General features: G+C 41.4%; 1 long non-coding RNA gene across 1 annotated transcript; it reads left to right on the top strand.

The window, feature by feature from the left end:
• Positions 1-20,425: 20,425 nt before the first annotated feature.
• Positions 20,426-65,972, top strand: LOC119566850. The gene is made up of 3 exons (XR_005226283.2): positions 20,426-20,573; positions 64,210-64,291; positions 65,839-65,972. It is a non-coding gene; the product is annotated as an uncharacterized LOC119566850 (long non-coding RNA).
• Positions 65,973-72,089: the final 6,117 nt, after the last annotated feature.

The raw sequence follows: 72,089 nt of genomic DNA, 5'->3' as shown, positions 1-72,089 counted from the left end.
TCAAACTGGACAGTCTCTACATAAAAGAATAAATGGACACAAATCAGACGTCAAGAATGATAACATTCAAAAACCAGTCGGAGAATACTTCAATATCTTTGGTCACTCAATTACAGACCTAAAAGTGGCAATTCTTCAACAAAAAAACTTCAAAACCAGACTCCGAGAGACTGCTGAATTGGAATTAATTTGCAAACTGGATACAGTTAACTTAGGCTTGAATAGAGACTGGGAGTGGATGGGTCATTACACAAAGTAAAACTATTTCCCCATGTTTATTCCCCCCCCCACCCCACTGTTCCTCAGACATTCTTGTCAACTGCTGGAAATGGCCCACCTTGATTATCACTACAAAAAACTCCCCCCCACCCCCCCGCCCCGCTCTCCTGCTAGTAATAGCTCACCTTAAGTGATCACTCTGGTTACAGTGTGTATGGTAACACCCATTGTTTCATGTTCTCTGTGTATATAAATCTCCTCACTGTATTTTCCACTGAATGCATCTGATGAAGTGAGCTGTAGCTCACGAAAGCTTATGCTCAAATAAATTTGTTAATCTCTAAGGTGCCATAAGTACTCCTTTTCTTTTTGCGAATACAGACTAACACGGCTGCTACTCTGAAAAAAGTAACATTTCTGATATACATAACCTTAGTTAGACAAATCCTATGAATGCTAATCTGAGATACACCAGCAAATTTTGTGCTATTGTAAGCCAGTTACCAGATTGCTTTTCCCTTCTCATGAGTCTCTCATTGAAACAATAGCTAGAAGTTCTTCATGTTTAAAATACTCAAGCGTTTTTTCTTCTTGACTTTGGTCTGTGGATTGGGCCCAAGATGAATGAGTATTATGTGCCAGATCCTCAGATGGTGCAAATGGGTGTAGTGAGTTACACCAACAAAGGATCTGCTGCTGCGTGTTCAAGTAACTGTATTCTCTGTGCACTCATTAAAAAAGCAACAAATGTATATTGTGAGCAAGGTATAACACAAAAATGCAGACTAGAGTATACAAAATGGAGCTGTGTGAAGAGCATGTGCAACGTGTACTCAGCTAGAAAATGTAAAATGATTAAGAGAATAATGGTAGGTGATTGATGCTTGATGATTACCTGTTCTGTTCATTCCCCCTGGGGCACCTGGCACTGGCCACGATCGAAAGACAGGATACTGGGCTAGATGGACCTTTGGTCTGACCCAGTATGACCATTCTTATGTTCTTCTTATGTTAGCAAATTCATTTACTATGAGGATGTGAGCATAGCATCCTTGCTGCCTCTTTCTTGCCAACAGAAGTTGGTCTAATAAAAGATATCACCTCACCCACCTTGTCTCTCTAATATCCTGGGGTTGACACAACTATAACCACACGGCCTACACCCTACAGTCTTTATCCACATACTCAGGAAGTCTTTGCTCATCCAAATCTTTTTTGTATAGAATATTTTGTTCCCTGAAATTAGCAAAGAAGTTTTTTTTGGTCACTTAGTGATCCAAGATGAATAAAGGATAATATGTTTGTTTTTGATTAGCAGTAATGGGATGTAGAAATACAAATGTGTGCACATTTCTTCTCTTGTTGTTCAGGGATTATTTAAGTAGTATTTAAATATTTTATGAACGTAACCATTAGACAATGAAAATCTTTTAAAACAGAAATTCACATCACTTTGTATGTCAGTTAAGTGTCTCTGAATTATCCTGGTTAGTCCATGACTCTGTCATTGGGCAAAATGTACAAATAAATGTTTTACATTTTTCAACTCTGGGGAATCAGGACTAATTATACTAGGCAAGTTACCAGTGGAAGTACATAACAGAACTTCATAAAGTACTTCAGGCTTGTTCTACTCCTTGGTAAAAAAGCTGTGTCCTATTAAAGTTATCCATGGGTGTATTTGTACATGCTAGATCAGAGGTAGACAACCTATGGCACGCGTGCCAAAGGCGGCATGCGAGCCGATTTTCAGTGGCACTCACGCTGCCCGGGTCCTGGCCACCGGTCCGGGGGGCTCTGCATTTTAATTTAATTTTAAACATTTAAAAAATTCTTAAACATTTTAAAAATCGTATTTACTTTACATACAACAATAGTTTAGTTATATATTAAAGACTTCTAGAAAGAGACCTTCTGAAAACGTTAAAATGTATTACTGGCACGCAAAACCTTAAATTAGAGTGAATAAATGAAGACTCGGCACACCGCTTCTGAAAGGTTGCCAACCCCTGTGCTAGATAGTATCCTGAAGTTAGATGCTGCTCATCTTGGACTTCAGAATTAAAAATCTACAGCCTCTGTCAGGCTCTAACACTAATGATCTGCTATCTGCATAATTTAGTGGCAATTAATTATCAATAATCATGTTCATGGTTTTGCTTAAAGGCCAACCAAGAACAGCACTGTATAAACATAGACTTACAGGTCTGCCCCAAAGAGCTTACAATGTCGATAGACAAAGTAGGAGAAAGGGATATAAGACAAGCAGAGTGATCCATATGATCATGGCAAATGTCATGTTAGTTCTGTGATCGTTTTTGGTTTGGCGTTATGTTAGGAGAGGATTATCTGGTTGGAAAGTCAAAGAAAGGGAAGGGGTGGGAGGGAGCTGGAGACCCTATTGTTGGATCAATAGCCAATAAGTACAGGGGATTGGCACCTTCCTTGACAAAGTCAATCAGTCCCTGTTTGGACTGCTTCCTAGAGCTGTTGTGCCAACTTCAGTCTCTAGCTGGTTCCTCTCTGGTGTTTCTTTCCCAAAGGCCACATGGCTGGGAGTAGGGACACTGCATAGGACCTAGCACCCCCAGAGATCTAGTAAATCAGTATGTAATCTCAAAAGAGTTGGAAGTCATAGCAGCCAAACTTTCCTCAATCTCTATCCTTTTGTATTTCCAGTGATGCTCTGTGTGAAGATTGGGATGGTGGGGGAATGATCAGATCCATCCCTCTGGTAAACATGGCTACCTGCCATCACTCAATACTTAGGCATTTTTTCCTATGCAGGTACAGGGGATAAATCTTCAGTCCTAGCCCCATGTTTCCCCCCCTCAAATTCACCCTGATAGTTCTCCAAGAAGTGGGAATGTAGCCACTTCTCCCATGTGAAATCTGGCAGCTTGGCTTTGTTCACGCAGACTAGCACACATCCACTTCCGCAGAGGCAGTCAGTCCAGGCACCCAGAAGTCAGGCTATAAGAAGAGGCTCTGTTATAAGCTGGAAGTTAAGCACTAAAGAGGCTCTCTATAGTGAAGATCAGCATTTCTGTAGGGAATTGCCCACAGGTTTGTGAGATGATGCTGTGGAGAGGCACTCCCTTTAATACTTCACCCTGATCTCTGTCCCTTGGAGTTAGTGTCTACATGATCAAGGGGTGCATACGGTGGAGGTACTGCTTCTTCAGTGCGCTCACCAGAATTTCCTTGCATAAATAGAGGTGAGCATATGAGAATGACCTGAGCCTCCCAGATCTATAAACCCGGGCTGGAGCACTAATCTGGACAAGATTTCTCATGAGTCACCTGCTTCCATTAAGACTGTAGATACTGGAAGAAAAGGCACTTTTGTACTGTCTGGTTTCTTCCAGCCCAGACTAGGGTGAGAAAATGCAGAAGCACTCTGTAGCGGGGCAGCTACCTCAGGAGGGTCGTCATCCCCAGGCCATAGCTTTACCAACACTGGGCCAGTCCTGCCCATGTCCTGTAAAGGTCTCTGGGGCAATTTAATGTTGCTGTTGAAGGAGCTGCTCCTGGTTTTGGTGTGGAAGCTTCTGCCACTGCTGCTGAAAGGCATATTGCACCTCCTGGTTTTTTTGTGGACAGCAAAAGTTGCAGGAGGAGCTGCAGTCTCTTGATGCTGGTTTGTCTGTATATCAGCAATCACCCCCATTTGTTTGTTTTTTTTCATTTACTTCTTCAGTTTCCACTGCCCTCCTTGTCAGGAGGAGGGATGAGTACCCTGCTGACTACACCAGTCATATCAGCCTGCTGCTGTTTCCATCTCAGGACTGGTCTACACCTAAAACTTAAGTTGCTCAGGAGTGCTGAAAATATGTACCCCAACAGACTTAGTTAAGCTGCCATAAGCGTCAGAGTAGAGATCTCTAGGTAGTCAGAAAAATGCTTCCATCAGCCTAGCTACTGCCTTTCCAGGATTAGCTACGGCGACAGAAGGGGTTTTTCTGTTGCTGTAGCCAGTGTCTACACTACAGAGGCATAGCTGCTGTGCCACTAGAGCACTTGCAAAGTGGACATATTGTCAGTGAGGTAACAATGAGTTCCCTTTAACAGGCCACAAAGAGAAGATAAACACTCCTATAGCTCTGTCTCTAATGGAGCCTTCTGGAAAAGTACATACACAGCTTACAGGATCTTGCCACAGAGCCCTGGCAAAACTACGTTCTCTGGGTTCTAGCAGAAGCTTCTTGAACAAGGCCCCAGGCTTGTGCAGTCTCTCTCAAGCCTCCCTGCTTAGAGAGCTCTGTAGTCTTTCTCTCCCCCTTTGGAGCTCCCTACTGCTCTTTTCTAGGGGGATCACCTGATCCTTCTCAGGTATGTCCGCTTTATAACTAGCTTTGGTTGGCCCCAGGCCTCCAGCCCTGAAAGGGGCAAGCCACCCTGATACATACACAAAAATAAAAAAAAAACTATCTGGCTTAAAATTCTGATAAAGAATTTTGGGGGTTTCTGTAGCCCAACTAAAAGTTTTTATCCTAATATTACCCCTCCTGATTCCTATTCGACTTCATACTTTGATAAAGTAACAATATACTTTCCCTTTGGCAACTACTTAATCATAATTTAATAAAGATTTGTTTGTCTCAACTGGTGTTGCCCTTGGTTTCGAATGGAAAAGCGAATATCTCATATCTACATACCAAATGGTTTTTATATTTAAAAGTTCCAGTGCTTCTGTGTTAAAGCTTGTCTTTTTTGAGGGGCAGATCCTCTGCTCCTGTAAATTGCCCTGGCTCGACTGACATCAGTGGAGCTATTCAGCTACACATCAGCTGAGGGGGCTGGCCTCAAATCTAATTTTAAATAACTGTGCAGCACAATGCTTTCCCCACTTCCCATGTAGCTTGCTGCACTGCAGATGCTCTACATGGCTGGAGGTGTTTATTTCTCATACCTGAGCTCTGCTTTGTGTTCCAGGCATTCTGCGTCTCAAGTGGAATACCTACACTTTCAGAAGCATTCTGCTGTTTAGAGTAAGATTTTGAAAGGTTCTGGATTTGTAATATATATATTTTTGGAGGGGTGGAAGTGGAGAGGAGGAAAAAAGTTAAGAACAGAAAGGTTTTGCAATTCTGTGAAATACTTGGCAATGTGTTTCCAAATTCTGAATGGAAGAACATTAATTTCATTTGATAGTTCTGCAGTTCTACACGATGTAAGTGATAACTAGAATATACATAAGTCTGAGTCTCCTTCCATTTATGCCAGATTCTCATTGGGGAAGTCAGATGAGAATAATGCCACATTTGTTTCGTTCTTGTCCTATTAAGAGCCACATTAATTTAAATTTGGTTATTCTAAAGCAGGGATCAGCAACCTTTGGCATGCAGCCCATCAGGGAAAGCCGCTGGAGAGCCGGGCCGGTTTGTTTACCTGCAGCGTCTGCAGGTTCAGCCAATCGCAGCTCCCACTGGCCATGGTTCGCCATTTCAGGCCAATGGGAGCTGTGCAAAGCGGTGGCCAGCACATCCCATCCCTCGGCCCACGCCAGGCTATATATTCTTATTGGTGAGGAATATAGTTAGTGTACGGAGCAAAAAAAGCATGGGGAATGAAGATTAGTCTGGTGACAAGAGTCTTCATTCTCCTCTACTACTCCTGATGAGTGACTCTGAATCTGCAGGTAGGATGATAGTTCAAGAGAAGTGCTTTAGTGCTCTAGATCACTAGATAGTTGTAGACTTTAGGGGCTAAGACCCAGACTACAGTAGTGGGGGGAATCGATCTAAGTTACGCAACTTCAGCTACATGAATAACTGAAGCTGACGTACTTAGATCTACTCACAGCAGTAAGTCAATGGCTGACGCTCTCCCATCGACTGCACCTGTGCCTCTCACCCTAGTGGAGTACCGGAGTCAACGGGAGAGTGCTCGATGGTCGATTTATCTCGTCTAGACTAGACTAGACTAGACTAAATGTGATAAATTGACCCCTGCTGGATCGATTGCTGCCCGTCGATCCAGCAGGTAATGTAGATAAGCCCTAATTGTTCCATAGTCAGTAAAAATAGAGAAAGTGGTGTCATCAATGGCATCATCCTAAACTAATGTGAATAAATTTCACTTTGCAGCTTTGAGCAATAAGCAGCAAGAATCATGTTGCCCTCGCTTTGCTAAACCCATTCAGTGAAAACAGTTTGAGTAGCTCTTGAATTGCTGTATATAAATAACTTATGTACTCGGCAACATAAACATGCATGACACTTGATAGACAAGCAAAAAACAATATCCGCACCCGAAAAATCAATATAGTAAATTGAAAAAGAGGGATGTTGACAGCCATTACAATACATTAGCTATTAGGAAATGCAGACAGTTGATAGGGAAAGCAATAGATATCAATAGAAAAATCTGTGGTTAGCAGGATTAAGACCTGTAAGAAGGACCTTTTATAAAAGATATCGGGACCAAAAGAAATCCCAGCAATGGTATACGTCTCTCACTATAAAGGGAAGGTAAAATTGTCAATGATGCAGCAAAGGCTGAAGTGTTCAATACATATTTCTGTATTTGGAAAGAAGCTGGATGAGGCATTCACATCTTACGGTAATAATGAAATAATTTTTGTTCCGACAGCTGCTAGGAATAGATTGTTGTGCTGTCCAAGGAGCAGACCAGAAGACAGATTGTGATTCTCAGTCACAGTATGACTCCCAACTTATCCCTGCTCTACAAGGAAAGTATCCTACACCAGGCCTATGCCTAGGGCAGCATACTTCCTCCAGTGCACTGGCATAGCTATGCCAGTCAGCTTATTTTGGAGGGAAGGGGGTACAAGAGCGTGGAACAAAGGCTCTGCCCAATCTCCATCCCGTCTTGCCGACTTGTACCTCCCAGAGGCCTCTGTCCTCCCCATGCTGCTACCCATGAACTGTGCAGTTAGTGCAAAGTAATAAAGAATAGCTTATGTCCGCTCACTTCCTTGTACAGCCACAGTCACATAATGGCACATACTGACAGATGGTGACAAAGAAGCATATACTTACTTTGATATCTAGGGACCAAAACTCATAATCACAACTAACAAATAATTAATACTATGTTCATTTTATTAACATCAGCTGTGTGCTTGGTATTTTACAAGACATAGCCTCCCCAGCTGAGTGGGGAGGAAAGATATTCATGGTAATAAAAGGGAGCCTGGCAGCTATCGTATTCTATGTAGTAATTAGAGTGGGGGGAAATCACTTTGTTTTTATCACAATTTCATCCTTATTAAAAATTCCTGACCAACTCTAGTAATATCAATTTCTCCAGATAAAATGAAAATATATTGTACAGTAGATATTATAGGTGCTCAGATACTGTCATGAATACATCTAGAAAGAGATTAGATGCAATCCAAGTAGGATACAGTACCGTTGAATTAATTCATTCATTTCTGGCTTCCCCTCTTCAACTTAACATTGTCTGTGTGTCTCTGGTTATGAATCGCTTTGATATTATGTGATGGTCTAATGTTAGTGCTACACTGTGTTGAAATATAAAACTTAAAAAGAATTAAGTACCAGCCTGAGACAACAATGAGTTAATGCAGCCATAAGTCATTTAAAGAAGAGAAAAAAATCATTTATTTGCCACAATCCACTGTAAGAGCTTGTTATAAGATGGTAATTTGTTTGTGACTGTGTCTAGCTCAATGGGTTTTGCTTCCACTGTCTCTTCTGCTGAGGTGTTTTCAGGCCAATTTACTTGATTCTGTTTGCTGTATTCATGTGATTTTTAGGTTTGCTTTGAACCTGAGACCCTTATGACAACCAAAGACACTGCTAACAAGAAGTACAATTAGTAAGTGATTTGTTTTCCAATTAATTCATTCAGTGCACACACATATTACATTGAGGGGCATGGAGCAGACTAGTAGCACCACGTTTTATTAAGCTTGCCCAACACTTCCCATATACGATCCTGTTCATATACAGCGATCCCACAATGCACCGTTCCATGCCACATGCATGTAGCAGGCAATTGTATTCCCAAAAGAGACAATCTAAAAATGGCAAAGTGAGCACTCTAGGTTAATTGTCTCTCTAGACGCTCCAAATGACCTCCGCTTTCCAGCAAAGAAACACGTTCTGCAGGCTCAGTTTGTACCCTGGCAATGAGCTGCACACAACAGCTTGCTCAGAAACAGGAGTGGCTTGCAGAAATGAACATCAGAGACTGCTAATGTCGAGTGCCATCACCGATTGTACAGAGCAGCTAGTTCTTCATATTTATTTGATTTGCATCCAAGCACATGCTCACTTAAAGGGTGCCAGAAAAGAGATTAATAGTAATAATAATAATAATTAATAATAAATATAGGATTCACTATTTGTTAAACATCAGCAGTGTGCTGACACAGAAGAAGACATAGGAGTTGATATTCTGGCCCCACTGAAGTAAAGGGGAGTTTTGCCTCTGGTTTCAAAGGAGTCGGGGTTTTATCCATGGTCCCTACACTGAGGAGCTAATAGTTTACATAGATACAGCACACATTACCCTGAGTTCCAGAGCGGTTTCTTTGTTTTTGTTCTCTCTGTTTAATCGAATGGACCAGATGCTGTGCTGTTTAGACCTGCACCTCTAGCGCAAAGCTCCCCTGAAGCTGACATAGCTGGGTAAAGGAGTACGCATCGCAGCATTGTGTTGTGCGGAGATGCAACGTTGGCTCCTATATCATTCACCTCCCTATGGTTGGTGTAGAGGGTACACGGCCAGGGCATTTATACGCTCAAGTGATCCCCAGCTGGTGTGACAACTGGTGCAGCTTACAGCATCCCTTGGGCTTGTCTAAGGTGTACTGCGTACCCAGCCTAGGGTGTCCATACATCCTATTTTGGCCAGGACAGTCCCTTTTTAAAGACCTGTCCCGGAAAAAGTGGGCTTTTGTCCTGTTTTCTCTTGCTGACTTGATCAGCTGGCAAGAGCAAATGGGACAAATGCCCACTTTTGCAAAAAAAGTGGGGTGCGGAAGAATGTGTGTGGGGCAAGCGGCAATGCCAACCCCACACGGGGGGTGGGAGGGTAGGCAGGGCTTGGGTGAGCAGTGACACCAGCCCCAGCCTTGCGTGGGGGGTGAGCAGCGATGCCAGCCCCAGCCTTGCATGGGGTGGGGGGTTCGGACCAGCTCGGGGCGGGCAGGGGGCTTGGGCGAGCGGCTTGGGGAATGCAGCGTCCTGTTTTCCCTTTGGGAAATATGATCACCCTAACCCAGCCTAGCACTGATCAGCCCAATGACAGGGAAATGCAAAGGTGAATTAAAGCAGCCTTTGTGCCCCATCCCCAGCCGAGTGGTGCAGAGTGCTTTTTGGCCACTTGCTAATTTCTGGGCCAGTGCATCATTTCAGGGTTTCACAGTTAAGATTGCCTTCAGAAGGGAGTTTCATGCTGGACAGTGACAAACCAGTTTGACTCTTATTTTTGAATTTTATGAAAAAATAACATACTGTATTTAGATTGTAAGGTCTCTGAGACAGGGACTGTGTGTTTGTTGTGATTGTCCAGTTCACCGCACGGTAGGTCTGTGGCTGCTATGTGCTACTGAAGTACAAGTAAGTAAGGATAAAATTGAACCGGTGAATATCAACCCATAGGAGATAGTTACCTATACTCCACACTGCACTCATAAAGAGAGGCTGTGAAGGAATGTGCAATTTACCCCCTAAAACAAACTGACATGCAACATGCCATAAAAAGATATAGGACCAATAATGCAGTTTTATGGAGAGATGCTTTTTCAGTATAAAAAAGTTTGCTTTGCTTCTAGCAGTAAACAATCAAAATAAGCATCTTTTGATGTAGCCCAGGGTGAAAGCAGCCTGTTTTATTTGCTGTTTGAGAAGAAATCAACCAACCAACCATTGTAGATACAAAGCCTGTATTCTAAAGCAACTGATTCTATTACTTGTTAGATAATCAGAATAGAATGACAACATTTATGGTATGTACAGAGTCTTGAGCATAATCCTCCCCTAGGGAGGTGTTCAAATTGCAAATGCATTACTTCATAAAATAAACATATGCATGCGGTCAGCATCTTGGTGGCTGTTAGTTCTGCATCTGATATCAATGTTTAATTTGGTGGTGTATAAAAGCTAACTCCTTAGTTGTAAAGAGGCTGGTTTCAATGCCAAGGACTTCCATACAGGCTGCATTTGATTTGAGAAAACATGATAATTGTAGTCACTACCAGAGTAACAAATATTAAGGGAAGAGAAGATTGGTGTAGCTCCTGGTAAGAAACATTGAAAGATAATAAACTGATATGTTGCAGGAGGCTGACAGTCAAAGGTGAGCACTGTCTGCTTTTTCGACTTGTTTCAGAGTAGCAGCCATGTTAGTCTGTATCCGCAAAAAGAAAAGGAGTACTTGTGGCACCTTAGAGACTAACAAATTTATTTGAGCATAAGCTTTCATGAGCTACATCTGATGAAGTGAGCTGTAGCTCACGAAAGCTTATGCTCAAATAAATTTGTTAGTCTCTAAGGTGCCACAAGTCCTCCTTTTCTTTTTTCGACTTGGTGTGCCTAGGTTTAATCACCAGATGAAATCCACTCAGCCCTGTTGAGTGAAAAATGAGACCCACCTCAATTTAAACAGTTTTTTTCAGCCTTTATTTTGTACATTTTAATACAATGCTATTATTGCTTATAAATTACATATACATGCAAGAAAGATAAGTGACTAAGTTTCTTCTCCTGGGGAAGGGGTGATTATCTTCAAATCTCTGGTTTCTGCTATATTTGTCATCTGTCTTCTTCACTCTCTTGTGGTCCATTTTCAGGATGGAGAAAGGAAAATAATAGTGTCCCCCAAGGACCGGTACTATTTAACATATTCATAAATGATCTGGAAAAAGAGGTAAACAGTGAGGTGGCAAAATTAGCAGATGATACAAAACTACTCAGGATAGGTAAGTCCAAAGCAGACTGCAAAGAGTTACAAAGGGATCTCACAAAACTGCGTGACTGGGCAACAAAATGGCAGAAGAAATTCAATGTTGATAAATGCAAAGTAATGCACATTGGAAAACATAATCCCAGCCATACATATAAAAGGATGGAGTCTAAATTAGCTGTTACCACTCAAGAAAGAGACCTTGTAGTCATCGTGGATAGTCCCCTAAAAACATCCACTCAGTGTGCAGTGGCAGTCAAAAAGGTGAACAGAATGTTGGGAATCATTAAGAAAAGGATAGATAATAAATCAGAAAATATCATATTGCCTCTACATAAATCCATGGTATGCCCACATCTTGAATACTGCATACAAATGTGGTTGCCCCATCTCAAAAAAGATATATTGGAATTAGAAACGGTACAGAAAAGGGCAACAAAAATGGTTAGGGGTATGGAACAGCTTCCACATGAAGAGAGATTAATAAAACTGGGACTTTTCAGCTTGGAAAAGAGATGACTAAGTGGAGATATGATTGAGATCTATACATTCATGACTGGTGTGGAGAAAGTAAATAAGGAAGTGTCATTTACTCTGTCTCATAACACAAGAACTAGGGGTCACTAAATGAAATTAATAGGCAGCAGGTTTAAAACAAACAAAAGGAAGTATTTCTTCACACAACGCGCAGTCAACCTGTGCCAGAGGATGTTGTGAAGGCCAAGACTATAACAGGTTCAAAAAGAACCTGATAAATTCATGGAGGATAAATCCATCAATGTCTATTAGCCAAAATGCCCAGGGATGTTGTCCCTAGCCTCTGTTTGAAGCTGGGAATGGGCAAGAGGGGATGGATCAAGTGATGATTACCTTTTCTATTCATTCCCTCTGGGACACCTGGCATTGGCCATTGTTGGAAGACAGAATACTGGGCTAGATGGACCTTTGGTCTGACCAAGTATGGCCGTTCTTATGTTTTTATATTCTCATTCCATAATCCAGACTCAGTATACCCAGTTACCTCATTTGTGTGCCTATATAGCTAATCCCCTAATTAAAACTTTCTCATGCATATATTACAACTAACCTAAATTAATACATTTTTGCTTGTCCTGATAAAACTTCTTCTTTTTTTCTGTCTCCTTCTGTCAACCCTGCTGGTTTCTTCCCGTTGTTCGTTCTTCTTTTTGGTCTGTTTTTGTGGCCTCGGGGTGTTTTTGGGTTTTTTTTTTTTTTGGCTTGTTAGCTTGCCTTGTTAGGGAAGGGGGGAAGAGAGATGGTGCCAACAATTGTCTCTTGATACTGTACTTCACCTTCCCATTTGCATAGGCTGAGAGCTTTACAGATAAGGTACACAAAAGGCTTACGTAACCCTGAAGCAGTTACAGCTAAATTCTGAAATGCTGCATCAGCAGAGATGCATCCAAAAAGCAAAAATTCCTTTATCTTATAATAAATAATTTCTAACATTATTTAAAATTTAATATATATATATATTTGACTAACATACAGTTCATTAGTTTTCTAACTGCCCTTTGCAGAAATTTACACTGTACATTATGGAGGGTTAATAACTACATGAGAGCAACCTAAATCCAGTCTGTTCTAGATAGTTAGATTATGATAATTAGGAATGAAGACTACTTGCTCTCACAGCTTCTAGCTGGAGTTGTAATATCTGTAGTGGACAAAATAAAGATTGACAGAGGATGTCTCAGCATGGAAGCCTATGCAATTATAGTGTGGGTAAAAGCTGTAAATAAAAGCATTAAAAGCTACTTAATGGATTTTTATCTTTTATATTGTAGCTCAGTATGAAATATGTTGCTGAAAATTAGGTTGTGAAATGCTGGTTTCAAAAATATAAGTTGTGATCCAGTAAATTATATGTATAACGTACTTCTAGTTAAACCTACTTTAAGGTTGCAAAGTCAAGCACTCAAATGTAACAAAATGCCAGAACTAAGGTTGCCCATGCACCATTAATTTGTCCCCTTGCACATTATGATAGTCTTTAAACAGATCACACGCTATTTTTTCAGTTCTATTCTTCCCACTCTGAACCTATCTGTGACATTCTGTACCTTGTGGGAGCACCCTGTAATCCTCATATTCCTCATTTTTATCCAATCGTGATGTTACCTTAAAAGGCATGCTTTATATGTATCAGGGGAAAGGTTATGATCTGCTGAAAGGTTTCAGAGTAACAGCCGTGTTAGTCTGTATTCGCAAAAAGAAAAGTCTCTAAGGTGCCACAAGTACTCCTTTTCGATCTGCTGTAAGTCATTTCTGTCCACATATGTATATCATTAATGCATATGAAATTATGAGAATTGCGTTCTATGGTTGTCACTAAAACATGCTGTAAGTTGGGGAATCAGCCAGATATTAACTCCCCAGAGGCAACAGCAAGGAAAGTAACTAACACCCGGGTGGGGTATCAATCAACCCATCAACAACCATTGTCCAGTAAGGGAGCTACAATGCAATGGCTCACCTGCATGAGGCCACACCAGGGGAATTGCTCAACCTTGCCTGGAGACTCAGCAATGCCCTCAGACATGCCTGGACTTGTGCTCCCCAAGACACAGTGGCCACATGAGAGGCCTTTTCTCCTGCCCCCACCTATGCTGCAAGCAACAAAGACACCAAGAAGAAGAATGAAGATTCCAACTGAGGAGACTGGCCCAGATTTAAGGAACAAACCTATATATTAAGGACTGAAATATCCAGTGGGGTGAGAAAAACTGCTTAATCTAGATGTTTCCCAGTCTAATAGGGTTGAGAGGTTATACTGCGTGCTTATATATTTTTTTTTTTGGTAACTAAGCCTGACTTTTGCCTAACACTTTTAGTCACTTACAATCTGCCTTTTATAGTCAATACATTTGTTTTACTCTTTATCTTTACCAGTGAGTTTGTATGAAGTGTGTGGCAAACCTCCTCAGGTTTTGCAAAGGCTGGCGTATATCCACTTTCCATTGATGAAGTGGTGAACCAATTAATAAATCTGCATTGCTCACCTTGGGAAGTGCAAGATGGTATATTCCTGAGGTACAGTGCTGGGATCTGGGGGGATTTGGCTCTGGTGCCTTTCTCTGTGTAATTCATGAGTGGATCTGGGAGCATTCATGCAATCTAGCTGGGTTTGGGGTCTCCACATGCAGTTGTGCTGAGTGACAACAGCGCCTAGAGGGGCTTGGTGCTCGTCACTAGCAAGGCATTGTGAGAGACAGTCCAGGCTGGAGAGAGTTAAGGGGGCACAGCGGTCCCACAGTTCCAGGCTGCACCCCGGGATCTCGTCTTGTCACACTATCATCCCAGTCATCCCCTGCACCACAGTCCCAAGTTACAGTCTCTCCTCCAAGGCTCCTTAATTTGCTAGTCCCAATCTCCCCATCCAGCTTCTCATTTGATCTTAATCCTTATTCTGAGATTTAAAGTGGAATTTAAGTGATGCAAAGACATTATACTTTTAATCTACACAGGAGTGAATGCCACTTACTGTTAGTTGACATCTTGCATTGACCAGTATTTCGTAATAGTCTTTTGCAAATTAACACAATGACAGCAACAGCTATGTAAATAAAGTAACATGAATTGCTGCTTGAGAGCAGTGATCTTCTTTTACCAACAGTCAGATAGTTGGTTTATATCTCCTCCTCTTCTTTGTTTAGCCAAATAGTGCCATGCTGGAAGATATGCTTTAGTCAAATACAAGTTATTCGACTCAATGAGGGGGTAACTGGGTGAAATTCTGTGGTCTATGTTATACAGGAGTTTGGAGTAGATAAGGTAAAGGTCCTTTCTGCCTTTAGAATTTCTCATTCTGTGAAAAACCTTCACCCCTCCTATTTAAGGCTAGACATTTCCAAAGGACCTGTGGGAGTTAGGCACCCATCCAAGTATGTCAGTTGCTTCACACTGAATAGGAGTTGGTTTCCTATTGACTCCTTTGAAGAGCCCAGTCTAAAAAAGATCCTTTAAAATAAATAATTGCATTTATGCGCATAGCACCTTTCTTTCAAAGTATGTCAATGACCTTTATATATTAGACCTTATAGTTATGTAACACAACAAGGTCCTGATCCTTTGACGTGCTAAGTAGTTCCAGAGCCATTGTAAATAGCCTGAGAGCTCACTGAAAAACAGTTCACAAACTTTAGTATGTAATTACATGTGAGACACTTGCTAATGCCAAAAAAACCTTTGCTTTCCTAATAACTTCCAAAGACCGAGAACAAAACAAGTCATAACATCGATTTTTGTATTCTAGCATGTCCTGTGTATACTACAAACTAAACAGGCTAGTTTGTTCAGGATCATACAAATACTTACAGGAGGAATCCTCAAATGAGAGAACTCACCTATGGAGGCATTACTACTATGTGTTTGCTGTCGATCTGGCCCTCATGCAGTACTTGTTGTTCCTACTATGGAAGGCTCATTAACCATACATTGCTTCACCCAACATAAGTTCAAGACATTCAGCTCTGCTAAATTTTTATTCTTAGGTGATTAAACTTCTATAAATGAACCCTGGAGATTCCTTCAATGACATCCATAATCTTTTCCAGGGCTATCTCATGCCCCCTTTTAAGCAGCATTCTCCGTTAAAATCCATGGAAAGTGCTGCTTAACAATCAGTATAATGAGATTGCCAAATGTCTCACTAATTCTTAGTTTATAGTGAGGCATTATTTTCTATTGCTGTGTGCCCATAGGTCAAAATCCAGGCCTTTCTTCAAAAGTTCCTGTAAATAGTGGTTTCAAATGAAATAGCTGAAGCAGGGTTACATACTGCTGACACATTCTACATATAGGTCAAGCAGGTGATCCTGAAAACCCTAATTCATGTACACATAGAAGTCAATGAGACTACTTGACCGTGCAAGGCCTATGTGTATGGGGGAGGTTGTGAGAGCCCCTACTTATGTGGGGGAAATGGTTACTCTTCTGCTTATGTTTTCTGTGTTTGTGGGGTGGGGGTGGGGAGAAATGCAAAGACGAGCTATAGTGCGCTGCAACCCCTGAAACTAACCAAGTCGTTCAATGGCTTTCATAAATCATAAAATAAAAGACAGCACCAATAGTTAAATTTTCTTAAAAGTTAAGAAAGAGAAGATTTTGCCTCTAATTAGTAAAAGTATTGAAATCAAGCTGACCCACCACAAGAAATAGAGGTCAGACTATGTAGGATGTAAATCACATGAGGCCTTCACCTACATTATTTTGTTTAATTAAAATCCATATTTGTGATGTTATTTACAGTTCGGTGCTGTGAAATCAATTACCGAGATGCATTTCAATTAAGACAGGTTAACACTCAATCTAAGGCACTAAACCCATAGCATATAATTTCAGAGTACTAATCATTGTAATGCTAATGGCTATTTGACATCTGTTCAATGAAATTGCGCAATCCTTTTTGGTATCAATTTACTCAGTAATCTTTTTCTTTTCTACTTCACAAAGGGTAGTGCTTCTGATCACAGTTGAGTGAAGCCTGGACAACAATAATGGAGTTTATTTTAGTTCATTCTTAATTGTGCTGCTTCCTGTGTTTTCTGATCAAATTTGACATGGATATAACTAACTCCTTTAATGCTAAGAGAAGATACATTTTTATTAAGTGCTTCTGTTCTTGCCAGTGACCTGGGTTCTATTCTGGCTCTGCCATTGACCTGCTGTGTGACCGTGGGCAAGTCAGTTCAGCACTCGGTGCCATCCTTACTCTGCTTTGACTTCTAGGGTGTTCAATGAAAACATGCTGTCTTGTACCCTGTGACTTTGATTTTTACACAACATTAAGAATATGAGGAAACCAAATATGCACACACACACACACACACACACTACTACTTTGTTAGAGTCTGGTGATTTCTGAGTAGTGTAGAGGTACAATGTCAATCAAATGTTGACCCCATCCAGACCCCTAAGGCCTGTCACTCTAAGTCCCTCCACTGGGTATTACTTCTGGGGCTGACAGTGACAGGTGACCAGCAGCAAGGAGTGGAGTGTGACCCCCTCTAAGAACCCTCCCATCTCCCCCACTGCCCTATACTAATTGGAGTGGGTTTCATCACCATAGGCCCTCCTGGAAAAAAAATGTGTAACAATCAACATAGATATAGCACAAGAGTCTAGGCCAGAATCCCGATCTCTGGAGTTTAATGGTTGACCAGTCAGCACCACCATCCAAAAGCCTCATCACTGTGTGGAAGGGGCCATCTTGTTTCACAAATGTATTTTTCAGAAATTGTGGAAATGCTGAGAGGAAACATGGCCTCCTTCTCTATCCACTTGAGAACCACAAAATATGTTGTAGCGGCAAGGTTGATTGGTCACCTGCAAGGAAAGCGACAGTTCTGGGGAGGAGGAAGGAGCTGCTGAAGGGAGCCCCTTCAGCCAGCTGTTAATGGATATGCCATAACCTGACCCCAAGACCCAAGCAGTCGTGAGGCAAACTGATTAGCATGATGGCCACCTGGCGTTTGCCCCCACAGAGGAAGGTGACTACAGCTCTTCGGAGTCACCAGCAGACAAGGTGAACAGAGAAGACGTTGCTTGAGTAAACGAATGAGAAGAAGTAGTGGTCAAGGATGGGTGTAATGGGATAGGAACTGAGCTGATTTTGAATAAATCTGAAAATCTCTCAACAGCTGGATGCCTTTGTCCAGGGCCTCTGGGTCTTCTAGAACTTCGCATCAAAGAGCAAAATGACTTGGGGGCTCAACTTGTTTTTGTTCAACACCTAGACAAACTGTTCAAGAGGACACCGAGTGTGCAGAGTGTCATAGCTATATGGATTTAAGAATGGGCCTTGGCATAGAACTAACTAAGCCTGTGCCATGTCATGAGCATAAAAGAGTTATGTGGTCTATTGCATGCATTTCTGTGTATCCTATCCTTAATCATTGTCTTTGGGAATAGATTTTTGAAAATTGTGAGGGCTATGTTATACACGAACCAGGCCACTGGCATCATGACTTTGTCAATTGGACTTCAGAAGATATAAACTGCGAGCTGTGGGCCCTGTGTGCTAACCTGCCTTTGGAAAGCTTATTAAACATTGTTATTGCCATAGGCTATGCAATTCAATGTCTGTGCTTATCCCAAGAAAACTTAAAACAAGGGGGGAGACCTTGGTAAATGCTGTGCAAAGCACTAAAGACCCTAACAGTGTTTTAAACAAAATTACTAAACCGAAGGATACCCATTTAATGCATTATATTGACTATCTGATCCACACAAAAGTTACAGGACCCTGCTTAGGAAAAAACTATTTGTAAGAAATCTAAAAGGATTAAGTTAGAGAATGGAAGTGGGCCAAATTTGATATAAAATGTAATAAAACTTAGTATCTGTAAATCCAAATATCTGTTGAAAAGATCTTTGTTTCTGTTACAAAGTCTATGTGACTCTTAAATAAGATAATTTTTTTTTATTCAAGGAGATGTAAGACTTTTAAATAAAAATAGTTTTGTGCTATTGTGTCTTTAAGAAAAGAGACCTATTTACAGCAAAAAGCGAATGCATGTAATACAGTGATGGGCAGCAGCGAACCGCGGCCACTAATAGCTGTGGGCGGCTGTGCCTGCGGAAGGTCAGTGTAAACAAACTGTCTTGCAACCCGCCAGCGGATTACCCTGATGGGCTGCGTGTGGGCCACAGGTTGCCCACCACTGTTGTAGTAATATCCAGGGGAAATAAAACAAAAACATTGTTTAAAATAAAGCAAAAAAAGGCCTATATTCTGTATAAACCATGGATGTTTGAGACATGCTTGAGTACAATACAGCTGACTCAACCCCAATGAACTAGATTGGTTTAAACATAACCTGTTTCAAAAATGGGGTTGTGTGGAACAATTGCCTTCACATGTAATCACACACCAATGTTTTCTTAATGTTCCATCAAAGTTCGAGATTTTAGGCCTTCTTGAGGTTGGAAAACATGATCAAGAATTAGGTTTGATGGTTCACCAACAGAAAGGCGGGTGGTGAGCTATAATTAATAATAAATGAAACCTCAGGAGTTTGTAGAATGCTATGGGTCAGCCTTTCTAGAAACTCAGTCATTAAAAGTTTAAAAATATATTTTCAAAAATAAAAAAATGGTCTAACCCAAAACTGAAACATTGAAAGGGTTCACAAACCTTCACCTTATTTATAAAATAATATGTTGTAAGAACAATCAAACATTTAGAAGCTATGGGTATTTGTGAGCTGTTTACTATGGTGAAACAAAGTCCACTTTTATTTAGAAACAACACAAAACTTTAAGCACAGAAGGAACGTGTTTAAAATGAAAACAACTAAGACCTTCATTTCAGAGTAATAGCCGTGTTAGTCTGTATTCGCAAAAAGAAAAGGAGTACTTGTGGCACTTTAGAGACTAACCAATTTATTTGAGCATGAGCTTTCGTGAGCTACAGCTCACTTCATCGGATGCATACTGTGGAAACTGCAGAAGACATTATATACACAGAGACCATGAAACAATACCTCCTCCCACCCCACTCTCCTGCTGGTAATAGCTTATCTAAAGTGATCATCAAGTTGGGCCATTTCCAGCACAAATCCAGGTTTTCTCACCCTCCGCCCCCCCCACACAAACTCACTCTCCTGCTGGTAATAGCCCATCCAAAGTGACCACTCTCTTTACAATGTGTATGATAATCAAGGTGGACCATTTCCAGCACAAATCCAGGTTTTCTCACCCCTCCACCCCCCTCCAAAAACCACACACACAAACTCACTCTCCTGCTGGTAATAGCTTATCCAAAGTGACCACTCTCCCTACAGCAGGAGAGTGAGTTTGTGTGTGTATGGGGGTGGGGGGGTGAGAAAACCTGGATTTGTGCTGGAAATGGCCCAACTTGATGATCACTTTAGATAAGCTATTACCAGCAGGAGAGTGGGGTGGGAGGAGGTATTGTTTCATGGTCTCTGTGTATATAATGTCTTCTGCAGTTTCCACAGTATGCATCCGATGAAGTGAGCTGTAGCTCACGAAAGCTCATGTTCAAATAAATTGGTTAGTCTCTAAGGTGCCACAAGTACTCCTTTTCTTTTTAAGACCTTCACTGACATCTGCAAGTCCCTCAGTCAGGAGAGAGTATATTAATATTAAAGGTTTGTTATGTATGATGATTTACTGCTTAAGACTGTAATATATATATATAACTAAAAATTAGCAAAAAGAAGCTCTGTTGCATAGACAATTTAATTTGCACCCACAGATTACAAAAGGGAATGTTTGAGGAGGAGTGCATAAATTCCTTACATATCTATTGGTTAAGAGCTGCAGTGATCAAATGAACCTGCTAACTACAGACATTGAGGTCCCTTTGAAACAAGAGGTAGCTTGGTATAAAAACCTAAGCTTTACTGAAGACTGTCTTTTTACAATGGAAACCATTTTGAACAGCTGCTGCTGGACTACAAGATGAGGTATGTTTCTTGTTTTATAACTCTGAAAATGTATTCTACATTTTTACTCGTTGTACTAATAGCGGTACACGTCTTTATTGAAATGTGGTCTTTTTAGTATGGAAACAGGAACTTCAAGCTGTATTTCACCAGGACAAGATAAAACCCCATTTTAACTATAGTTGTGTTTAATACTGTTTTTTAAAACTCTGCTATTAAATAGATTGTATGGGGGCGGGGGAGGGTGTTGTGCATTTGGGGAATAATACTAACTAAAATTTTGCTTGTTCTTTAGCCAGAAGGCCCAAATACTTGTTGGGGGAAAAAAAGAATAATCATAATCCAGCACCCCTGTGCATAGGTGCTGGAACTAGGGGTGCTGCCTCACTCCCTGGCTTGAAGTGGTTTCCATCATATACAGTGTTTACAGTTTTGTTCAATGGCTCTCAGCATCCCCACTATACACGTTTTGATGCTAATTTTGTGTGTGTGTGTGTGTGTGTGTGTGTGTGTGTGATTTAGGGGCATATGCCATGTCTCTTATTTCTTTCCTGTGGGAAAATGTATGTGTGTCTTATGAGGAGGGTACATAAATGTGTGGTTTTTAAAATTATTTTGTTGCAAACTATTTGGTTTTGGGTGTTTAAAACACTGAGGGGGGGGGTTACTCTGTGCAAAATGTGTTTTTTGTGTGTGTTTTCAGCAAGCCTAGATGTGCCTGAGATTTTGTTTTTTATTTTTTACAAAACTCATCGCCATCTGCTCCTTTTGCACTAAGCTGTTAGAATGCAGTTTTAAGATCTGGTCAAAAGATAGCACCTTGCTATGGTGATGTAAGAAAAACATGCAGTGATAGCTGCAGCTGACAGAATGGGAGAGTCTTATCATTGTCCAGTGTGAAACACTATGTCAGTGGCATTCTTGTTTTAAAAATTAATAATGCTTCTAGGAAAAAACACACTGTTTGGTGGGTGTCCATATGAGTCAGAAAATGCCGTGGTCATGCTTTGTCAGGCACAAGGCAAGCCAGTATTCCTCTGGCTGGTTCCATGGGTGCATGTTGACCATCAAACCTAGGGGTCTTTGAGACAGCCTGCCGCCTGGGAATCAATCACAAGGGTACACATCTAAGAAATTCTCTTTTGTGAAAGGGTCCACTGATAAAAACACATGCTAGCTGTACAGTGTCCATATTCCCATGTAGTCAAATGGAACATTTTCCCTGTGATTTATTTCTGATATTGTCAAAAACCCCATACACAAACATATTGATGGTGTCTTTCAAAGCCTTTGCAAAAGATATTTCTGCTCTCAGGTTCCCTGTTTTAATCAGGGAATAGTGATCGGCGCATACCTGGTCGGGAGACACGTCAAAGGCAAACAAGGTGTAACCCATCACAAATGATCAACGGAGAACAATCTTTCATGCCTTTACCAGCCATCTGCACCAAATTCATACACTCTGACATACAGTTTCTGGCCTCAACGTCTGATTGCAGAGAATTAGCTGGTATCTGTTCATCATCCACATATAAGGCCACAAAATTAATATTGTAATGTTTAAAGTGAAAGGGGTTTACAGTGTAATTTCCACTAAAGGCAATATTATCCCCAAACTCAAGGACAAGCATTTTGGGGAGTTGCCCCAAGAATAGGTTCTCTGCGGAAATGCTAAACACTTTCATTTCCATATGGTTCACAGGGGTATATAGCATTAGCAGTAAGCATTAATGATCTGGAGGATGGCGTGGATTGCACCCTCAGCAAGTTTGCAGATGACACTAAATTGGGAGGAGAGGTAGATACGCTGGAGGGTAGTGATAGGATACAGAGGGACCTAGACAAATTAGAGGATTGGGCCAAAAGAAATCTGATGTGGTTCAACAAGGACAAGTGCAGAGTCCTGCACTTAGGATGGAAGAATCCCATGCACCGCTACAGACTAGGGACCAAATGGCTCTGCAGCAGTTCTGCAGAAAAGGACCGAGGGGTTACAGTGGACGAGAAGCTGGATATGAGTCAACAGTGTGCCCTTGTTGCCAAGAAGGCCAATGGCATTTTGGGCTGTATAAGTAGGGGCATTGCCAGCAGATCGAGGGACGTGATCGTTCCCCTCTATTCGACATTGGTGAGGCCTCATCTGGAGTACTGTGTCCAGTTTTGGGCCCCACACTACAAGAAGGATGTGGAAAAATTGGAAAATGTCCAGCGGAGGGCAACAAAAATGATTAGGGGACTGGAACACATGACTTATGAGGCAAGGCTGAGGGAACTGGTATTGTTTAGTCTGCAAAAGAGAAGAATGAGGGGGGATTTGATAGCTGCTTTCAACTACCTGAAAGGGGGTTCGAAAGAGGATGGATCTAGACTGTTCTCAGTGGTAGCAGGTGACAGAACGAGGAGTAATGGTCTCAAGTTGCAGTGGGGGAGGTTTAGGTTGGATATTAGGAAAAACTTTTTCACTAGGAGGGTGGTGAAACACTGGAATGCATTACCTAGGGAGGTGGTGGACTCTCCTTCCTTAGAAGTTTTTAAGGTCAGGCTTGACAAAGCCCTGGCTGGGATGATTTAATTTGGGATTGGTCCTGCTTTGAGCAGGGGGTTGGACTAGATGACCTCCTGAGGTCCCTTCCAACCCTGATATTCTATGATTCTATGATTCTAAGGCCTCCGCATACCAGCCATACTTCCTTTACAAAAAGAAAACATTGATATAACTGGTAGCTTAAAACCTTTGGTTGCATCACCCATTAAGCAGAAAGTATCTTTACTGCATGTCAGTTTAATTTTCACATCCACACCATTTTCTTGAAAAAATAGGTTGCTGTGTAGATGACCCAACAGCTCTATCTCCCTGCTCTGGGTCATCAGGTTTGCCCACCTCACAAACCCATCCAGACCCATTGCTTTGTGTTGTCCAGAAGTGTCTTTATAAAACAGGCAGATGGAAAATTGTGTGGCAAGGGTGGTGTTGCTGTAACTGGGCACCAGTTCCATAAAGGCCCTGTAAGGGTAACAGTTGTTGCTTTGGCTTATGAGGCAGTCTCCCAATGTGACGTCCTAATGACTGAAAATAGAGGTCACGGGATAATTCACCAGACCCATCTAGTCCCCCTGTTGAAGGCCGTTCCATCTTCTTTTACAATCTTGCAACAAATGTACAGCAGTTTGTTGTTTAAATCCATATAATCTATGCCATTCCCTGCTATAAAATATCAAGGCGGTCATCCTCCATAATGGCTAATAGAGGCACTATCTCGATGTAGATGCTTTTCTTGATGCTGGTCTGGGTAGGGGCTATTTGGAACAAGCCTAATTTAGACTCGGTGCATTCTTCAGATCTGCAGTGAATAACAGCCATATTGATTGAAATGTATTTCACCAGGTGGTGAGTGTCTCCTGTTTGTCTCAGACTTCCTCTTGGTCTTTCACTTATGGCTGGCCCTGTGTGTCAAGGCCTGGTTTTTAAGGGATTTGGGGTGGGGGGGGGGCAGGACATGTGCATTGCAGGTATGATGCATTTCTTTTTCTTAAGCTTCCTACGTTTAATATATATCAGCCTTGATTCCTCATGTGTAGCCAGGTTGCCCACCTTCTCCAGCTTGGGAGACATGGCCAACCATGTCTCTGGATATGTTTTAAGCAGATGTTTTTATCTGGGGTTTAATAATTTCTAGCCCCTTCCTCAAAAGTGATATAGCTTTTCAAAAGAGGCTGTGGAATATTCTGTCAATGCCAGCCCCATATATCATGGAGGCTCTATGATATCCAGAAGAGGCACATCCAGCCTAGGCTTTGTAGTAGTTTCTGAAGACAGGAGGGTCCCCGTAATTTTTGGGGGGTCATCATAGCATGTTGCTTTTTAAAAACCCTGCTCTCTCTGGGAGTGCAGGTGGTGTCTGTTCTGATCTGTCCTTATTGCAGTGGTGATGGTATCAATTGTAGTGTTTACTGACAGGGGGTTAATACAGTTTTTCGTATGTGATGGTGACAGACCTGTTCCTTCTTCAGATGGAGATGCAGCATAACAGGGTATAGAAAAGTCCTTCACAAACTGATGTGTGCTGAGAAGAGAATTTTTTGACGCTGCTATTGGGGCCCCAATCCAAAATATTAGCTAGCTCACCTTTCGTAGAAAATGCATAAGCAACATCAAAGGATTTAAATCTAACTTTTCTATCCACAAGGTTGTATTTCATGATCACCACAGGTGGTCCTGGATGACTAGCCACAATGTTGTTCATATGATTTAGTAATTTGTTCCAGCTGTGCAGGTACTGTATTTTTACTTACCGTGAATCCCAGGACCCCGGGAGATCTCAGGACTTAACTAGCTGTATTGTAAAATTGGGGCTGGTGTTTTGGGGAAAAATCCCAGAGCTGGAAATTGCAGGGCAAAGTGATATAAAAACCACCATCTCTCATTTTTATAGCAATTGTTTTTTTTCACGTCTAAATGTCGGAGTTGAGAAGCTTCCACCCAGCTGTTAAACTTGTCAAGCCACCTCAACCATTTCACCAGTAGCGGATTTTATTTCCTCTTTCCTTTCTGAGCTGGAATATTTTCAGATCTGTAAATCCTGTCCTGTTTGGGGTTAACTTTTTGTAATACTTTGGGGTAAAAAGACCCAGTAAATCTCTTAACTTGTATATCGATTAAAAAATTACCTGGGTAAGGCATCATCCATTATGTATATCTCAATGGTAAATGTTTGCTCACAACCTTTTTCAAATGCTCAAAATGCTTTAGATGCTCTCAGTCCTTGGGATCACCTTTTCTAAAAGAGGCAACAATGGTTTTATTTTAAAACTGTTTCCATAAACCATTATCCATACCTTCAGAGAATTTGAGTGGCTAACGTCAATGGGTCTGGTATGTATAACTGTGTGAAAACATAGGTTGTAACTCTTCATAAACTCAGGTAACATGTCAATGTAGTGAAAAGTGTGGTGGGATGTAAAATATTTCCACACCTTAAATTTTAAAGTTCTGTTAAAGCTGGGGCTGTGACTTCATTATTAGTAACAAAATAGTGAACATCATGTCACTTTAACAGTTTGCTTAAAGGTTTGTTTAAAAATTCTTTTCACAGTTGGGTTTGTAATTTTTTGAGTACACAACCTTTGCTGAAAATACCTTGGATACTTCACAACCTCTCTAGTCTTGCCCACCTAAGGTGCAGGAATAGTTAGATAAAATATGTATTTCTGCTGAGATGTATTTAAACTGCAGTAGTGTTTGGAGAACTGCTGTGTATCTACCAAATTTGCCTGCCATTGGGCATCCACATCTGAAAGGACGGTCTTGTTTCTTTTAAAACTTATTTGAGCCGGTTTGTGTAAAAGGTATATATCTTGAAAGCCAAGCTATTAACTATCTTCTGTTCAAAGTTTTAATATGCTTCTTGGCTGCTTGGAAAAAGCGTTCACCTCTCCAAAGCATCCATCTTCTCCCTCCTTCTCCTTCTCAGAACGGTCACTGATGTAGCACTTTCTTCTAAGGTGACCAAGCATTATCAGAGCTACAAGGAATCTTGTAGTTCTCCTGGGGGTGGTGAAGGAGACCATGTTTCCTTTCAGCGTTTCCACAATTTCTGAAAAACATGCTCTTGAAACACGATTCCGTCTTCGACAGCAATCGGGCTTCTGGGGGTGGTGCTGCCAATGGGCCAATTCTTGAACACCAGATACTGGGAGTTCCTGCCTAGACCCTTGTGTACCAATCAAAATAAGTATAGCACATTTCCCTTCAGGGAGGGCCTCCAGGGGTGAAACCCACTGTTATTGGTGGAGTGTAGTGGAGGAGTTCATGCAGGGGTCATATGACCCTTTTTTGGACAGGTCTCCATACCTCAGAACTTGCCCTAATTGGTCAAACCCACTCTTGGGGACATCCTATGAGGATGAAATCCACTCTGATTGGTAGAGTGTGGTGGGGAGAGTTTTAGAGGGGTTACATGCCACCCTCTGTTTCCAGTCACATGTTGCTCTTTGCCCTCAAAGTAATACCTCAGGGGGAAGGACATATGGTGACAGGTGGGAAGGGCCTGCAGGGTCAACATTTGATTGATGTTGTACCTCTTGACTATTCTGTTGGAATATAACACAGGGAGACCCACTGGAGAGATCACAAACTACGAAGAGATACTATCTTGCACGCGATCTGCTCCCCTGCTTGAATGAGTATTCTAAAGTATTCTGCCCTGTATGGATCTTCATTTGCAAGAGCTGTGCTGTTAGAGGAATGGCAGTGGATGTCAATGTGAATAGCGATGAAGGTCCATTTACTTTATTCTGATTTAGTTTCCTTGACTTTTGGAATGGGCTACTACATCCCAGTGGGAGCCGGAAAGGGCAAACTCAACACCCTTGAAGATGATAATGCTTTGCTGGGGGCTGCCATTTGAGGGGCATTTCAGTGCAAAGACTTTTTTCAGAGGTGCTGGCTGAAGTGAACAGGAGCTGCAGATGTTCAGCACCTCTGCACATCAGGCCCTCAATGGGTAGAGGGCGGTTTCCTAAAAATCAGCCCCCTTCAAGGGGTGTCAAATTTAAGCACCAAGAAACTGAGGAACTCCAAATCACTAGTCATGTTAAAAAATGTAGGCCTCCAACAAAACAATATGATACTGCCTACTCAGGTACTTAGTCAGATACACTTATGAAACTTACTTTTTTAACTTACTTTTTTATCAAAGATGAAAAACGAATCATCTGCTTCTTTGTCACTTTATAACTGGCCCTGGGGATTCCTATTTTAAGGATGGCTGTTTCTTTGTTTTTGCAATAGGATACCACATTGTCCTTAAGAGATAACAAGCTAAGATAAAGAGTTATTATTGAATTTCTTTGTCAGACTTTTCAAATACTTCTGTGCAAACTTCATATTAAACCCGTTCACTTCCATGGCCTTTCTCCCTCCTTCCCCTAGGGTCACTATTACACAGGTATACAAAATAGCTCTTTTGATTTGTCTTGTGTATATTCTCCACTCCTGAATATAGCTGTATGAAAGTTTTGCTTCAAACACAAAAATTGGCTCAGGTTTGCCCAACCTTTCCAAATTTTGGGAGCAAACCTAGAGTAAGACTTGGACAAGATTGGATTGAATTTCAGGCAACCATTGAATGGGAACCATGCGTCAGCAGAGATTAAGTTTGAATTTTTAACATGTTTGTTTCAATCTGAAACTCAAAATACTGCTAATAGGTGCAAGTCCATGGGTGAAAGATTCACCAAACCCATGCAAAATAAATTACTGAGTTTTGCACAGCTGTAGTCCTAATGCTCCATCTCTCCTTGTTCATACAACTAATCCTGTAGTTCCATCTATACTTTGAAGATCTACCACCTTGGGAGACCCATCTGTGCATCTTAAAACCCAGCATGGTTTGATCTTGCAGTGTAGGTGAAGCAAAGTATGTTTTAACCTTAATCGTGGATTGTGCCAAAGCTTTGTATTTGGTAGAGATTAGCTAGTCCCAAAATTTCAGAATTCAAATGAACTTTCTCAAAATTTTAGATTAAATAAAAAAAGGAAACAAAATTTTCATATTTTTGAACATCTCTAGCTGGGTTAAAGTACAGTAAAATAAAGTTTGGTCCCATCTACTATGCAAGACAAACTCTATCTATCATTTTTTTCTAGTTTCTTAACTTCATGTTTTCCAATAGGGTAGATTATCAAAGCTTGTCTTAGGCAAGACCAAAATGTGTGAAGCAATTGAGATTGCAGACCTACTTTTACCTAGCTTGTTGAAACAATTCTCTCATACCTGTAAAGATTCCATCATACCAGCCACTCAGGAAGAAACACAAGATGCAGAGGGGTGTGGTTTCATTAGGCCGCAGCTTTATTAACTCATCTGGGAAACACCCAGAAATACATCATACCATGCAGATTGTCATAATTCTGTGCTCAGTTATTCCCACCTATTTGGGAGGGATGTTGTCAACCCTCCCTGTCCCTACCTATTGCTTTGACCCTCTCCTCTAAGGATTAAGGGAGGCTGAGGAAAGGGGGCAGAGGGTTGTTCTCCTTACTGTATCAGACATTAGGGCTCTTTCCTTAGCTTCTATAGGGGATACCTTCCCCTAAGTCCACTTCCAACTGTAGCTTTTCAGGGAACTGGACCCCTATGGAATGGAGACCTGCATTGGACATTTGCCAGAAGAAGGAGCCAGAATGAGCTCTTCTGTCTTCTCCTGACCCACAGCCAGATTACTAAATAACAAACAACTTCCTCCCTAATATCAGCCAAAAATATATCAACTCCCCACTTCCAAGGGTGCACCCTATTCTCCCTAAACTCAGGTACACAATACAATATTTCCTTAAGAGTAATTACTGATCCTCCCCATTCACATACAAATTTAGCCACATCCTGATTCAAGCACCTTCTGGCTTTGTCAACTTGTGCAGTCTTGGCAGCTGTCACCATATCCTCCACTGTAACATTACTGACCAAACTGTAATCACCTCAGGGAAGAGGTCCTGGGTCTGCCCTAAAATTTCTCTTAGCTCTGATGATCAAGTCAACTCCCTTACAAAATTCCCAAATAGTTTTCATCAAATTGAACAATTCCCGTGTTTTCCATTACTGTGTTTTGTTGTGGGAAGAGTTACACTTCATTCATAATTCAGAATGAAGAAAATGTCCTTAAGGTAGAGAGATAACAGAGCTTGAATTCTACGTAACTTTGCCAGTGTTTTCTTTGTTCAAGTGAATCATATTTTATTAATGACATGGGTTTTCAAAGGACTTCCTTGTATAGTTACCATTTTAGAAGTGAAGCAAGTATCAAAATCACTGATGTCTAGTCAGTTTTCAACCAACATGACACATTGATGGACACATTTCAAGCTTACACGGAGTTCTTCTTCAGGTCTGGGAAACTTACTCAGAGTGTCACAGCTAAATACAAGATGGAACAGATTGTTTAGCATAAGTAGTTAACACATTTCAAAGGACCATTCAAGGTGAAGTGGCCAGTCATAGGGAGGAAAGGAAGGGGAGGAGGTGAAAAAGCAGCTGGGGGGATTGTTAGTGGGGTATAGATTGTTGTAATAAGCCATACATCCAGTGTCTCTATTTAGTCTATGATTTTTAGTGTCTAGCAAAGTTATGAATTTAAGCTCCCAGGCTCATCAGGATTAAATTCATAACTTTGCTTCCCCGCCCCCTTCCTTTCCTCCCTATGGAGGGGTGTTAATGGCTCTCTCTCACCAACAGAAGTTGGTCCAAGAAAAGATATTACCTTACCCACCTTGTCTCTTTAATATCCTCGGATCGACATGGCTTCAACAACATTGCATACCTTGATGGGCAGTCAGTATTTTATAAGTATCTTGTGCTGATGGATGATTTCATGCCTAATTATTGACTCGTTGCAAGGTTTTTAGGGCATATTATTACAAATTGAAACACTTATATAGGAAAGCAGTTGTGTGTGTGCTTTACCCTAAGTACATGATTAGTCCAGGAAATCAATGAGAATATTCACATGTTTAATGCTGGGTATGAACCTAGTGCTTTGCTAGATATGGGGCCTCAGGACTCTACCTTGCAAAATCTCACTCACACTAGTTCTCCTTACTCAAATCAATCAAAGTCAGTTGGAATATTTGCACTGGTAAGGACTCAGGACTGTGGTTTTATCTAGCCTATCATTTGGGAACTGATTTGTAATTATACCATATAAGAAGGCGATGTCTGAAAAGAGTTTAACTGCTCTTTTCAGAATAAAAAAAATGTATTGTATTGCATTAAGAAAAGATTCAAAGGGCAAAGGATCAAGTAGTGTTTTACTCTCTCATTCTATATAATAATCACTTTCTGTTGTCTTGCAAAGCTGTGACTTTGATGTGCAGTGCATAAAAATTCTGCATTACCAGCACTGTTCCTCTTTAGTTATTTTCCAAGTGATTTGATTTCCTCAATAACATTATAACTACATGGAAGGCTAACAAGTTGTAATTAATGTATTCAGACACTTTCTTTTGTGACATTCTAGAATGTGAGTGACAGCGGGAAGGGGAAAAAGCAGTAGAAATTGGATGCTGTAGGAGATTATCTTAAATATTAAAAAAACTTGACAACTTCTTGGCTCTCGACTAACATGTTACACTAAAAGAAAGAATGAGAGCCATTTCATATAGAAAAATATGGTTTCGCTTTTGCTTTTTGGTGTGTATGTGGGGCAGCTTTTAAAGGGAAACTAACCTTTTTAAAAAAAAATCAAATTATTAAGAAGAAAAGTCATTAACCAAATGTTGTCAAGATATATAGGATATATCTTATATATAGTACACAAGCATTTCTATTATAGAAAATCTAGCAGGAACAATTCTGATTCATTTACATCTCAGTCCCTGAGGTTCCAATTGGGTTTTCCTTGCAAATAGTGATAATTGATTGTAAGAAACAACTAAATGGTCTAGATGTACTTGGTCCTGCCTCAGCAGACTAAAGAGCACGTCCTTTCATGTGGCTGCTGAGGCAAGACCAAGCATGTCTAGACCATCCCTAAGAGGTGTTTGGCCTGTTCTTAAAAACCTTTAATGACAAGGATTCTGCCACCACCCTTGGAAGCCTAGCCTGGTGCTTAATATTTCTTGCAGACAGTCTGCATTAGCTACTGTAGGGGGAAACACAATGGTAAACTCAGGACTTGGCAAATAAATACTTGTCTAATTTGCACCCCTTGAAGTCAGTGGGAAAATCCCCACTGACTTCAAGGAGAACAGGAGGTAGATAACAAAGCGAATATCAAATGTATATTTACTTTAAGTCCTCTGACATATCTTGTTGCTGATCTGGGTTATTAAATTATTCTGGTTAAATTAAATTAAGGCAAGGGATATTGGAGCACACAGAACCTCCTACCTCTCTCACTCCACTGTGAAAGTCAGTTATAATTTGCCCCGTTCAGTCCCTTTGGAAGGGAGGAGACGGTGAATAACATTATGGGAAATAGTGGTGACCTGAGAAGGGGTGGGGCATGTCCCTTCATACCTTGAGTACAATGCAGCATCGGGAGGGCTGTGTTGGTGGATACAAGGGGTAATGGTGAATGTGCTCTGCACAGCATCCCTGGGGGCATTTTGCTTACTCCCAGCCTCCACTTTGATGGGGCACTAAGGGTATGTCTACACAGCAGCTAAACATCTGTGGTTAGCCCAGGTCAGTTGAAATGCACTCGCGGGACTTGGGCTGAGGGGCTGTTTAATTGTTGTGTAGATGTTCAGGCTCAGGCTGGAGCTGTGGGAACCTTCCCACTCACCTGAATGTCTGCAATGCAATTTTTCAGTCCAGCAGCACAAGTCCTGAAGGTCCAAATCAGCTGATCTGGGCCAGCTGCAGATGTTTAATGGCTCTGTAGATATAGCAGCTGTGGCCAAAAGAAGCCATTCTGGGATGCCTAGGCAAGAAAATTTCCAGTAAGGGCAGAGAGGTTATTTTACTTGGCACTGGTGTGACCGCTGGTGGAATACTGGGTCCAGTTCTAGTGCCCACCAGAGAAGAGCCACAAGAATGAATGGTTTCAGAGTAACAGCCGTGTTAGTCTGTATTCGTAAAAAGAAAAGGAGTACTTGTGGCACCGTAGAGACTAACCAGTTTATTTGAGCATGAGCTTTCGTGAGCTACAGCTCACTTCATCGGATGCATAGCATATCGTGGAAACTGCAGAAGACATTATATACACACAGAGACCATTAAACAAAACTTCCTCCCACCCCACTCTCCTGCTGGTAACAGCTTATCTAAAGTGATCATCAAGTAGGGCCATTTCCAGCACAAATCCAGGTTTTCTCACCCTTCCCCCCCCCACACACACACATACAAACTCACTCTCCTGCTGGTAATAGCCCATCCCTCTTTGAAACCTCTCTTTATAATGCGGGCTTTGTTGCAAGGATAGGTTCCTGGGTTAGTGCAAGGCTTTGTTGCAAGGATAAACTACATTCACAGATCTGAAATATATTTAAGTGTTTAGAATATCTGAAAAGGTTCTCATTTGGTTTAAACTTTAGGGGAAAGCAGTTCAGATTGTTTTTATTTGGTCTGTACCATTTCACCTATTCCTAGAGTGATAACTCAAAGGTTTTACGAATATGCTTGCATTTTTTGCGATGGCTCTCCCAGTAAAGATCCTAATCCAAAATTTCCCCACAGTGACATCCAGTTATGGTTCAGTCTTTTATAGACTGAGCTGGGTAGCCTGAATACAGATCTGTAACCAAAACTTCCCCTAAGAAAATCTAATGGCCCAGCTACAAAATGTTTGTGGTCTTACTCCACTTCATACTTGCTCTATTTTGATAGTTCTGATGTAAGCTATCCTACTTTTAGAGTGGTCTCATGTGAATAAGCTGCTGTACGTACCACTCAAGCTACTAGAGCTATTTCCATCAGGGTGATTTAGAACACCCATTGCTCTGAGGTTTCCCTGATGGAGAAAAACTCTTTTACTAAATGGGAAGTGTGGGGAGGAAATTAATATTTTTTTCTAAAGCATTTGACGAATTGAATAAATGGATTTAGTTCTGCTAAATCAAGTATTAATATTGCTTGGGCACCCTGATCTATTTTGTTCAGAAGGCTTAATGCAATGAATAGAAAATCATCAGATTCTTGGCTAAACTGTGGTTTTATGTGCTGTGAAAGATAAGATATTATGCAGCAGCAGTAATGAAGAGACCTTGTAATTTTTGGAAGCCATTCAAGGAAAGCACAAGAACAGTGGATCTGACTACATTGTAAGAAAGGGGAACCTGTGGTGTATTCCCTGGTGGTGCTTATAGGTTGGCAGGCAATGGAGCCAAACCTCTACTCTCCCACCTCTTAGGCATATCTTTTCTAGTCCATTAAGTAGGGTTAGCTGCCCCCCCATTCCTCCAGTTAGGACTTCTCTGGGGAAGGAGTGCAGGGAAATACAGAGCTAACTTCACTCTCTTTCCTGAACATCCATGCAAGGTAATGTGTCCTTAGGCCCTTCCTGTATATTTTTCAGCCAATGAAATTCCCATTTGCTCTGGCACATTCTGTAATCCACAGATCTTAATCCTGAGATTATCTATAGATAAAATCAAAGTGAAGCACTTAAAACAGCTCTCCAGTCCATTATTTCCCCCAGAAAGTTTAAATGGTATTTGAATGCCAATATTAACTTGATATGGGCTAAAAGATACATATCCATGGTCCTTTCTGGTCTACCTAAATATCTTGACAAAGCTGACATCTAGACACGTGCTGGTACTTCAGTGTAAGAATTAGTGTCAGAATTAGTACAGAGATGTTGGCCCAGATCTGTTGCATTCCATGGAGGTAGGCTGATTTGCACCCGCTGAGGATATTGCGTATATATAGATAGATGGCCAATGAAACTTGTAAACAGTTTAATGATTCATGTTTGCTTTAGCAATAAGAATGGACTTGGACTTTGTGGCAGACCCAACTCCTTTGTCCCTGTTTTACTGATGTTGCTACTTGGTCACTGGACAGGACATCTCCCTTCTTTGCACAGGTCAGCATTTCCCCTCAGCTTTTGGGCCCCTTCAACTTCCTTTCTTTTTACAGCTAGTATTTCATTTCAATGGTCTGGGGTCACCAAATGTGTATAACAACCAATTAATTCTGTGTCATCTAAAGTGTTGGTTTCAATCTGTGGGGCGCGCCCTCCTGTCTGACAAGGTCTGAGGTTGGGCATGGGATTGTAGCTGACTGGGAATCCAGGACAGGGCAGAAATGGGGAAAGCATCTGAGGTATCCACAGCAATTGCAGGGGAGGTGCAGCCATCTGCTCCTCTATCCTATCCCTCTTCCCCTCCCAGACAGCTGAGAACTCCCTACACGCTTTGCCTGCCGCTGTCCTGCCCTGGCCCAGACACCCCCAGCCAAATACAGCCCTGCATATTTTAAACCCTCTGGAGCCTGTGGGAGCAAGAGGCCCTGGGAAGGGAGGGTGAGGATCCCTCGTCCACTCTGCACTGTGCTGACGTGGGTTCCTTCTGAGATGGAGCTAGCTGGGTTCTTCTGCAGCCCACTCCCCTTGGTGAGTCGCTTTCTGTCCCAGATGGTCAGGAGTTGGTTAGGGGGGCTGTTATATGACTCCCATGGAGAAAGGGAGGCACAGCAAAAAAGGTTTGGGAACCCCTTATCTAAAGAGATGTAAACCTGACCAGTTTACGTGCAGGTGTTTATGGGTTTCTACTTCATGTATTCGTCCACTTAGAATCTGCACCATATTTTACCTGCTTTCCCATTTATGTTCCATGTGCCAAATGAGGCAGAAAGAGAAGGTTGCATCACTTTTTTTGCCCTTAGTCTTTCTATGAACTCTGTGGCATCCTCACCCATCCTGGCCTTTAGTCTGGATGTGTTTTCAGTTTCATTTTGGCTGTCTCAACTTCTACAGCACCCGACTGCTAACTCGTCCAATACACTAGGTAGTGGAACTCAAGTATATATTATAGCACATGTTTTATATCGTAAAAGGACACTGTCCTGCTATGGATGTATAATAGAATTGGTAGAACAAGTTGGAAAAAGGGACTTTTCTTGCTGAAGAATATGTCAAGTTTTCAGAGAAATATCAAAAATTCCAAATATTTTGGCTGAAAACAAAAATACTTTGATTCAGAAGTGCCCCTTCAGTGCGGCACGGCAGTTATAGGACAGGTGCCTCTTGTTAGCATTCTCTGTAGGCTGGACTCCCTGGTTGGACTACATCTCCCATGACACACCATGGCCCCCCTTGCTGAGGGAGGTGGTGTATCATGTCAGTCATATGGCCATGTATCATGGGAGATGAAGTCCAGCTGAGGAGTCTGGCCCATAGAAGAGGATGGAGGATGAGGCACTGGGCTGGCACTTTTTCTGTTTTGGGGCATCTGGGCAAAATTGAAATTTTCAGCAGAGAACAGATACTTTGTGTGAAAAATGTAATTTAGTTGCAAACCCAATTTTCCACTGAAAAACAGTTTTGATGGAAGATTTTTCAACCAGCCCTTAGGAGTGGAGGTGTGACCACTGTATAGGAAGGATCTGTACTTACGGGAGCTACACTTGTGAATGGGGCAGTCAAATTCTACAGGTGAGAATACAAGGAATGGAAAAACAAAATAAGTTATAGTGGAGATGTCATAGGACAACCCTGCCTGGAGCACCCTCTTGCAGCAGGTTGCAACACAGCAAGTGCATCAGCCTCAGCTTCCCTTCTTGGGAGTCCCCCAGGAGCTTCACTCAGGCTTTCTTGTTTCAATTCCACCCCTCCTTGGGGCTGGTTTATAATAACATGGTCCAAATACTTCATAATAAAAATCTCAAACATAGTCAGTTTCCCATACCCAGCCTATGTAGTCCTTAAAACCCTGCTCTTCTAAGTGGGGTCCCCATCCTCTCCCATTCTCTCTGCTGGAAGTCCTTCTATACCACATTCTGGTGTCTTCCACTACACCTAGACACTCTGTTGGTCTCCTTCTATCCCTCTGCCAGGACAACCACCCAAGCCCTTCCAGCTGGCGTGCAGCCACTTTCTTCCCAGCAGGAACCCCTAGAGCCTCTCTGCTGGGAGATCATCCTCACCAGAGGAGCATCCCTCTCTCCCCGAGCCCTCTCACTGTTCCTCTTGGTCCCAGCTCTCTGGTGTAGATATGTCAGCGGGTAAACCCCTCTGCCTTCAACCCTGTTTGGGCCTCTGCTTTGGCTATCCAGTTTAACAGCAGCAGGCAACTCCCTCTGCTGCTCTCTGATGACCAGCCCTCTGGCATAGCTCTGTGGGTTGGGGTTGTCAGCCAGCAAATCCCTCTTGCTGTTTTTCTGCCTTCGGCCTTCCCCCAGGATCCATCTACAGCTTTATTCATTACCTCTAACATGCCCATTTCCCAGTTGACTTAGGCAGTCCTGACTCACTGGGCTTTTCACTCTCAGATTCTCCCTAATTCTTTATAACCAAGGTGCTGTCTCAACTGACCAAACTGGGAGTACCCATTTTGGCATAGGAGAGCTGGACCTGCCTCTGTCACAAGGGCCAGTCTCTCTCTTACAGGGGTTATCTGGTGCCAGGACAGGAGGAGAAATTCTTGCCCAAATTTTCTGTGACTGGTACTTGAAATCCAAGCATTATCAGTGGGGTTCTTATGTTATATGGGAGGCAATTTTACAATCCAGAACACAGGCTGGGCAGGGAAGAAGCTGTCCTTGATCTATTTCTCAATGGAAGGGAAGAGCAGATTGTGAATGTGACAATAGTGAAGCCTGGTATCAGTGATCACAAATTTCAGTGGGACATAGAGGTGGGTTCATAATCACAACAGAACAAGGGTAGAAGATGTTAAAAAAAAAAAAGAGGTAAGCAATCTAGGGCCAGATTCTGTGATCCCAGTCACGCTGATTTTAATCCAATATAATTCCCATGGAGTCACTGTGGATTTTCTTTGGTGTAATTTGACATCAGAATCTGGTCCCTAGTAAATAGGATGTAATGGGAAATACTGCTAAAACTCAAGAGTGAGGAAGAAGGCTAGAAGATTCTAAAAACCACAGTAACAAAGGATGACTAGACTGCAGTTCATCATTTAAATTATATTACTTTTGTCACCTTGAATTTTGCGGCTTTTTCTTTTGCCTTTGAAAACCATGGTACAGTTTAAAGTAGCCTAAAAAGCAGCATGCATAATTTTGTAATCATATGTTCTAGCAGCTGCATCTATAACTCTTTCTTAACAGAGGTTTTACCTCCAGTATTTTTTAAAATATCATATTCTAAAACTCAATAAAAATAAGGTTTAATTAATGTGTGTACATCAGCAAGGATTCAAGTCCTGCAGTTGAACCTATATTCACTAAAGAGCTATTTATGAGCAGTGTTATTTTAACCGGTAGGTAAAGGTAAAAACAGATGTTTGGCAATATTTATATTTTGCACCTGTGGGAGATATGTTTAATGGGCTATTAGTGCTAGTCTTTTAATCAGTTTTAGGTTAAGACTATTGAACATCTTAATTTCCTAAGTTTCTGCTTTTAAATGTGAAGTTCCATATCAGTCACCAGAGATTTACAGGTTGGCTGGTGGTGGGGAGGTCAGGGGGATGCAGGGAGAGTAACCACCTATCAGCTGTCCTTTCGATGGATCTGATCCAACATCCAAAATGACAGAATAAAATCATGAGCTGCACTGTGTCTTCAGATCAAAATGCAAAGCACAAAAGATTTCCCCCTAGTCATTTGATCAACTGCTCTGGAAATCTCTATCTGCACGAGAGTCAGAGCTGCGCAAGCCATACTAATGCTTGATTTAGCAGAACTAAATCCATTTATTCCATGCAAAGCACATTCTTTGGGCCAAATGTACTTCCAAATGTACTTACTTATTTATGCAAGGAGTCTCCCTTGGATTCAAAAGAGCTCAATGGAACTGCTGTTTATTATTATTATTGCTAGTAGAAGTAGTAACATTGTGCCAGTAATTTACAGAATGCTTTAAAGATGAGTGAAAATGTAGGAACGGAGATCACAGCCTAATTTAGCTATAGCACAACCAAGGATAAGAGAAGGTAGGGTGAGAGGAGATACTGCAATATCCTTCCTTTTGGCCTTGACAAATACAATCTTGCCCCACTCATATCCATTCAGAATGCTTCTGCAAAGATCATTTCCCTAGCACATTGCTGTGCTCATATCACACCCCTCTTTGCATCCTTCTACGGCTCCCCCTTCTCTAATGCCTCAAATGTAAACTACTTGTCTTTACTTTCAATGCCCTTTATGGTCATTGTCTGTCCTTCCTATCACCTCTCCTTTGCTATTGGGATGTTAACTCTTCCCTGCAATTAGGCCATGATGCCAGTCTCCATGCCCCAAATGTAAATTTTCCAACAAGCACCTTTGTGCTTTTGCCCATGCTGCCCCCTCATGCTTGTAAGGAGCTCCTTGTAAACATCCACAAAGCTACTTTATTTTCCATCTTTAAAACCCTTCTCAAAACTCTTCTTCACATTGATGCCTACCAAAAACTTGATGTTGGTTAGGCTTCTGGTGTGCCAAGACTGCAGCCGATCACGCTGACTCACTTTTTCCTTAGACTCCCTGCCTGTATGTATCCATCTACTATCTTTTGTCTCACACTTAGATAGTAAGCTCAATTGTAAGCTCTTTGGGGCAGGGATCATCTTTTTATTCTGTTTGCACAATGCCTTGTACAATGGGGTCATGGTCCATGGCTCCTAGCTGCTACGGTAATACAAATAGTTAATCATTAAGCTGTGGTTTGGTACATAGACAATTCCAATCCATTCCTGCTCACGGTGAGATCTGTAGCAATCCCCTGTTGATTTCAATGAAAGTTGGATCAGATTCCTAGTTATTTAAATAGGATATTTCCAATATATATTATAAGTTAACTCTGAAGGAAGAAGATAGTAAGAGAGGATGTCAGAGGAAGGCTAACCAACAGGAGACTTGAGGAAGGTGTAGGGAAAACAGGATCTGGCCCAAAGTGTTGATCAGCAGTAAAATAGGATTTAGTCAAGCCTGAGATCTTGAGCATAAGTTTGCATTTAGTGCTTGACCAGGGTAGAAACAGGCATGATCAAACCCGAACATTTAAAAATATTAACACCTGAAAACATACACAAACTGACACACACAAGAAACCGTGAACATATTTTGAACTGAACTTGGAAGGGTTCAACTAGCTTTACTACTAAGGTCATTCCAAAAGGATTTAAAAATAATAAGTACCTGGATATTGGATTTTCTGTTTATTTTCAATGAGTCAGGAACTTTCACTGTGATCAGAATAACCAGGTTAAACTCCAGAGGGACATAACACAGCTTGTATTGCAATTTATATTATGAAACAATGCTTGGACAAACCCATTTAGTCCGGGTAATATATTCATTTTCTTTGATCTTTCTTGGGTACTTCATTTGTTATTCTATTATGTATTTGAGTTCCATGTTAAATACCTTTCTCTTTATCTGTACCTAGATAGTCTTATCCTCCCCCAGAGGAGTGAAATGTTGCATTTGGTGATCTCATCTATGTGCAGCAGAAAGAAATTATTCAGTTTTCATCTACTGCAGTGCCTGTTGCTTTCAAAGAGCAGAAAAACAATGGCAGTGATTTTACTTTGCTTTTTCTCTCCAGTGCCTTATTTAAAAGAAGGTAATTATAGTATTTACCAGGTAATATATTACTTGGTATTTATTCATTACTAAGTAAATTCAACATACTTAGTAGACAGCACTCCATCTTTAGTACTGGAAATACCATGGTAAATGTCACAGGGTAATAACTTAAATTTGTTAGACTCTAAGGTGCCACAAGTACTCCTTTTCTTTTTGCGAATACAGACTAACATGGCTGCTACTCTGAAAAGGGTAATAACTGTTGAGCATTTACTGTCTGTCTAATTTTCAGTACAGTATTTGTAAGGTAGCTATCATCTTGCTGTCTAAGTGATGATTAATGATAGTAGAGGCCAAAATAATTGCACAAAAGGACTGCAGTATGAAGTAAGATAGGTGAACTCTCATATGATGCTGCTATAGCTACTTCTTTATTAACTATAGTTAGCAAAAGGTAGTGGGGGTTTTTTCGGGGGCGGGGGGGGGTTAAGAAAGAAAAAGAAAAAAGAAAAGACAGTTGAAGTTTAATCACTGTCGCTACCTGATATTTACAGGTCTGTATTCAGGAACTACATTCTCAATTGCAGAAATTTTAGCTGCCTGTCTCCCTGAAAACAAACTATATGGAACATGTCTTTATATCCTCAGAACCCTGTATGATGAACAATATTAGACTTGAAACTAGGACTCCTTGAATGCCATTTATCTCCCAACCCAAGCATTGCATGAGAAGGCCTTGTGTTGAAGTGGGGAACATTCTGAGGTGATAGAAAGAAGAGACCCTAAATCTACTTGCTCTTTTGTTTAAAAAGAGTTGCCTCATTGCTATTCCTTCATAACAATCCCACCTTTGACTTCTTGACCTTGGCATGGCTCGCCCTGCCTATCAGTTATCATGGACACTGGATACTCTTGGCTCTCCACGCAGCTTGTAATTTTGAGTACCTTTTTAAAAAAAACAAAGAAACATAAGAAAATTGTCCTGTTTTCACTTACTTTAAAAATTTTCACCTACTCAAATTAGGCATGTGAAGCTAGTAAAACTCAGTATAAATAGGAGCTTCCTGTCAGGGTGAAATTTCTGAAGTACAACCAAATCAGATACTAACCTCTTATGCTAATATGCCTAGGATAGTATTTACCAATTTACCTTTGAAGCAACCACTTCAGTATACCTTTACTAATAATACTTTGCTGGTTCAGCAAGTTGAGACTGCTTTCTTGAAGTTCAAGCATTATGGGCTGATTACCTCTGCTGTGATACTCTGCTGTGGTATAACTTCAAAGCCAAATAAGAGAAAATCCAATGAAGATGTCTATAAAGAACCCAAATGAAAACACAGTAGGCAATAATACATTTGAAACACGTGATGAGAAGCTGAAGGATAATGGTTTCTTTATGAGACTAGTTCTGTTTGTAAGGTATTGAAAGCACTTGAGATAATAAATAGTTTGAAAAAGCATCACTACTCAAGCAATCACTCTTGTGATTGTCTACACGTCTCAATCTGCCCTCTTAAGGTTTTCTTAATTTAATGCATAAAATAGTAGTGTAGAAGTTATGCCAAATGGGTAATGTCCAGTAAGCACCACAGAAGAACAATTCAGCTTCCTATAAAGCTCAGCATGGAAATGTTTTGCAGCAACTAAATCTGGATTTATTGCTGTTAGGGCTCTAGCTGCCATGTTGACCATCAGTTTCTGCTACTAGTAACAGGAAGTAGAGCTGGATGAACTACTCATTGCAAACGTGTTAGATATTTAGCCCCTTTTCTGTTGAGCAAATTGTGCATCAACCAATCTTGATGGTCTTGAAGCTTATTTGTGATATCGGCCAGGATAACCTTCAGACTATGAGTTGTCTGGAACAACTTCACTTTGACTGTTTATGATTATTCGTGGTATAGGCTGACTCAACTAAGTCCCATGGTGCTATTTTTGCTTCCTGACTGGATGGCTGAAATGTCTTAAACAGGAGAATTATGAATAACAAATTGAGAGATGCAAATGTTTTTATGATTACCAGGTAGAAGGTTGAATATTTGCAAATAGCAAATAATACAATTCCCCTATATGACAGAAAATTGAACTCTTATGCACTAAAACATGTTAAAATAGTTCATGTTTCTATACAACCAGGTCTAATAGAAGAAGAGAAGCATTCTCTTTGGCTTTGTAGGATGCTAGGTAGCAAGAGATGCTGAGCTTGATTCTGATCCCTGATAGGCCTGATGCTGCAGATCCATGCACCCTTGCAGAATCTCAACTTAAATGGGAATCGCAGGGTTCTGTGTTAGCAGGATGAGGGCCTCTCAATATTTCTGCACTTGTAGTCCATTGACTTTTCTGGAGATTCTCCTGATTTGCAGTTCTTAACTTTGCTTGAGCACATAGGGCATATTGCAATATACACCATATCTTGCACAGTGTTTAGGGATCTTCCAGAATAAAAGATGGCATATAGATGTAGGCTGAGATTTTCAAAGGGAGTTAGGTCTCATTAAAAAAAAAAACCCTCCAAGTTGAGATATGAGTCCAGAAAATGTGGAGTATCTGATACAACTCAATACATGCTAAGATGAAACTAACCTTGCCATTCACTCCCCCGAAAAGCTTTTTACAATATTTAAACTTATTACCAGCAATTCACTGTGATCTCATAAATGATTATGGTCATGCTCACTTTATAAGTGCAAAACATCTGTCCTCACTTAAGAACTATTCTGACACTAGTGCGCATTAGAATGCTTTAAGCATGCATTCCACCCCCCCAACATACACACACACACACACACTTGTTTGCATCAGCACAACTGGAAGGCATGTATTCGCTCATACCTCTTTGTATGCACATGTGCAAAGTTCTGAATGCAACTATTGTATTTATCACCTTATGTTTAAGTAAATATTGAGTCTTGGTCTGATAGCTTCAACTCTAACACAGTGGGCCAGATCCTCAACTGGTATAAATTATGATGTCAGAGAAGATGTGCCCATTTATGCCAACAGAAGATCTGTCTCAGTGTCACCAAGCCCTCACTCATATATTCAATATCTTCTGAAGTATTCTAAATGTAAGAAGTTTTTATTAGGCATATTATAGTCTACAAGTCATTCTAAGAAAAAAAGCAGATTACATTCACACAAGGATTATACAGTGAGAGACTTGTCCAGGTTCCAGGGTCAATCACACTCAGTGCAATGAGTTTCATTTCATTGGGTTTCCCCATGTTCCCCCTCATGGGGTATGTGGTTTGAATAACTAACTTTGTACATGTTATTTTTCAATCCTTTGTCCAATCATACTTTAAATATCCCAAATGATGGAACTTCACCCCCATCCCCGTTAGGCAGTCTGTTCTACAATATCTGTTTAATATGCCTTGTGATCAAGTTCCCACTTCAGGTTACTTAAGTATCCTCACTTTATACCATTTCCTCTTTAGTGGTCAACAGTAGGAATATATATTTAAATCTTAATGAGTTGTCTTTTATTTTAGTGCATAAATATCCAAGATGTGATCAAAGCAGTCATCCTCCTTTGATTGTATATTGCATAACTGCCAAAACGTTCAAATGTAACTAGAATGAAATGCTCAATGAGCATAATACAGGCTTTCCAGGAGGAAAGAGGCATATTTAAACTGTTTTGAAAGATGGATAAGCACTATAATTGTAGTATATTGCATTCATATTTGTTAATTTGACAATTTGACAATCTAAGCATTTTGTTCTAACGTGTAGAGACATTTCACACCAGCATGTGGATCAGTAACTCAATTGAGTGGGTTTGAACTAAACAGAACAAAAATAAGTTTCTTTCTAAGACATAGTTTAGTCTTAAATATTGTAATAAATTAGTGAGTGTGTATTGTGCCACATCCCTCTATTGGATGGAATCAGAACTATACAACTTCATCATAGGCCCTGTACTGCAAATAGCTAAGGAATATTTTGCTTTAGCTTAAGTTATTGGGTCCACTGAATTTGGAGCAGTGAAGTTTTGAGTGGCCACAATATGCTTTATTGTAAAAATCATAAAATTCAAGGTGGCTAAGGACTTGTTAAAAATTCATAAACTGTTTGAATAAAAGTTGTGCAGAACATTAAATAATTTAATTTAGACATGAAGACTTAAAGCATGAATCAAGACTAATCAGTCTGAGCTTCAATGAAATTTTTGTCATTATTCATCAAATCTTTAGCCAATCTCTTTCTATTCATTTAGTAATGTCTTCTGATCCATTATGTGTCTACTTTAGCTATCCTTACTAACACTAGTTGAAATTCACCCCTGTGCAGCATAAGGCATGGTGGGGCTGAAAGTGGGACTTAACTGGTACACTGGCCTTGTGTTAACTCTGCACAAGGACATATTTCACTCACTGAGTGAAGGAACAGATATGGACACCGTGTAGAATCAAGCACATGGGTTTATTACGTACAGCGCTGACAGAGTGTCACCTCGCTTATTAGGCTCAGAGACACTGCCAAGCAATTGATAACAATGGATTATATGGATTTTCCGTAGGCGGAGGGAAATGACTGGGTAGGCAGTCCCAAACCCCTGGATAGGTCTAGCAGCAAGACGAGATAAGCACAGTAGCCAATGGTCAAAAGGTTACATAATGTCTCCACCCATGGTTTCAGGTTAACTCATGACACTTAATTAGTACACAGGTGTTTTCCATTAAACTATATATAAAGTGTGTTAGTATAAAATATATATATGTTGAATTTTGATTTGGGATCCATAGATAATGAAGTAGCTCCCTTGATTGTCCAACAGGTACACACCTAGGAGTTAAAGCAAAAGGACAAATGAAAAGTATATAGCAATAAAGGTTGTCTTTTAATTTTTCATTTGTGTTTGTAAGGCAGGTACTGGCAATGGCTTGGAAGAGAGGTGCGCATCTGTGAGAGGGAGGATATCAAATCTCATACTGATATATTTGAACCTCTTCCATAAACTCAAGGCTGGTGTGTAGGAAGGCACCTCTTCTGCAGAAGAAACAGGGCCCCTTTCATTCCCATGGTCTGTTCTCAACTTTGAGATAAAGCCCCCAATTATAATTTCCACCTGGCTTCTTGCTGACCAAGCTTATCTTAGCAAAAAGCAAGGTTGTCCTTTGTTTGTTCTGCTTCTTAGCTAATATTGTTCACTATTTGCTAGGCCTCTGTCTTCTTGACCAAACTCTGGATTTTGGGCCTGTAAAAAGAGCTAACACAGTCTATATATCAGGTTATAACATAAACAGCAGACGGATTTTAGCCCTTCAGTCCCTCCTCTTGACCCTAGGGTTCCCTAACCCACCAGGTCAATTATACCAATTTCAATGTTCCCCAGTCTATTTCGGAGTCGCTGGTAAAGCACCACTACCATCAGGAATGTCAGGATAGATACTCCCCACATAACTTGACAAAATAGCACCCAGGTCCATCCCCAAGGAACCTTATCACCTGAGATGGCATTGCCCATAATCATTGCCTTAACCTGCACTAGGTGGTTCCGTGCCTTCGAGTACTTCACATTGGCCTGGTCCACAGTTTCCTCTATCAGGCTGTAGCTCAGATGGCCTTCCCCAATATGCCTCTGGGCCTCGGCCACCAACTCCTCGATCTTCGCCTGCAGGGCCTGTAGACCGTCCTCTAGATACCTACTGCCGTAGTGCCATTCCAGATCCCATGTTAGGTTACCCGTCATTGGCAGAGTACGGTGGAGCTGCGTCCCGTCAACGGTCAGGGTCGCCCTTCGGGGTACCGTCATGCACACGGATGGATGTCTCAAGGGGCAGAGCTTTCCATTTAGCTCGATGGAGTGGTTCTGGGGAGTCACGCACCAGTAAGTACCGTTCATCTGGACCAGCTCCGTGTGCGCCAGTTTCTCAGTAATGGCCACTTCGAACCTAGACAGATTCATTAGAATATTATATGGGCACGTACACAGAATTTCCTTATCAGAGTGGGTGCAGCATTCACTAGGATACAATGCTCTCCCAGCGACCTCGGCGTATGCAATGCCTTCTATTTTAATAACATGACCCCTCCTCCATACTGGCAGGGAGGTCACCGTCCTGGCTCGCTGTAAATGAGGGATGCCCAGAGCTACCAGAAGGTTAAAGAGTATACTGTGATCTGTCCAAAGCGGTCTTTGGACTCTCATTGATTCTCTGTTTCCCCATGCCCACGGAGGGGTACTGGGGAGATAGGGTCCCATTACTTCCATAATGGCTGGGTGGACCCGGCCATCAAGGAGATCGGTTACAATTCCTTGTGTGGTGATGGCCAAAGTTTGTCTTGCTCTCCAACAACTCTCCTCCAATGCCTTTATTTTGGTACCGTGTCAGTATAATTGGCACGCTACTTGCGTCCTTCCCCATGCACCACAGGGACAGCAGGAGCCTCCCCATGGTCACTTTGGTTGTTCTGGCCACCTTTCAGTCCTTCCTCCTCCACTTTCTCTTGTTTACCTGTGGAGACACTTGTGGAAACATTGTTAGTATTGACAGTTGCTGACTGAAACAATTTTAACTGATTTTGGTGCCTCCAAAAAGTTCCCAATTTGCTCCCAACCTTTGCACATGTATTAGTAGTCAGAAGGACCCTCATAGGGCCTTGCCACCTTGGTTTTAAAATTCCTTTAACCTCTGGGTAGACACGACACATTACCAAATCCCCAACTTTAAATGCAGGTTTGTCCAAACTGCTGTTATCATCCAGCTGGGTTTGATTTTCTTTCACTTGGTTGTATAAATCTTTTAACTCTCTGTCCAGTGCCTTGATGTAACTTTGCAGCCTGTCTGCAAAACCCCCCGACCCCCCCGCAGCGGGGAGGATCACATTACTAGGCATTCTCATTGCTCTTCCTGTCATTAGTTCAAAGAGTGTCAGCTGAGTCAGCATGTTTGGGTTTCCTCTGATTCGGTACAATACAGCAGGGAGCATAGGAGCCCACCCATGCCTGTGTCCAGTACTGCTTTTGTTAAGGCTGCTTTTATTGTCCTATTCATTCTTTCCACCATATGTGAACTTTTAGGGTGGTATGGTATATGGAATCTTTGCTTTATTCCTAGTGCCTTATATGCCTCTTTCATTACTCACCTGTAAAGTGAGTTACTTGGTCAGAGTCTATTGACAATGAAAGACCCCATCTGGGTATTTCTTCTGCTAGGATCCAAGCCACTGTTGTAGCAGTACAGTTCTTGGTGGGGAATGCCTCTACCCATCGGGTAAAAGTGTCAATAATTACCAAGATATAAGTGAACCCCCTGCTTTGTGGCAAGGGTCCAGTAAAATCAATTTGCAGATTCTGCCATGGTCCCTCTAGCCATGGCTGGTGATTCAGGGGTACCTTTTTCCTTCTCCCCACATTCACTTGTGCACGTCACACATCTTTTGAGAAATTGTAAAGCATCTTTTTTCATGGATGGCCACCACCAGTGTTCCAGGGCGGCCCTCATTTGTCTCCATCCCGGATGAGCTGGAGAGTGGATGGCATGGAGCAGCAGAGCCCGTATGCACTCCGGGGCTACCAGCTCCTTCCCCCCCGCCCCCAGGCCCATACCAGAGGTGATTTTTATACACACTGCCTTGTTCTTCCAATTTACTTTTCTCTTCTGGGCTTATGGTTGCATATAGTTTTTTTTAAATTCACCTCTTCCTCTGGTACTGTAGCTGCACAGATCCTAATAGGACTTGCTTGTGCAACTTCTTTAGCACGTTTATCTGCCCAGTAATTTCCTTTTTGTTCCTCACTTGAGATTTTATTATGTTCTTTTATCTTTACTGCTGCCAGTTCTGATGGTAGTTTGACAGCTTCTGTTAGTCTTTGAACTGCCTCCATATTATTGATGGGCTTGCCGGTTGTTGTTATAAACCCTCTTCGCGACCACACATCCATATAATCATGCACTACTCCGAATACATATCTGCTGTCTGTGTATACAGTGAGCTTCTTGCCCTCCCCCACTCTCAGAGCTTCCGTGAGAGCTGTCAGCTCTGCCTCTTGAGCTGACTTGGATTCATCCAGCTGTCCTGATGCTATCACTGTTCCGTCACCGAGCACCACTGCCCGGCCGGTGTGTGGCACTCCATTTTCATACTTTCTTGATCCATCTACATACAAAACTATATCTGGATTCTCTAATGGTTCTTCCTTAACCTTTCCCAAAACTTCCTCTGCCTTATCTACGAGACACTCGTGTACCTCTCCTTCTATGTTCAGGTATTCAGCTACATTTATTCCCTTGTCCCTTGCTATAGAGAAGTTGGGGTTTTGCAAGCACAATGTTGATTCCCACTGACTCCTCTGGGCATCTGTTACAGATCTTAGCCGCCCGCTATTAAGGAGATCAATAAGTGTATGGGGTGTATGTAGCACTAATTTCCCTGTGCAGGTGTATGATTCACAAGCTTTTACCACCCACGTAGTGCAAGCACCGTGTAGTCCCTGGGATACAGGGAGTCTTAAGGTAGATAGGTATGCTACTGGAGGCTGCTTGTCACCATGGAGCTGTGTCCGTACAGCTGAGTATTGAGCCTTGCTGTGGCTGCAGTAAAGGTGAAATGGCTTTCCCATATTGGGTAACCCAAGCTGGGGGCGGAGGCTAAAGCCGGTTTTATTTTTATAAATGCCTCCTCTTGTTCTGTGCCCCATATTACTGACTCATTTGCAGGCTTTCCCCCTCTAGTGAGTTTTGAATCAGTTCCACCATCTCTGAGTACTCTGGTATATATGTTCTACAGTGATTAAGGAGTCCCAATACCTTCCGGACTTCTTTAACTGTCCATGGTCTTTTTAACTCTCGAATTGCCAGTTTTCTATTTACTGTGAGTGCTTTAACTCCCTCTGCTATGTTATGCCCTAGATATAAAACCTGCTGCTGCTGTAACTGAGCTTTTCTGGCACTTAATTTAAATCCAGCCTCACGAAGATATATAAACAGTCTGTTTAGGGTTTTTAAATTGTCCCTTTCATTTGAGCTGGCAACTAGCAAGTCATCTACGTACTGCAGGATCACTGTGTCTCCCTCCAAGGGTACTTGTGCTATTATTTCTGCCATTGCCGTGTGGAAGATGGAGAGAGAATTATGGAACCCCTGAGGTATTCGGGTCCAAGTGTACTGCTGGTCTCCCACTGTAAATGCAAATTTCTCCTGACTCTCCTTTGCAAGGGGAATACTCCAAAATCCATTAGCTATATCCAGGACTGAGAATACTGAGTGTCCTGGTTTTAGCAAATTAAGGATGGTGGCAGGGCTTGCCACAATAGAATATGCCTTTGGAGTCACCCGATTAAGGTGGGTGTAGTCTATCGTTAACCTCCAGGTCCAGGTTAATCTGACTTCCGGACGGGCCAAATTGGGGAGTTAGTTGTGGAGGTGGTTTTTCTAATTACCCTTCTAGATTCCAAATTAGTGATTATATTTTTAACTGCCTCTAAGGCTTCTGGTTTAATTGGGTACTGTCTGTGGGCTTTTTGAGCTGGCCCTTCTATGGATATAGGCTCCATGTTTACTAACCCACAATCTTGTTTATCTGTTGCCCACACTTCAGGGTGAAGGGAGCACAGTGTTTCTACTGGACTCTCCCCCCACTCTGATATTATTGCCTTACTACTGGCAATCATGGCTATATTTTGAGATAATTTCTCCTGTTTGGACCCTCCGGCCCATTCAGTGCAGCTAGCTCTGGGGTTGATTACTCCCCGAGTTCCTTAAGGAGATCTATGCTGCAAATTGTGTCTCCCTGTTCAGGGCAAACCCAGATTTGACTGACTGTGACCATATCTTCAAATTCTGTTTCTACTGGCTGGCTTTTAATTTCCCCCCTCCCACCACTTCAATCCATATGGTTCGACAGGTGAAGGGGAGATCTTGGCTGGTTATCTATACCGAGGCTACTGTGTCTATTAACATACTGCACGGTCAGCCCCCCACTCGTGCATTAAGAAACATCCTGGGGTCACCTTCGGTTCCAGCCACAGAGGCCGCTGATACCTATTTGCTAGCCAGGAGTTTGAGCAGCTCCTGGATTTGTTTATCCTTTTCCTGTTCTTGGGTGCTAGTTGTATCCATTTTATTCTGCTTGTTTGGCCACTGACCTTCCTTACCGCCCCAGGAGTGGAAGCAGCTTTCCTTTAGGTGGCCGCTCCTCTTACAATTACTGCATGTTTTGATTTTCTTTTTATCTTTACAGTCACATGCCAGATGTCCAGGCTCATTGCAAGTGAAGCAGACGGTGGTTCTGACTGCATGAACTGTTGCAACTTCCTCAGAGGGGATGGTGGCTGCTACCTTTCTTTTTTTCCTATTTTCTACTTCTGTGGCCCATTTCATTACTGTTGAGTATGTCTCTCCCACTGAGATGCCTAATGCCAGGACTGCTTGGTGGTCTGCAGACAGCCCTTCCTTTAGGATTTGGAGGAATACATCATGATCTTGGGATGTTATATTCTCCAGACCTGAATAAGCTCGGAATGCATTCCATTTCTTTTCAGCATAGGACATGGCAGACTCCCCTTTCTGCTGAACCACTGATTGCAGAGCCCCCCAGTTAGTTGTCTGGGCTCCTAGAACAGCAGATAGTGCATTCCTGAAGTGCCTGCGTCTGGGTTTGGAATTCCTGCTGGCTCTTCAGCCCGATCCCCTCCCGCAGGGTTGGGGTTATGATCTTCAGCCCAGTGCCCCGTCTTCCATTTATTTTCTAAGTTGTCCCACACATCCCTGGGGCATTTGCACTTGACCATGTGAACATCCTTTCTATGGAGGCCGTGTATTTCAGTCAGGCCACCCAGCTTGTCCCAGAACTCAGTGTTTTTGTTATCACATTTGAGTTCGGGTAAATCAGAAAACAGTGCCTGTTTTTCCTGGGGGGTGAAGGGATGATAGATTTCAGTGGTTTCTGTCCTGAGTCCCCTTACTGGTTCACCCTCCGTATTAACATTTCTGAACCTTCTTAGCTGCGTTTTGATTGGAGCCATACACTGTACTTGCTCCCCTGGGCCAATTAATCCTTGTAGTGCCCCTTCATTATCTCTGTGGGGGCTTAAATTTGGCCTTTCGCATGAAGTAGTGTATGGAGGGGGTTCTGATTCCTCCCCTTTGTCTTGTGCTGCTGAGTTTTCCCACAGATAGATATTCAGTGGTGCCATTGGCTGACAAATGCTGGGAGTGGGCTCTCCCCCTCCTGCTCCGGGCGTGTGTCCCAGGCATGATGAATGTAGTTTTTTTGCTCTGAGATCTTTTCCAACTTCCTGACAATTACATGGTTTAAAGCACAAGCTCTTACCCTTCAGAGCCTGATTCTCAGATTTTAAAGTTGCAATTTCTCTTTCTTTTAGGTTGAGTATATCCAATAACACTATTACTGCCTTGTCTTTTTTGTCACTTTTCTGATTATTCCACCAAGTAACCAGATCTGCCTCTGGTCCGGCAGCAGAATAGTTTGTTTTTTTAGTTGCTGTTTATCGGGTTTTGACATTTTTATACTCCAAATATTCTCGAGGGCTGATTATCGCCTCTCCTTTTGATTCCATGGGCTTTACTCACCCTGGCTGCTGACCTTGTTGGGAAAGTATGTCTTCCCCCAGATTTCTGTCGTCTCAATCTCCACAAATGTCAGCCTTAATGGGAATTTACGTTTCCCCCCCTTTTGAATACTGTGGTCTAAATCTCCACACTGACAGCTTTGATGGGGATGTATGTCTCCCCCTCTTTGAATACTGTGGTCTAAATCTCCACACAATTGCCGGCCTTATTGGAGACTTGTGCTATTCGAAGACATGTACGTCACATGCCTGAGGGGGCGGGGGGGGCTCTCCCTAGGGCTTGCAATGTTACGTGCAATGAGGAAATGGGACCACCAGTTTGCACTGCCTACCGCTCGTGTACCCAGCCAGTCCTGGGCTTAGCTCACGGCCAATCGCTTGCTGGTGGTTTATCCAAGTCCTCCGTAACACACCCCTTAGTTTAAACAGTACATAACCCTCTTGTACATGTCTCCCCTCCCAACTGGTACACTTATTAACCCCTCTGCTTATACTATACATGTCTAGGTTCCTTTGCACTTAAATTTTAAAAAAAGGTGGGAACAAGATGTGTCTGAAAGGCGATGAGAGACTTCTATCCTGGCCTAATGAGGTGGTAAATTAAACATACTCACCTCATTTTGTATTTCAGTCTCAGTTCCTCAATCAGTTCACAAGCTTGTATCCCGGACGAGCCCCCATCTGAAGGAACAAATATGGACTCCGTGTAGAATCAATCACATGGGTTTATTACGTACAGCGCGGACGGAGTGTCACCTTGCTTATTAGGCTCAGAGACACTGCCAAACAATTGATTACAATGGATTATGTGGATTTTCCATGGGCGGAGGGAACTGACTGGGTAAGCAGTCCCAAACCCCTGGATAGATCTAGCAGCAAGACGAGATAAGCACAGTAGCCAATGGTCAAAAGGTTACATAATGTCTCCACCCATGGTTTCAGGTTAACACATGACACTTAATTAGTACACAGGTGTTTTCCATTAAACAATATATAAAGTGTGTTAGTATAAAATATATATATATGTTGAATTCTGATTTGGGATCCATAGATAATGAAGTAGTTCCCTTGATTGTCCAACAGGTACACACCTAGGAGTTAAAGCAAAAGGACAAATGAAAAGTATATAGCAATAAAGGTTGTCTTTTAATTTTTCATTTGTGTTTGTAAGGCAGGTACTGGCAATGGCTTGGAGGAGAGGTGCACATCTGTGAGAGGGAGGATATCATATCTCATACTGATATATTTGAACCTCTTCCATAAACTCAAGGCTGGTGTGTAGGAAGGCACCTCTTCTACAGAAGAAACAGGGCCCCTTTCATTCCCATGGTCTGTTCTCAACTTTGAGATAAAGCCCCCAATTATAATTTCCACCTGGCCTCTTGCTGACCAAGCTTATCTTAGCAAAAAGCAAGGTTGTCCTTTGTTTGTTCTGCTTCTTAGCTAATATTGTTCACTATTTGCTAGGCCTCTGTCTTCTTGACCAAACTCTGGATTTTGGGCCTGTAAAAAGAGCTGACACACTCTATATATCAGGTTGTAACATAAACAGCATACAGATTTTAGCCCTTCACTGAGTAGAACTTTACTCAGGGAGTAATCATAGTGAATACAGTGGGACAATTTCTAGAATAAAGTACATTCCTATCCATTATTGGCCACATTTTGCAGCCCCTAGGCAGATAAAATTCCCATTGAAATAAATACAAGTTGTATATTTTTAATTCAAAATGCTGCCCTACATGTTACACCGGATGAATACATTGAGTTAGGGAGGAGAGGGGAGAAGAGAGAAACTTAGAACTATGGCTATACTATGAAAGTAAAGAGATGTTGGTATATTATTTTTATACTTAAGCAGTATACGTGATAGGTATTGTTCGTTGGAACCCTTTGATATGCAGTAATGCTAACATTAATTTTATATCCTTAAAAAAACCCCTCTGAAAATGTCTATTAAAATACTTAATTGCAAGGTGCTTTTTCTTTTCTTTCAATTGCTCTCGAACATAGTGTTCTTTTTCTCAGAATCTGCAGCATTTGTAATTTTGACAGCCCATCCAGGGAAGGGAGACAATCAAATGGTACAAACTGGTAAACAGAAGCAGGAGTGAAAGCATTCAAAATCTTGAGTTGGGGAGGTGTAAGTAGGTTAACTTTTATTTATTAGAGGATTTGTAGGACTTAGAAAAGCAATTGACTTTCTGTAATTTAGAGTAAGCACTTGAAAGCTTCAAGTTATTTTTATCGATTGCAGTTGTGCCTACTGGAGGGCACCATAGCGCAATGGGGGGAAATCTTTGCCACTATTAAAAATGGAGGTGACCTTAAACCGCACATAGGACAGTTAAGTGCCCCACACTCATTGACTTTCAATGGGAGTTGAGCCCCTAACTGCCCTTTTTGCCTTTGAAAATCTCCCCTTACATGCATGTTTATATTTGCCCTGTCCCTAGCTCTGCCCTGTCCTATGGGCTCAATCCTGCAAAACGTGGAAGTTCCTTGCCCAGATCTTGCATGTGCTTAACTTTAAGCTGGTGAGTAGAACTGAGAAAATAGGGCCAAGTGGATAGGGCATTCGCCTACCACCTGGGAGTGCTGGGTTCAAATTCCTGCTCTGCCAGAGACTTCCTGTGTACCCCATGGCAAGTCTCTGTGTCTCAATTCCCCATCAGTAAAATGAGGATAATAGCACTTCCCTACCTCACAGGGGTGTTGTGAAGATAAATACATTGAAGACTGTAAAGTGCACAGATATTACAGACATGGGCGGGGGGGGGGGGGGGGGGGGGGGGGCAAAAAAGGTACCTAAGGTAGAACAATTTGAGTTAAAGTGACTACTTACCTGCTTTAAAATAATAAAATACTTAATTAGTGTGCTGGATCAGAGCCAGAGACTCAGCAACGTGCAGAATTGACCAAGTACATCTTGGATTATATACTTAATGGATAGCCATATTTTAGGAAGGTGCTGTATTTTGTAACATCATTGGATGTTATAATTAAAGCTTCCTCCTAGGACACTGCTGTAAATAATGGGTATCATTCTAGTGTTTTATTCTGCTGAAAAATTATATCTCAAGGTTTTTGTTTTTTTTAATTAATTTAAGGGTATTCTGTTGTGGAGAGAGAAAACACTTGTCATATCTCCTTTGCAGCCTATTTTAAAACCCCTGATTAGGTGCTTTGCTCTAATGATGTCCTATAAATTGAAGACACAATCATACCATTACATTTATATTTTTCACAGGACATTTTACAACTGCAATCCTGTGTAGACCTTCTGGCTAATTACAGGATGAAAAATAAAAATACTGCAATAGTCAATAACATAGTGCTTCCCCAAAGCTAGTAATTTATATTCACTATGCAAACACAGCTAAATGGATGCCAGCATTTCAAGTTTTCTGTGCTTCTGTTTGTTTATGGCCCACCACTATTCTTTAGCAAGAATTCCAGGCATATCGGTGAGGGTGAATACACTCCCATATCCTACATTAGTCAACTCAAATATGCAGGCATTCATAATAACTAAAGAGAAAGATCATTCACAATTAAAAGAATCATAGGAATTTATATGCAATTAATGCCAGTTTCTTTAAGGGCATTCATGGCCCAAATTATTGACCAGATTCAATCAAGTCTTCAGTTTTGCATGTCTACTTTTGAACATACCAATAATTGCACACACAAAGTGTGTCACTCATAGACTCCCTGAGATGTGCAAGCAAAATAGAACATGATTGTTCAGATATGCACAATGGGAGAATGCTTCAATTTTCAGGTTCTGTCAGTTGCATGAGCCTATGTGGGAATGCAAAATGGAGGCAGAAGCTGAAAATGTGGGCCCTAATCATCAACTTGCTTAATCTCATATCTAACTTTAACCATATGATGAGTCTATTTTCAGGGTTTATAGTGAGTGTGTGTGTGTATGTATGTAGTGGGGATTGGGGGTGGGTTGGGGAGGGGAGGGTTGGCTCCCTTTTCTCTGCTAAAAGCAGCTGGACAATTCCCCCAGGGATTTGGAAGGAACTCATATTTTAAAGCGAAACACCACCACTATTGTCAAGTTCATGATAAAATTGGACTAATTTCACAAAATTGAAATCAAACTAAAAACTACTCCCCTCAGATGTCAGGTTTTTGGTTTCCATTCTAATTACTGTACACAGCTTCAGCTGATGGGCCTTCATACACCCAGTTCAGACGGACATTAGGTGAGAGGTACGGATAGTATCTACCCTCTGCTGGAGTGTCACTGTCTGTGGATGTTGAGGAATAAACTTAACTGAACTACAGAGCTTAGATTCACGGGAACAGTTCTGATTAGGGTTAAGGTGGACATGATACAATGGTATAAACTTTTGCTTTCAGGAGAGAAGAATTCTCGGTGGGCTCACCTCCATGGGTACAGCTGGTCAAAAGTTTTCCATCAAAACTATTCTTCAGTGGAAAATTGGGTTTCTGACAAAGTGAAGATTTTCATGGAAACTTTTGACTGTTCATTTTTTTAAAAAGCTGAAAAATTTTCAGCCAAAATCTGAAATTTGGGGGCAGGTTTCACCTGAGAACTTGTTGATATTTTTTTTCAACAAAAAGTCAAAATTTGCCATGAACCCCACTGTGACCGGATACGTCTCAGATGGGGGCAGGTTTGGGAGGAAATTGGTCGCTGTGCTTCCCAGCTAGAGAGAGGCTGACAGCTAATAGAATGCCTTCCTTGTGGAAGGAGGACATGGATCATCTAAGAAGTGGAATGACTTGTACTGAAGCCCCAGTGCCTGCTGAAAGGGATTGTAATACTTTCAAAGCCCTTTGAGTAAGAGAAGCCAATATCCTGACTGAAGCTGCCTACAGATTTTCTTTTTCTTTTCCTTCATACTTCTATTTAACCTCATTTGCTGACTGAGGACTGTTTTTGTTTTTGCTTCACCTTGGAGACTGAATGGGGAAGGAAACAGCCCAGAGGCTTCAGCTGGTGGGTTGAGCACCAACCTACTAAAGGGAGACATGCCCATGGCACCTGCTAGGCGCCTACAGACTTATGCTCCCCACAGAGCTCCTGAAGTGGCTTCTCAGCCAAGCACAGATTTGTGACACCCTCTTACCCCTGTTTTCTGACCAGCTCTAGTTATGAGATTATTGTTGGGGTCTGGAGACAGCTGCACATCGTCTTCTGGACCAGACCCGTAAGGTGGTTCTCACGTAGCAAGTCTACGTAAGTAAAAGCACTCTCTAAAGAACACTTGGGAAGGAAAGGAAGAGATAGCAATGACATATGCTTCTGTTTCTGAAAGATCTGCTCTGAAAGGATGGCCATCCTGTGGGACAGACAAGACTCCAGGATGTAAACCAGGGAAAAATAAATCTGAGAAGCTTTATTCCAGTGTTGCTTTGATGAGTTCTATTTGAATTATCCTGAGGCAGCGCTCTCTGAACCAATCATTGGTAACATAAGGTACAACTAGCAACAAAGAAGTTAGCAGCCTGGCAGGGCTTTATGAATTCATCCAGAAAATAAAAGATGGGTCATTTGCACCATCTGCTGCATAAGTATCAGTCAAAAGGAGGACAGCTGAAACCTGGGGCCATCAATACTGAAATGCAATTTAGAGGTGAAACAGCCAAGTAAACAAAGTGGTTGGGTGGCCAACAGACTGAGACTACTAGCAAGAGAAATGAGCAGACACAGCTGGTCGTATTTTTCAGTTTGCTTCTCAGTTGTCTCTCTTCCTTCTCAGATTTTCAGCACTGCTCACACATAGACATGTTGTAAAAGGAAAAGGCACAACAGCACAGTTTCTAGTGTCATGGACTCTTTGTGCCTATTCATTTTATGGTACGAGAGGAAAAAATGACACGGCATAATTGTTTTATTCCATAAAATGATGGGCATAGATGGACTATTGAACATGTTTTTCCTATTCACAGGGCTGGAGTGAGACCACTGCAGAAAGGATCAAGTATTTGACCAGCACTGCTCTTTGGGCCCCAGTTTACAAACTTGCACATGTGCAAAGAAGGATATTCACATGCATATCATTATATGCTCATGTAATCAAAATGGGGCTATTACATGTAAACGTTGGGGCTGTGTTCATCAGGAATGTGCAAAAGTGGCTGGGTGTCTTTGCATATGCAGATATGACAATTCTACATTTATATAGGCATTAATGAATTTGGGTATTGGTAACTTGTAATCATATGCCCACTAAAAGATATCAGGCCAGATTTTGTCACCTTTACTCACTGATTAGCCCTATTAATTTAGATGGGACTACTTTCAGAGTCAGATAATTACTCCATTGGTCTGATCCAAATTACAGTAAATAAAAGTGGACTTTGGATCAGGGCTAATGTGAGTAATGGTGGTAGGAGCTGGTTCACACACCTGACATTCTGATGTATGCAATATTACCACAGGGGAAATTGGGATATCAGAATAACTTACAAAAATATGATTTTTTAAAAAGCCTTGTTGAGACTGGAAAGCCGAGATTTGTGTAAGCCAGAGAGAAGGGAATTGTAACAGTCAGAGTAAGAGGAGCGAATGCCTGGGTGTCAGGAGAGTCAAGGAAGCTAGAGGTGATGATGGGAGCTAGTGCCCTTTACTGCCCTTATCAGATTCAAATGGAATAAAAAATGGAAAGTGAACCTGAAGCCTGTGGAAGCGCTTCTGCACACACAGTGGTAGAAAATCAAACTTCTGAGTGGAAGAATTGAAAGAGGAATGTGTGGGACTAGAAAAACTTGCTTGTGTGTTAAGGTCTGTTTCTGAAAGGATATACACATGAACAAAATGCTGTAGGCCATGTCATTGTTATTCTCCTTCATACCATTCTCTCTAGCTTCCAGACCGGGCACAGCTCATGAACAGAATGTACTGTACAAGTGAAGGGGGCAGGGGAGAGAAAAGGGAGAGACAGAATTGACCAGTAGAGGAAGAGGCCTACTGTAAACAAAAACCAGCTGTTTTACTACCTTCATCAAGAGTTGATTGGACCATATCTGAGTCCTCCAGAGAATATGAATAATCCAATTATCACCGACACATTAAGAATGCAAAACAGGGGTGATGTCTGACAACATACACTCCTCAATTGTCAATCAAGACTTTGAAAATACAAAAAGCCCAAAAAGATAGAGGACTTAAAAGAGCACAAAGTAAGAAAAATTAAAACAACCAATCAAGGTGGGTGGGAGGGAGGCATGAATGCAAACTGACAAGGAAAACCTGGTGTTCAGAAATGAGATTCCATAGCCCGTCTCCACCATTTCTTCTTGTTGTTAATTTATTTGTGTTATGGTAGCACCTAGAATAGGCCAAGATCCCATAGTGCTAGGGGAAGTACAGCACGGGACAATGTTGTATCCTTGCCCCTTCATATTGCTAGTTGTCTTAAAGCTACACTGTGTCCAAGCCTATATGCAGTGGAGTAGGAGGGGGAAAGGATGCCTCCTACACACGCACACATAACTGCTCAGGAAGTAGGTGGGGAGGGATGAAGAGTAGGTGCAGCCGTGGGTTCCTGTACAACCACCAAGTGCTAGCTGGAGAAACATGTGACAACTATAGGAAATTACTCCTTCCACAATAAAGCAAGGGAGGCTGAGGATGCATTGTTTCACTGCAACACAGTCCTTCCAGTGCTGCCCCCGGGGTAATGCAGAGACATGCTGCCTCTACTGTAGGTAGTTCAGATATCTAGAGTTAGCCCTGGGCAAGCTATTTAGAATATGGACTGTCTTCCTTTGTGTGCAACATCTAGCCCATGCTGGGCACTGCCAGTATACACATAATAATAATGCACAGAAATTTTCTCTGAGTCACTCAAGAAAACAAGACATACGGATCGATATAAATATTTGGCCCTTTAGAATTCCTCTTGGCTTTCAGGGTGAATTCCACTGAAGTCCTGTAAAGGAGACACTGTAGGAAAGGGGGAATTTTAAAGGGCAGAACTGTACACATCCTATATCTCTAGAATAAGGTTTGAATGACATTCATACATTTTGTTTTCAAATAATTACATCCTACACTGACAGAATTATCTCTGATTGAAAAATGAGCAGGGCAAACAATAACTGAGATAGTGTAATATTTTAGCAGTTCAGTGAACCATTTAAAGCAGGTATTGACTTTCTCTGTTACCATAAATTGTTATATGCAGTAAAATAGACTATGGGATTGGATGATTAATGATGAGTGCTGCTGCAGGCTGAATTTGAAACTTGGCATCCAGAATTTTTTATTAATATTCAGTGATCTTGATAATTGACATCCTTGTTTTTGTGCTTAGATTCAGCGTGCACAACAGACAACAAGAAAAGATACACACTCTACCGGCTCATATTATTCAATTACTGATTGGGCAATAGGACAGGAAAGGTAATGGTTAGCTAACTACATCGTTCATAGATGGATTGGTTCTGAAGCACTGCAAGGCTCTATTTGAGATGAAAAATGATGAGTAAGTACACATATCACTAACTTGGGTGATTTTGTAAATCCCAATGTGCACCTATCTGCATCTCTAGGCACCTAAATAGCTTTGTAAATCTGGCCCCAACACACTAGATATAGGAAAGCAGGCACTCCTTATGGTTTATTAAAATCTTTTTGTAGCTTTTTGAGTTTGCAAAATCAAGGAAAGTTCTTATCTGAGCCCAATCTTATTCAGCCTTAAAGTTTAGCAAGAGTGTGTGTCAGTGGGGGGCGGTGGGGAGGGGGATGTTCTGATCGATGTCTTTTGGCTGATATGTTGCTGGTTTTAATGGGCTTATAGAGCTCTTTTTTATATCTCAAATGTGGTAAGTGAAGAAGATTAAGTGCTACTTATTTTTCAAGTCAACAACCACCCTTGTCTGAGAGGCAGGGACTAATGAGGCCATCTCTTTGCTCCCAATTCCCACTGTAACCCTGGTGAGGTTTTGCTGATTAACCTCAATGCTAGACATCAGGCTCACTCTTGTACTTAACTGAAATAACATGAAAGGGTCACTTTACTGCTCTCAGGCAGATTACATTAGCAAGCGTGTTTGAGTGAGTGGGAGGTTTTGGCTTTGCTTATTATTTTTCTATTAGGCCTTGTCTACACTTGCAGGGGCTTGTAGAGTTTGTGCAGCTACATGCCACAGTAAAAAGCAGGCTGCGTCCACCCTGTGGTGGGTAGCTGCATGTGTCAACGAAGAGCTCTGGCATGGGGGAGACGGAGAGGAAAGGCTCTGGCAGTAGGGAGGTAGCGGGATACTACACAGCTAAAAATAGCCGCATGGACGTTGGAGGCCCTGGTTGGGTATGTAGAGGGCTCATGTTGTACATCTGATCAAATCCAGTGTATGGTAGGGATTGAACCAGCCAGAACTATCAGCCCAAACCAAAAACCCTTGAGTTTTGGAACCATTTTGACCAACTCGTCTAAAGGGAATTTAACTGATTTAGCTTGATACTGTAATTTTTAAACGCCTGTTCTTCATGCATTTAAAGAAAGCATTGTTATTCTCCTAGTTTATTAATAAATTCTTTGAATCTGAATTCTTTTTTATTCCTCCTTTACGTAAACACACCAGTTTCTCAATTTTGAGCTACCCAAGAGAGCTGTGTTGCTAGTGCTGGATTTTTATGTAAAGATCAATGAAGCATGTACTTTGATAAACACATATAAAATATGGATTTTATGAACAGGCAAGGGAAAGGATGAGGCAAATATGATTCCGTACCAGCTGGTGAGACTATTGTTAATGCAAAACTGCCTTACCATATCTCAATTGGAAGCCAAAAAAGGGACTACATTTTTTTTTAAATAATTCATAGTGAATTCCTGATTGAAAATCACTGTGTATTTCATGGACCATTTCCAAAAAGGGTTCACTTTCTTGAAATTTTTCATTAAAAAGTTTGAAATGGTCTGATTTTTTAATAGAATGAAGCCGCTACATGCCACAGAAGAGTTTTACTCTGGAAAAGAAGTGCCAGGGATTACCATTGATGTTTATGTGGAAAGTGCTTTGGGTCTGTGGTGTTGGGCAGTAGTATAAAACACTTAGATTAAAAAAAAAAAAACCTATTGTTTTCTGTTCTTGAAGCTGACATTGAAAACTTTTCAGGGTTTCTTTTTCAGATTTTCAGGGTGTTTTCCCTTTCTTGTCTCCTCTCCCCATCCCTTATTTTTTCATTTCATTTCAGCACTGAAAATGGGGAGGGTGTTTGACTTGTTTTTAATTTTGTCAAAAAATCTGAAAAATCTCTGTGAAGATGGACTTCTTTGAAAATGACAAATTTTTTTGCTGAAAAGAGATCACAACTAGTGTTATAAAACAGTGCTTGAGATAAGAACTAGTTACTGGAGTCTGAGACAGGATCAAGGAACTGAAATTAATACTTGGAATTTATTTGGAAACAGCTACAGTTTGGACTGAGGTACTCAACCTTTTCCGTACTGTGACCTCTCCACCCATGGTGCAACAGAAACAATAAGCTTCAGGATCCGCCTCCTCAGGGGTTCTGGAACAATTTTTATAGTGGGGGGTGCTGAGAGCCATTGAACCAAACTGTAAACCCTGTATATAATGGAAGCTACTTCAAGCGAGGGGGTGCGACAGAACCCCTAGTTCCAGCCCCCATGCTCCTCCTATCTTTCTATAAAGAAAGGGAGGTTTATTTTGACTCCCTGATATCATCTGAATGATGGAGCTCCCTCCCAAGATCAGCCTTCATATAGTCTTTCTCATTCCAAGAAGGCTCACACTTTCCTAATCTAAAGCTTAACCACGGTTCTGTATATAAGAATCTTGGGAGTTGCAGATCATGCTAGCAGTATGAGAACTGTCATGTCTTCAGGATGGAAAAACGGAGAGAAGAAATAATACCCTGCAGTGCTGATCTCTGCCTTGGTACCAGTCTCACATCCATCAGTGGCTGTCACTGCAGAAGCCAGTATAAAGGTGTCCGCACATAGGAAAAAAAATGTATAAATATAATGAAAACCAGTAAGGGTCCATTTTTCCTACAGAAAAAAGGAATTGAATTTCTCAGGCATGTGGCAGGAGGTTGCTGATTAAACATAAAACAATGCTATAAAAGTGGCAGTGTAAAACAGAGTTGTGCTCAGAAAATGTCTCTCTGATGAGATTTTCCCTTGTAAAACTCAATCTAGTTACATGTATTTTGCCTATAATTTTCTTCCCTGCTCATCTCGTCCTTCGCTTTGCTGTCTCAAGTTATACAGATGAACTTCCTTTGGCACATGTACCACATTAAGATATAAAAAAAAATGGAAATTTCCTAAAGATCATGCAGAGCGAGAGACCACTGATGGAATAATGGGTAGCTTGCTCCTCATTTGTACGTGTTGACAAAGATCAATAGTTTCTTTTAAAGATGGCACCTTTGGGAACTGAACACTGCAGGGTATGAATAGCTGACTAGATTGTGTAAGTGTGTCTGATATCAAACTGTATTGAAATCAATGAAACACCACCTGGTCTTATTTATTGTGTTGGGTAGCACACAAAGGTAGAACTATATGACAATCACCCTACAGTCCATCAGAAAACTAGATATGCATAAAAATTATATTTGAAAAATAAGGGCGTTACATAGATATGATTTGGAGTATTTATTTTAATGTTCAGCTCTTGCTTATTCTCCCATCTCCAAATTTATCTTTCTTTCAGTCTATTCAGCTGTTATAATGATGTTGGATACTTTGATTGCATTATTGTATACAGAAACTGGCCTGCAATTTCAGAAATAGAGCCTCCTAACTGCATAGTATTGTCTGGAATAATAGGTGTTAAGAAAGTCTGGGGGTGAGTAGCGAAATAACAAATGACTAGTTAAAAGATTTAGTTTATGGCATGAGAAAATGGGCTAGAGAATCTTCTTCAAGCCTGAAACAGCCTTTTCAGGCTATTCCAAAGAAAATTCACTCACTAAGGTCTGGAACAGGATATATCATAAGAATAAATTCTCATTGGATAATTACCAAGCATTAGAAAACATTTGCTAGCTTCTGACAGAGGCAGGTAGAAATTAGAAATGAATTCTTTAATAGATGCACTATTAACTCCCCAAACTGATTAGCATCAGGTAACATACATGTTTATTTCTGAAGCTGATCATCTATTAAAAAGGTTTTAGAAAATAAGTATTTCTCCTAATGACTTTCCATTCAACAGTACCAGGACTTTAAACGTATGACAGTCATCCTGTCCTACATCTGCCATTTTGTATCTGCAATTTGAGTCTATGACTTTATTGTAAACCTTTTCCTGCTGTCTTTAATTAGGAAAAGGTTCCCATTAAAATAACAGGCAATGCACACAGGTTTGGAAATGAGCCTAAACCAAAACTCTGGATTTCAACACTCTTGACCTGTGGAAAAGCTTCAGGGTTCCTCTAAATTATGTCTTGCAGGCCATGGCCACACCCTTCTCCTTCTGGCCTTGCCACTCTTGATTACTTGACATGCCCACCTGTTTGTCCCTTATGCTGGGACTGGGAGGGAAGTTGGCTGTCCTGTATCACTCAGAGATTCCCCTTGCAAAAGGAATCTCCAAACAGAGAGACACACCAGCTTTCCTGCCCCCTGCAACTAGGGAATATTGCAGAGGTGCCAGAACAGGGCTCAGGAATTGAGAGCACAGTGTCTAAAATGGGATTAATATATTTTGCTCCTTGTGTTGGAAATTTATCATTTGGAACACCTGCTCTGAAATTTATTCTGGCTCGAGACCCAAGCAAAGAGCATTATTTTTAGAGTTCAGCATATCTTCACTCTTGGTAGTAGATCAATTATGAAAACTCAGTTTCACCACATGGAGCCTGGGTCAGCAGGTCCTGTCTGAAAAAATGGCTGTAGAAAAATAAAAAGGGTTTAAAAAGTAGAAAGTGTGTGTCAAAACCTGTTGAGGCTCCATCAGTGCTTAGGGCGAGAAGCACTTTAAATTCACTATTCATTTTATTTTATAGGTGGGAACAATGCTTTCTCCAAAAGTTATAATTCTGGGAAGGCAATAATGATGTGGATCGTAGGGATAGTCGTTGTAACCAGGTATGTGTGTATGTGAGTGGATGTGTTTGCCCATATGTTTGCTGTGAAAAAAACTATTGCTTCTTTGTCATTTTTTTCAATGTGACATAAAAGATGGTATAGTCTAGATTTCTGTAGGTTTGTTGCTTAATTATTTATGTATCAAACATGCAAGAATTTGAGAGGAAGGATGGTCTTCTGGTAAAATAAATGGATAGGCCCTGCAGAAAACTCAGGGTTCAATTCTTGGTTCTGCCATAGACTTTCTGTGTGAACTTGGGCAAGTCATTTAATCTGACTGTGCCTCTATTCCCCATCTGCAAAATGGGGATAATAGTTCTTTTTCCCCCACCCCTGTCTATTTAGATTGTGAGCTCTTCAGGAAAAGGACTGCCTATTATTGTGTTTGTACAGTGTCTAGCATAATGAGGCCATGTAGTCAGTAAAACAAACAATTACACTGATAATATACACATTTTCAGAAAAAGTGTCCTCTTTTTCTGTCTTTTTTGGTTTGTTTGTTCACATATACCTGGCTAATTTCCATAACCCAGTGTCCCATTTTGTCTCTGCAATTGAGAGCACAGTTCAGGTGATTTCAATCATAAATCAGGTACTGAGATATCTAAACAACCATAACTGCACCAACAAAAATTGTGGGGGCAAATTTTAGCCCTTCTGAGATTAAAGAAACTATGAGCCATGTCTTGAGGCTTAACAGTACATCTGAAATCCCAACTGATCAGACTCATTTGCTAGGAGGAGATAGACTAGTTTGACATTCATTTCTGACAGTCCTTAAATCTCCAGTTAAAAATGTCACTTTTATTATACAAACCTATATTTCCTCCAGACGTTTTTATTACTTATTTCACTCAAAAATCTGCATTTTAATTAGATGTTCTAAGGACATCAAACTCCTAAAACTTTCAGCAGCTCATGAAGATTGGGGACCAAATTATGGCTGTTGAAAGTCCATTTACTTCAGAGGAGTTACACCAGCAGAGAATTTGGCCCTAGCTGTTCTCATTAAGGCGCTCTTATTTCTGGCCGCTAAGGGAATCTGAGCATTGCAAGTACCGACTGCTTGTTAATTACCTGTGCATATTTGTCAACTGACGACCTGATCTTTTCATTGATCTGAGGAAATGTGATTATATTTCTAAAGAACACAGTGTCTCAAAGCAGGAGATTTGGGAGTAATGTGATGGGGTATACACCACTCTGGACAATGTGGAGGTTAAGGAGCTGCTCTGAGCTCAGCCAGCTTTGCCCTGCCACACCTTCAAGACATGCACTGGCTGGGAGGAGGAACATAAAAGAAGAGCACAGCAGCTCACTTGTTGGTAGACCAGGGAAGAGAACAGACCTTCAACCGTCCTCTCCTAAAGAGAGGGCTGAGGGAAGGCAAGGTCTTCCAAGACAGGGTTTTCCCAGGCCTCTCACAGGGGGAAGGGAGGGCCAGATCCCGAAACACCCTGAGAGGAGGCCTTCCTGTCTATCTCTTTTACTAATTCAGTTTATTTGTGCTCATTCTCCTTGCTTTTTGTTCACTGATTACCCCAAAGGGGAGAGACTTTTGAAGTGACCTGGGCAGAGAGGCAAGTTGCAGGAAGAGACAGGCCACCACAGGGACGAAGTAGCAACTATCAAGAGACCCCAGTGGAGAGAGAGCTACTACTACACGCCCAGCCATGAGGAGGTGCCACAAGTGAGCTAACCCGCTCCCAAGTAATGAACTCATTAATTTGAATTTTCTGAGTGCACTTTATGCTTCATTCCGCATGTTACACCAGCTTGTGTCAGTTACTGAATATTAAGTAATCTGACATAATGCAATCTGACAGGATGCTGCAGGCAGGGAATCTGAAAATTTAAACTGCCTAAAGGGAAAAAAAAAGCTGATTCAAAATTTAATGCAATATTTTTTTCCAACTATACCTTGCTACTTGAAGAAAGGTGTGGGTGAATAACATGAATAATGTAGCTGAAGTCAACGTACTTAGATCGACTTATCATGGTGTCTTCACTGCGGTGAGTCAACTGCTGCCGCTCCCCCGTCGACTCCGCCTGCCCCCTCTCGTGGCAGTGGAGTACAGGTGTCAATGGGAGAGTGCTTGGGGTCGATTTATCACGTCTAGAGTAGACGCGATAAATCGATCCCCGCTGGATCAATCACTGCCCGCCGATCTGGCAGGTAGTGTAGACATACCCTTAGTAACTTAGTTATTCCACTTGTAACTTTCAGAGATCAAGATTGTAACTTGGGCTGTACAGCTGTGCAGGTACATAAGGGACTTCTCCTTGTGCCCCTCCATAGGCTACTCACACATTGCATCCAGCTGCAGAGGGCTAAGAGGATGCTGCACGCCTGTTAGTCCCTGCTGGGCTGGATGATCAGGCAGTGGATGTGAAATTTATTCCCCAGTATACCAGTCAGTAAAGCTGAATACTTACTGTTTCTTCTCTGAGCTTCTTGTGGGGCATCACAGCTACACACAGCTTGTGGCAATGCCACCAACTAGAATGAACAGAGTGTAGGACTGCCAGTAACCAAGCTCTCCTGAAGGGTAATCCCAATTCTAACATTAACACTGCTTCTCTTTTGGCCTCAGGTAATTAGCTCAGAGTTGCTGAGCACTCCCAGCATCCACTGACTTCACCTGGGTTTGTAGGTGCTCAGTGCTACTGAGAATCAGCCCCCATTAATCATTCTGTCCCATCTTCCCCATTTGAAGAAAACAAGAGGACGATATTTCCCTACCAAAAAACTGGGTTCTGAGGAGAAGCTGTTTAATATGCTCTTTGAGAATGAACAGAGCTTTGATACAGCAAGTGCTAATTGCTATTTTCCACGTGCACAAGTAAGCTACAAGATGTGGGGCAGAGCATATATCTTCAATGTCTTCACATGACTAAACATACATCTACACAGTCTGTATTTGAGGAACTTTGGCTGAATGTTTGTCATGAGCTGTTTTTCTGAAAACCTCCTGTCATGAATAAATTCATAATTAAAGGGATTTTATACCCACTTTCAAGGTGGCCATTTCTGAGGTCCTTCATGACAAAGGACATTCCAGAAACACGGAGCTGCAGAAAGCGAAGCTGTGATTTAAACCACAGCCCATGCTATGAGCTGGTGTGGTGGTGCAGTGCCCAAGGAGGAATTCTCAGAGATAGTATTTCTGAGACACTCCTCTGGAAACAGAAACACTGATAGACCCTTTGATAGGGTACAGTCTGCCCTTCCTCTGATACTTGGCTGTCAAGGTTCCTCCCCCACTCTGAACTCTAGGGTACAGATGTGGGGACCTGCATGAAAACCTCCTAAGCTTACTTTTACCAGCTTAGGTTAAAACTTCCCCAAGGTAAAAATTAATTTTATCCTTTGTCCTTGGAATATCCACTGCCACCACCAAACTCTAACTGGGTTTACTGGGAAACGTAGTTTGGACACGTCTTTCCCCCCAAAATCCTCCCAACCCTTGCACCCCACTTCCTGGGAAAGGTTTGGTAAAAATCCTCACCAATTTGCATAGGTGACCACAGACCCAAACCTTTGGATCTGAGAACAATGAAAAAGCATTCAGTTTTCTTACAAGAAGACTTTTAATAGAAATAGAAGTAAATAGAAGTAAAGGAATCACCCCTGTAAAATCAGGATGGTAGGTAACTTACAGGGTAATTAGATTCAAAACATAGAGAATCCCTCTAGGCAAAACCTTAAGTTACAAAAAAGACACACAGACAGAAATAGTCATTCTATTCAGCACAATTCTTTTCTCAGCCATTTAAAGAAATCATAATCTAACGCATACCTAGCTAGATTACTTACTAAAAGTTCTAAGACTCCATTCCTGTTCTATCCCCGGCAAAAGCAGCATACCGACAGACACAGACCCTTTGTTTCTCTCCCTCCTCCCAGCTTTTGAAAGTATCTTGTCTCCTCATTGGTCATTTTGGTCAGGTGCCAGCGAGGTTACCTTTAGCTTCTTAACCCTTTACAGGTGAGAGGATTTTTCCTCTGGCCAGGAGGGATTTTAAAGGGGTTTACCCTTCGCTTTATATTTATGACATTGACCCTGTGCAGATGTGGGTCAGGCAGGTCCTTTGGGTTTCTGTTGCCACCTATGACACTAGAGATCTTGGTCCTTCAGCATCAGGGGCCTGATGGAATTCTCAGTGAAATCAGTGCAATGACTCTCATTGACTCCAAGGGAATAGGACTGGGCTCTAAGGATGAAATCCTGTCTGATCCCATTAAGGTCAGTGGGAGTTCTGCTATTTTCTTCAATGGAGCCAGGATTTCACCTCAGAAGTTTAAGGACCAGGATTGTGCCTAGCTTCTCAGAGGCTCAAAAGGTGAAAGTCTCCTGGTGCCCTTTCCTTCCACTGCTTGTCCAGGTGTCAGTGCCAGATACAATTAGTAGATACTCTTCTTGAATCTCCAAGCCCCAGACAGCTATGGCCCCATATCCTCTGAGATAAAGGGTGTTGAGGGAGTGAGACATTTGGTTCGGTGATTAAGACAAACCCAGGTATCATTGTAAAGCCCTACTGCATCAACCTTGTTCTACTCCTGGGAGATCATGCCGCTACACTCGCAATGCTAAGTATGCAAACATTCTGGGAAATTATCAGATATAGCTTTCTTTTCCACTGTACTACTTTAAAATGAGTCAACTCAGTCCCCAGACTGCACAGTAGGTATTCTTTATTGTTAGCATGATGCCTTCATTTCAAATCTTAGGACTGAGTTGTCAATGAAATTTGAAATATGATAAGAAAAAACTATAAATTCAAGGCTTACAGTTGATTATTCATAATTGAATTACAGCTCATTTGTATATGTCATCTCCAGCCCCTCTGTATAAGAGCAGTGCTAAGTTCTGACCACACCACCAAAAAGAAAAAAAATGTCATTTCTTTCCTGTTGGTTCATTTCTAGTTCCAGCTTCCCACTCTTCCTCTGAGTTGTGCATACGAGGAGTGAGCTTTCCCACCTGTCCCATTATTTAATTCTCTGACCCTCGTCCCAAATGTCTGGATTCATGACAGATAATACCCCATCTTTAAATCTTGACAAATGAATACTAATATTGATAGAAAAGCAGTATAGATCTGCCCCAACACTTAGGTTAGAGTATATTGCAGGTGTCAAAGGGGAGACGCTGTCTAGTGCAGCAGTGGGCATGTGGCCTGTCGGGGTAATCCGCTGGCGGACCGTGAGACAATTTGTTTACATTGACCATCCACAGGCATGGCCGCCCGCAGTTACCAGTGGCTGCAGTGCGCCATTCATGGCCAAGTCTAGGGATCACTCAATTCCAGGGATCACCTCTTCAAATGAGGTAAATAGTTATAGTTCCATACCTAAGTTTCTTTGTGAATCTAATCCATTAATGTTGTTTACAAATTTATAATAAATAGAGAACATTTCTTATCATTTACTGTAGGTACTATATTTTCCACTGTTTGTGTCCTACATTTTTTATTGCATTCATATTGTAATGGGTGTTTTTATATCCCTAAGTAATGCTAATTTCTGAAATATATCAATTGGTTCTGAAATTACTTTATGGAATTTTACCTATACTTATTGCTTTAGGAAAGATAATTTCTGATTATGGATTAGCAGCTTTTGCTGTATTCAGATTTCATACGTATATCCATCAGTCAAAAATATCTAATAGATAAAAGCTACAATTGGTAGATGCTCCAAAAAGTTAAAAATCTTTGAGCAAAAATTAAAATGACCAGTGGAAGAAGCAACAAGGGTATTTGGGCTGCAACAGCTCTACTTCCGTGCAAAGCGGTGAAGTGGTAGATACTGCTACAGGACTTTGGAAAATATATTGCCAAGCTGCTCCTTAGAATATTGAATTAGTTCCTCCATTGAGGTTAAAGGTATTAGGCCAAATTCTGCACCTATTGAAGTCAACGGGACTTTTTATAATCACTGCAGCTGGACCAGAATTTGCCCTATTTCTTCATGTCTGTGTGTACATTTTTTATGGCATAAAAGACCGCCTTTTCCATTTCACCCAATTACTGCTATCCAAGTTGGTAATGGGGTAATTTTCATCACATCAAATGCACTCATAGATGCATCTCATCAGAAAATTGTGGCACATCTATACTACTGCATAGATAACAGGGTTGAAGTGACCTCCTGTGTCAGCTATTCTGTCCATCTGAATCACAGTAGGATTGTTTCAATGCTTTCTAAAGCATCACTAATATAGCTGATTCTCAAGCCTTGCACTGAATATCTTTACTGACATCAAATCCTCAACCTTTGTTGGCAGCTAATTCCTTGGCATTCTCTAATTGTCAGTATGCGTCTTAGCTGCATTTATTCTTTAATTATGTTGTAGGAGAAAAAATGAGTTCATGCCATTGTTAATAGGAGCAAGGTGATATTTACCCTCTTTAGCAATAAATATATTGCAAAGTCCTTAACCCTATTCATTTTTGATGGTAGAGAATATTAAGTTATGCAGGTTCTAGAATCTGAAATGAATACATTTAAATTCATTACTTATACACAAACCCCATCAACAATCTTAACACAGACTTGATTTTTGCTGTTACTCTGGCAATAACAATTCTGCCGAATTTCAGTTTACTGACTTTCAAAAATCCAATTTAGGATTAACGTGAGAGCAACAACTAATGTGAAAAATTACTCTGAAATTTTTGGGTCTTTAAATGTTAACTCACAGCACTTAAGAAAGACATTTCACTGCAGGCTTAAAAAATCCATACATCTCAGAGAAAAGAGGCAAGCAGTTGACTATTAAAGCACAGTTTTACCCAGCTGTCAAGTTGAACTGGGTATCTTGCTTTATTGCAATCTGATCATTTCAAGCAATACTTTAACATCAATACACTGCTTAACATTGATGGATATGTTACTGGATCCAGAGAAGATAATATTTGACATCAGTATTCTCTTCTTACTACTCATTGCAGTCCCATGTTTTTTGGTTAGTTACAGCAATGATTCCACCTTCTTTACCTCCTCAAACTTGATGAACAGTACCAGTAATTTGACCTGGAAAAATGAAAACACAATACATATGATGGGAAAAAGATCCAAAACAGGGATATTCCATACAAGGGTGAAGTTTGGAAAGCAGCAATGCCAAAAAAGACCTAGGGGTGTTAGTGGACCGCAAAAGAGACCTGGGGTCAGATCCTTCATTGGTGTAAATTTGTGTAGCTCCATCGACTTTGGACTTGTATTGGGATAAGGAGAAAATAGAGGCAAATTGCACAGCATGGAGAGGAATAAATCCTATCATAAGGGCATGTGAGAGGAAAATGGCTACACTGGATACGTTTCCCTCTCTTTCATATAACTACCTTTCTAGCCTCTGCAAGTCATTTGTCACAGCCACAGAGAAAAACTAGACAAGGTAGGAAATTGTGGAAGAGGCCCCATCTGAGCAGCATTCTCTTTTCCAACTTCAGCTGCTCCACCAGGAAAAGTCATGGAGAGCAACCTGTGGTTCCTCTGCAAAATCAGAGCCCCAAAGGGGTCTGGCAATTATTGGCAGCATTTGGCTGTTGGCCCTTCTATGCTCCAATGGTTGGTGGAAAGCTGGAAGGGAGAGAGGGGAGACCAGAAAGCTACCTCCTCACAGTTGGGCAGAATCCACAGAGCTTAAGCTGAGTTCTGGAGATGCTCTGCACTCCACACCCCTGCTATTTCTTGCTGTGGGGGTTGGAATTAATATTCAGAATCCATTGTAGCCCAAGAGATTTTACCTTATTGTTTTTCTTGGCTTTTTTGCAAAAGGGAAGCATGTGA

The sequence above is a fragment of the Chelonia mydas genome, chromosome 7 (assembly GCF_015237465.2).
Source record: "Chelonia mydas isolate rCheMyd1 chromosome 7, rCheMyd1.pri.v2, whole genome shotgun sequence".
Lineage (NCBI taxonomy): Eukaryota > Metazoa > Chordata > Testudines > Cheloniidae > Chelonia > Chelonia mydas.
The sequence above is the reverse complement of the archived record's forward strand: the minus strand, read 5'-3'. Positions and strand labels throughout refer to the sequence as shown.